This window comes from Oncorhynchus keta, chromosome 30 (assembly GCF_023373465.1).
Source record: "Oncorhynchus keta strain PuntledgeMale-10-30-2019 chromosome 30, Oket_V2, whole genome shotgun sequence".
In the NCBI taxonomy this organism is placed as follows: domain Eukaryota; kingdom Metazoa; phylum Chordata; class Actinopteri; order Salmoniformes; family Salmonidae; genus Oncorhynchus; species Oncorhynchus keta.
In genome coordinates, this window is record NC_068450.1 from 27,623,301 (window position 1) to 27,695,389 (window position 72,089).

The following is a 72,089-nucleotide window of genomic DNA, read 5'->3' on the forward strand; positions in this document are numbered from 1 at the left end:
TCAACACGCTAATGTGGTTACATGAGTCAATGACTGACAGGTGGGGTTTGTAGTTGGTTATATGCAACAAAATTAAGTAAGCTGAACAGAATTCCTTGACCCACTATCTCTACAGAAAGTTCATACCGGTGTTTACTAGTGTTTAACTAAACTGCCTAGTTACAAATGACACATCATACCAAAGAATGTTTGACCTCTACAGTTTGGTGTTTTAAGGGTTTTTGAAGCAATACCATTTTCTGAGAGTCCCAGCTCGCATGCCACGGACCGTATGCAAACAGACTGAGATAGCGTGATACCTGTTTGGGGGGAAAGTGGTTGATATATTTACAATTACAGATCAGTCTTGTTTTTACAAGACTTTCACACACGCATTTTATGGGTGATAAAACTTAGCCTCAGGATGTGTATATTTACATTCCATACATTTAGCATTTTAGGGCCTATATTATCTTGAACATTAGCCCATAGTATGCCTTATATGGAGGTTTAGGAAATATAAGGGTTCAATTCCATTGGTCACAGTGTTGATTTTTATAGATCGCTTCACTGTAGCTAAGTTACTGAATGGTACACTGGAACGAATTTCAGCTGTCAGTTATTAAATTAAGAGGTCATTAAAACACTAGTAAACATCAGTATGAACTTTCTGTAGAGATAGTGGGTCAACGAATTCTGTTTCAGAACGCCCATGATGAGACAGTTCTGAGGGCCCCTGAAAGCTCTCCTCTCACCTCTTCCCCTGTCCTCTCCTCTCCCTCTTTGACCCCTCAGCCCCCCTCTCTGGTTTTCCCTCTCAACACAAAACAAGCCAGACCTCTAGGGGAAAGTTTCCCCCCCCAAAAAATCTATTTATTTTTGATAACTTTCTGAATGCCCGAGGTCAATACAGACACTAATTTGACTGTGGATACTGTTAAAATAGGAAGATTGAAGAGCTCAGGGATTGTGTTTGAGCCCAACTGAAACCTAAACACTGAGCTAATTTAGACACAAGCCTGAGGCTACTGTGACTTTTGAGACAATGGGGTCAACGTACAGTATGGATTTAGTTTTTTTATCATGGAACCTGCCAGGTGCAACCCTAATTCCGTAACCATGGGCACCCTCATAGATTTCATCCTTTCAACTAGCCCTCGAAATGCACCTTTGCTGTCTTCAACCAGCATCTCACTGATCATTTCCTCATAGCCTGCGTCCGTAATGGGTTCGCGGTCAAACAACCACAACTCATCACTGTCAAACGCTCCCTTACACACTTCAGCGAGCAGGCCTTTCTAATCGACCTGGCTCGGGTATCCTGGAAGTATATTGACCTCATCCTGTCAGTAGAGGATGCCTGGTTTCTCTTCAAAAGTGCTTTCCTCCCCATGCTAAATAAGTATGACCCATTCAAATAATGTAGAACTAAGAACAGATATAGCCCTTGGTTCCCCCCAGACTTGACTGCCCTTGACCAGCACAAAAACATCCTGTTGAGCACTGCATTAGCATCGAATAGTCCCCACGACATGCCACTTTTCAGGGAAGGCAGGAACCAATATACACAGTCAGTTAGGAAAGCTAAGACTAGCCTTTCCAAACAGAAATTTGCATCCTGTAGCACTAATTCCAAAATATTTTGGGGCACTGTAAAGTCCATGGAGAATTAGAGCACCTCCTCCCAGCTAACCACTGCACTGAGGCTAGGAAACACGGTCACGGCTGGCCATGCTTTCCACCTGGCTACCCCTGGCACCCCCGCCAAAACTAGCCCCCGGCCCCCACTTCTCCTTCACCCAAATCCAGACAGATGATATTCTGAAATAGCTGCAAAATCTGGATTCCTACAAATCAGCTGGGCTAGACAATCTGGACATTCTCTTTCTAAAATTATTACATTGTTGCAACCCCTATTACTAGCCTGTTCAACCTTTCATTCGTATATTGTCTGAAATCCCCAAAGATTGGAAAGCTGCCGTGGTCATCCCCCTCTTCAAAAGGGGGAGACACTCTAATCCCAAACTGTTATCGACCTATATCCATCCTGCCCTACCTTTCTAAAGTTTTCAAAAGCCAAGTTAACAAACAGATCATCGACCATTTCAAATCCCACCATACCTTCTCCACTATGCAATCTGGTTTCCGAGCTGTTCATGGGTGCACCTCAGCCACGCTCAAGGTCCTAAACGATATCATAACCGCCATCGATAAAAGCCTGCACCCGCCCGCCCGACCAGCATCACTACTCTGGACGGTTCTGACTTAGAATCTGTGGACAACTACAACTACCTAGGTGTTTGGTTAGACTGTAAACTCTCCTTCCAGACTCACATTAAGCATCTCCAATCCAAAATTAAATCTAGAATTGGCTTCCTATTTTGCAACAAAGCCTCCTTCACTCATGCTGCCAAACATACCCTCGTAAAACTGACAATCCTACCAATCCTTGACTTCGGCAATGTAATTTCCAAAGTATCCTCCAACACTCTACTCAGCAAATTGGATGTAGTCTATCACAGTGCCATCTGGTTTGTCACAAAAGCTTCAAATACTACCCACCGCTGCAACCTTTATGCTCTCGTTGCTGGCCCTCAAACCCACAGGCTCCAGGTCATCCATAAGTCTATGCTAGGTAAATCCCAGCCTTATCTCAGCTCACTGGTCACCATAGCAATACCCACCCATACCACCCTCTCCCGCAGGTATATTTCACTGGTCATGCCCAAAGCCAACACCTGCTTTGGCCGCCTTTCCTTCCAGTTCTCTGCCGCCAACTACTGGAACGAATTGCAAAAATCTCCCTCTCTAATTTTCAGCATCAGCTGTCAGAGCAGCTTACTAATCATTGCGCCTGTACACAGCCCATCTGTAAATAGCACACCCAACTACTTCATCCCCATATTGTTATTTTTTTTGTTCCTCTTTTGCACGCCAGTATCTCTACTTGCACATCATCGCACCGCTTTGCTTTATCTTGGCCAGGTCGCAGTGGTAAATGAGAACTTGTTCTCAACTGGCCTACCTGGTTAAATTAAGGTGAAGGAAGAAAGTAATAATGGAAGAGTGTAAACCATATAGAATAGAATGCATATTTCATACTTCTTCAACCAATGGACGTGTCAACATGCATTCAAATGTTTTAGTAGCTGTCTTCTTGTTCAAGTCAACAGCTGTATTGTTCTATGTAGTAGTATTGTTGACCCTGGTGGTTATTAACAGACCATAACAAGAATACACGCTAGTGGTTCTAAGATTTACCTATTCACTCCCTGATTAATGAATCAACTGTTGAGAAACACAGCCAGAGTGTTTGGTAGAAATCCCCTGTCATAAGAGCAGTGGCTTGTGGGTAAGAACAACAGAGTCTATGACTGATGACATAGAGGAAGAGCCAGAGTCGGAGGAAAAACAGCAAAGTGGGAGAAAGCAACATACATGCATGTCTGGACCGTGTAATGAGAGGAAATCACTGTGAACGTGTGTGCGTTAGTGGGTGTGTCCGGGTGCGTGTTTGTGCTTGTGTCACCCATTGTCACCATAAACACCTACGTGAGAATGCTGTTCATTGACTACAGCTCAGCGTTCACCATCATAGTTCCCTCGAAATGCATCACTAAGCTGAGGAGCCTGGGACATCGTACAACGCTATGTATTATTCCCTTCACAGAACAGCGCAAACTCAAATCAAATGTTATTGGTCACATACACATGGTTAGCATATGTTAATGTGAGTGTAGCGAAATGCTTGTGCTTCTAGTTCCGACCTTGCAGTAATATCTAACAAGTAATCTAATAATTTCACAACAACTACCTTATACACACAACTGTAAAGGAATGAATAAGAATAATATATACATATAAATACATGGATGAGGGATGGCAGTGCAGCATAGGCCAGATGCAGTAGATGGTACAGAGTACAGTATATACATATGAGATGAGTAATGTAGAATATATACATATAAATACATGGATGAGCGATGGCAGTGCAGCATAGGCCAGATGCAGTAGATGGTATAGAGTACAGTATATACATATGAGATGAGTAATGTAGGGTATGTAAACATTATATAAAGTGACATTGTTTAAAGTGACTAGTGATACATTTATTACATGCAATTTTTTATTATTAAAGTGGCTAGAGAATTGAGTCAGTATGTTGGCAGCAGCCACTCAATGTTAGTGATGGTTGTTAGATGGCCTTTAGATAGAAGCTGTTTTTCAGTCTCTCGGTCCCAGCTTTGATGCACCTGTACTGACCTCGCCTTCTGGATGATAGTGGGGTGAACAGGCAGTGGCTCGGGAGGTTGATGTTTTTGATGATCTCGTTGGCCTTCCTGTGACATCGGGTGCTGTAGGTGTCCTGGACGGTGGGTAGTTTGCTACTGGTGATGCATTGGACAGACCGCACCACCCTCTGAATAACCTTGTGGTTGCGGGCGTTGTAGTTGCTGTACCAAGCGGTGATTCAGCCCGACACGATGCTTTCAATTGTGCATCTGTAAAAATCTGTGAGGGTTTTTGGTGACAATCCACGTTTCTTTAGACTCCTGAGGTTGAAGAGGCTCTGTTGTGCCTTCTTCACCACACTGTGTGTGTGTGTGGTCCATTTCAGTTTATCAGTGATTTGTACGCCAAGGACCTTGAAGCTTTCCACCTTCTCCATTGCGGTTTCGTCGTTGTAGGTAAGGGGGTGCACCCTCTGCTGTTTCCTGAAGTCCACTATCATCTCCTTTGTTTTGTTGACAGTGAGAGAGAGGTTGTTTTTCAGGCACCACACTCCCAGAGCCCTCACGTCCTCATGTCTCATCATTGTTGGTAGTCAAGACTACTACTGTTGTGTTGTCTGCAAACTTGATAATTGAGTTGGAGGTGTGCTTTGCCATGCAGTCATGGGTGAACAGGGAGTGCAGGAGGGGGCTGAGCACGCACCCTTGTGAGGAGCAGCGGATTGGAGGTGATGTTTCCTACCTTAAGCATCTGGGCGCAGCCCGTCAGATAAGGCAGAGGTGATATGATCCTTGACTAGTCTCTCAAAGCTAGTCATGATGGCAGAGGTGAGTGCTACGTGGCGATAGTCATTAAGTTCAGTTACCTTTGCCTTCTTGGGTACAGGAACAATGGTGGGCATCTTGAAGTATGTGGGGACAGCAGACTTGGATAGGGAGAGATTGAATATGCCCGTAAATACACCAGCCAGCTGGTCTGTGAATGCTCTGAGGATGCGGCTAGGGATGCTGTCTGGACCGGCAGGCTTGCGAAGGTTAACACGTTTAAATGTTTTTCTCACGTCGGCCACGAAGAAGGAGAGCACACAGTCCTTGTTAGCGAGCTGCATCGGTGGCACTGTGCTATCCTCAAAGCGTGCGAAGAATGTGTTTAGCCTGTCCGGATGCAAGATGTCGGTCTCTGCAACGTGGCTGGTTTTCCTTTTGTAGTCCATGATAGTCTGTAGTCCCTACCACACATGTCTCATGTCTGAGCCATTGAAATGCAACTACACTCTATTCTGATGTTTATTCTGATGTTTATTCTGATGTTTAGCTTGTTTGATTGCCTTGCGGAGTGAATAAATACACTGTTTATATTCTGCCATATTACCAGTCGTCTTGCCATTGTTAAATGCGGTGGTTCACGCTTTCAGTTTTGTGCAAATGCTACCATCTATCCACAGTTTCTGGTTAGGGTCGGTTTTAATAGTCTCAGTGGGTACTACATCTCCTCTACACATCCTTATGAACTCAGTCACCGTATCCATGTATGCGTCTAGATAATTTTCGCACGCTACCAAACAATCCTGAAGTGTGGATTCCTATGGGTCAGCGTTGAATAGTACGAAGCACGGGCACTTCCTGTTTGAGTTTCTGCCTATAGAACGGGAGGAGCAAGATGGAGTCAAAGTCAGATTTTCTAAAAGGAGGGCGGGGGAGGGCCTTGTAAGCATCCCGGAAGTTCGAAAAGCAATGGTCGAGAGTCTTAGTAGCTCGGGTAGGACAGTCAATATGTTGATAGAATTTTGGTAGCCTAGTCCTCAGATTTGCTTTGTTAAAATCACCAGCTACCTCAAGATATGTGATTTCCACTTTGCATAATTCCAGTGATGTTCTTTGACGGCCGTCAAGGTTTTGCCGATGTTGGAGGAGAATTATCTTGGGAGATAATATGGTCGGTATTTAATTGTGGGGTATTCTAGGTCGGGTGAAAAAAATTACTTAAGTTTCCTGTATTTTCCTAGAAATACACCATGAGTCGTTAATCATGAAACACACCCCTCTGCCCTTCTGCTTCCCGGGGAGATATTTATTCCTGTCTGCGGGATGTACTGAGAATCCTGCTGGGTTTACTGACTCTAACAAAGTATCCCGAGGGAGCCATGTTTCCGTGAAATAAAGTATGTTACAGGCCCCGATGTCTCCCTGGAAAGAAATCCTTGCTCTAAGCTCATCGACTTTGTTATCCAAAGACTGAACATTAGCGACTCATATACTCTGAAGTGGTGGGTGGTGTGCGTGCCTCCTAAGTCGAACCAGCAGGCCGCCTGTCTTCCGCCGGTGATGTTTTGGGTCGGCCTCTGGAATAAGTTAAATTGCTCTGGTGAGAGTGAACAAAGGATCTGCTCCAGGGAAGTCGTATTCCTGGTCGTAATGCTTGTAGTTCTGGTGAGTTACCGCCACTCTAATATCAAATTGTTCTTCCCGGCTGTATGTAATGACACAAAATAATTTCCTGAGCTAATAATGTAAAAAAATAGTACAAGCTATTCGCAATGCTTCCATCTCCGTCGGTGCCAAATATTGATGGTTATCAATATTTGTGCATAAAGGTGTTATCATCGCTATTTCTTGCGTAAATAATGTTACCGACACAAAAAGATCCCTCGATGTCGAATGAACAAATTGTCTGTTGGCATTTATAAAATTGTACCGCCATTTCATGTTATCAGCCTAGTCGTGATGTTTTTCAAGCATCAGGTAACTCATCCACATGAAAGGGTTGGCTGGAAACATGGTTATTGGTGTAAACATTCAGTATATGCAGGCCAATGTGTCCTGTATGTCTATGATGGGCAAAAACCGTTTGGTAGGATTATTCAAATGTGCAGCCCACTGGCATGCATAGTATAAACAGTCAACAAATAGAAGCCTAGATGATACTGTTCCCTCACTCCCGTCCTGTCTCCATGCCAGCTGTGAGTATTACTAAGGAGGAGGAAGTAAAACAACTTCAGGAAAATACATTTTCAATACCAGTTGTTTATCTCTTTGGGGATTATGTTCTTGTAAAACAAACTGGAATGTTTTGGTGGGGGCAGCCAGCAATTTGTCGCTCTGTCTTTTTTTCTAATAGTTGCTTAATTTCCTGTGTTATAAACAGCGATATCCCTGCATACTCGAATGTCACACTTCAGATACTCCATTTGTCTGGTTGTATTTATATTAAAGAATAGCCAAGGGATCATTTGGATTCTTGGACGACAGCTCCACCAGAGAATAGGTTTAGTTGTACCACCAGGAGCTAGCTTTCACAAGAGACAGCAAACTATTAAAAAGTTGTACATGCCAGCCGCTCTTAAGTAAATTGTTTTTCTGAGCCTAATTGAAATGCTGCAGGGGTCTGTGGGAACTCAATGGCCAACCCGCCAGACCTGCATGGGACCAAGTGGAAGTGTATAATGGTACTGTGTTTCCAGGGAGCTTGCAGTGAGATTGTAAAAAAATAATGTTGTTCCATGTACAATGCAGGAGAGGCTGAGTGGATTGCGTAACTCGGGAGTAATTGCATTGATTGGTCACCCCTCTTAGGACCTGATGGATTGCACGAGAGAGAGAGAGAGAGAGCGAGAGAGAGAGAGAAAGAGAGAGAGAGAGAGAGAGAGAGAGAGAGAGAGAGAGAGAGAGAGAGAGAGAGAGAGAGAGAGAGAGAGAGAGAGAGAGAGAGAGAGAGAGAGGTGGGAAGATTTTCTACTGGGAAAGAGGACACAAAGGAATTCAGAGAGAGGGAGAGGGGAGAAGAGAGTGAGCGAGGGAAGAAGAGAGAGAAAGATAGGGAAGGAGAGAGATGGACAGATAGAAACAGAGGGAAAGGAAGGAAAAAGAGAGGAATTTAGGCGGTGCAAACCACTCTTATGTTGGAAGCTATCTCAGACCACAGTGTTCTTGGCAGAAAAATGAATTACTTCATTTAAGTAGTTATGACTCATATTTTAAAACTTATATTAAAAGAGACATTTATTTGGGGACAACTATTCAATAATTCAGTTTTGATAGCAGCTGATTCTTACGTTCATACTTTATCATCACCTAGTAAATATCATTAGCTCATTTCAGATGTATTTATCTGCATTTTCCAGGTTCTATAGACTATTATCCTAGTGCATATGCAGACAATCAATGTATATCATTGCCAATGTGTATATCATCTCATATACATCTCACAGCCGGCAAGACAAGAGCTCTCACTTCCTTCAGGTGCAGGCGTCTTAGTTGTTGATTTACAGTAATGTTTGTAATATTTCAGAAAATCCCAAACTTCCACAGTTTCCATGGTGTCCATCAGTGCAGACATTTCCTTCCCTTCACTCTGTTCTATCCCCTAGCTGATTCCAATAAGCAGGAGTCACGGACTGGAGACAGAAGATGTGTGTTTCATTAGTTACCAGACGGAGTGCCTTGAATTTGACAAAATGTGCAGAAAATGTGTCTGATCCTCTGGCAGACTGGCATGATACAACTAACATTCTGACTGCCAATTTGAGTGCCAATTTGTTTGGACATGTTGGTAAAAATAGGAGAAACGCTCAGGACACCAGTGGACAAACACTAATTCAGACTGGTAATATGTGAAATACCGTAGGATTCCAATATAGCAATGATTAGAATTAATATAATGTCATGGTTAATCTCCACTTCAACAACAGTCAAACACATTAGTAAGTACCTCCCTAAAAGACCCTGATGGACAGCAGCAGCACTCGCCTGGGTTCAGAGACAAAATCCATCTTCTCTCTATCTGTCCTGTTCATTCTCTCTCTCTCTCTCTCTCTCTGTCAGGATGGTGTATTGGAGGCGAAGTCAAGTGCAGGAGAACAGATTATAATGAACAGGCGCACTTTTATTATAGTTCCAAAAACGAGAGCACTACATGTAACAAACGTGCTCAAAAAACAGAACATAAAAGTAGAGCGAGTAAACTAACACGACCTGACATGAAAACAATTACACACAAAACAGGATGGGAAACAGAGGGTTAAATACAAGTAGCTTAATTGGGGAAATGAAAACCAGGTGTGTATGGAAACAAGACAAGACAAATGGATATACGAAAAATGGAGCGGCGATGGCTAGAAAGCCGGTGACGTCGACCTCTGAACGCCGCCCAAACAAGGAGAGGAGCCCACTTCGGCAGAACTCGTGACACTCTCTCTCTCTCTCTCTCTCTCTCTCTCTCTCAAATCTTACCCTCCCTGTCTGCCTGTCTATCTCTCTGTTGGTCACTTTATACTAGATCGTATCACTTGTGGGAGTACCGCTACCTCGGCTGTCCTCCCCTGGCTTGGATGCCGTGTTCTGCCTCTATTCCTGGACTGATAGGAACTGACATGCAGGTCAGATGGAAAGGTGGTGTAGGGGACAGGAGTGGGTTCACCAGGTGTCACCAGGGATTACCAGGTTTCAGGGGAGAAGAGCATCTTGGCCTACTGTAGTGGTGGACTGTGGGTTGTTGTTGGGAGGAGCGTCATGTTCAGGATGCATATTCATAAATACAGACACACAACCTTAAGAATTTGGGTTAATGCCTAAACTTAAACATGGAACACAGAGAAATAACCAAACAATTTGAAATTTGACGTTTTGAGCAACTTCTAAATTTGATGTTTGAGAAACATGCATGAATGTCTAATTCTGACATGAGACTGTGAGAACTTGTTGCACACACACACACACACACACACACACACACACACACACACACACACACACACACACACACACACACACACACACACACACACACACACACACACACACACACACACACACACACACACACACACACACACACACACACACACTCTCTTCATAACTTTTTCTCATGAACCTTGACTCATGCTCTGTTAAGCGCTGAGAAGGCTTGTGGCCTTGAGTTGTTTCACAGTATTGTGACCTGAATCAGGATCTGTCTGGAGCTGTGAAAACAGGACAAATAGCCTAATAAAACAAGACACGGTGCAAGCCATAGGCCAGAGGAGAGAAATCTCTACAACATGCCCCCTCTGCCCTCAACTCCCAATCTACTGTACATGTCCATGACCTGTCGGGATCCTGAGTGGCGCAGCGGTCTAAGGCACTGCATCTCAGTACTAGAGGAGTCACTACAGACCCTGGATCGATTCCAGGCTGTATCACAATTGGCCCAGCGTCGTCCCGGGTTAGGGTTTGGCCGGGGTATTGTAAATAAGAATTTGTTCTTAACTCACTTGCCTAGTTAAATAAAAACATTAAAAAAACAATAGAGCTACACTGGCTTGTCTGATGCTATGTGAAGAATTCCACTAATGCAGTTACTTCTTCCTGATTCCATGAGTAATTGATAACTACCATTAAACATGGTCATCTTAAAGCCTTTCTTTCAACACCCTTACAGCAGGCATCAGTTCTTCCATTCCCCGATCAATGCTAAACTCAGTGAATGATGCAAAAAGTCAGTTTAGCATTACAACACCAATCATCGAGGTTAGGATTGATCTGATGCTAGATCTGTGTCTAAGGGCTGTTCTAGTCACGACTGTTATTGTCGTCTCATGGTGGTTCTCAGCATTAGCCTTTTCCCTATACAGGTTTGGTCGGTTACTTTCCAAGTGTAATCCATGTAATCAGCAACGTAACTATTGGATTTCCCAAACTCAGTAAATTAATCTGATCATTTTCAGTTACTTTTCGATTACTTTTCCTTTAAGAGGCATTAGAAGAAGACAAAAATGTATATACTAATTGAAGGACATCTATCGCAGGATAAATCCGTGTTAAGAGTTTACGTTGCTGTGGCCATAAATGGATGTTGCATTTTACTTCATGGGTTGTTTATGAAGGCTTATTTTATTTTACATTTGAAATGTAACCTTTATTTAACTAGGCAAGTCAGTTAAGAACAAATTAGTATTTACAATGACGTCCGACACTGGCCAAACCCAGACGGCGCTGGGCCAATTGTGCGCCGCCCTATGGGACTCCCAATCACGGCCGGTTGTGATACAGCCTGGATTCGAACCAGGGTGTCTGTAGTGAAGCCTCTAGAACTGAGATGCAGTGCCTCTGATTCAGAGGGGTTGGGTTAAATGCGGAAGACACATTTCAGTTGTACAGCTGACTAGGTATCCCCCTTCCTTTCCATTTCCCTTAGACCGCTACGATGCACCACTACAGATATGATTAGCATGCCTTTACAATAAAACAAAATTCTGTCAGATTTCCAGTCATTCAAATGATTTAATATTCCTTGATCTTAGAAATATGGAAATATAGATTAGCCAAATTGTTTTACCTGAGCATAACCCCAAAAAATGAAGGACTGATTAGCCTACACTGTTGTTTATCATTGTGTTGTCATGGAGGACTGATTGGGCTCAATGCATCTCTCATGGAATGGCATGCTTTAAGCAATACCGAAAATTGCTATTTGCTTGTGAAAAATGTATGCCATATGATGCATTTGCTATTGGCCTAATGTTTACGTTTTTGTTAGTGACACTGATATCTTGATCATTTGCAGATGTAAATGTACATTTTTTCATCAACAGGAATTAGATGGAGTAATAAAAACCCTACTCCTGGTCTTCTTAAATGAAACTAGTTGTTGACAGTATGGAGCACAATACCACAGGGGAGTTTAGAAGGGAGGAACTCAAACTTTTATTCCATACGCTGGGATCAGCACTATGCAGCTGTTGTCAGAAGCACATTTTTCACTAGCTGTCTGGGCGTAAAAACAATGACTGATAGGCAGCTTAAACTTATTTAATTCAACCAATTATTGGGTTAAAATACACATGTACATTTGTGAACAGCCATCCACAACGACCACAATCCGTAAGGCGCAAATAGCTAAATGAGAGCAGCAGTATTTATTCAAATCAATGCGCTGTAGACATTAAAAAGTTATATTTTTGTACACTGCTGTTACTCGCTGTTTATTATCTATGCTTCGTCACTTCACCCCTATCTACATGTACAAATTATGTAAACTAATCTGTACCTCCGCACACTCACATCTCCCTCACTAACTTTAAACATCAGCTATCTGAGCAGCTAACTGATCACTGCAGCTATACACAGAAAATCTGTAAATAGCCCCTCCAATCTACCTTTCTCATCCCTATATTGTTTTTATTTACTTTGTTGCTATTTTGCACACCAGAATTTCTACTTGCACATCATCATCTGCTCATCTATCACCCCAGTGTTAATTTGCTAAACTGTAATTACTTCGCTACTATGGCCTATTTATTGCCTTACCTCCTCACGCCATTTGCACACACTGTATATAGACTTTTTCACTATTGTGTTATTGACTGTATGTTTGTTTACTCCATGTGTAACTCTGTGTTGTTGTTTGTGTCACACCACTTCGCTTTATCTTGGCCAGGGCGCAGTTGTAAATGAGATCTTGTTCTCAACTGGCCTACCTGGTAAAATAAAAGATGAAAAAAAACTAAAACACACTGACTCAGTACCGGTAACCCTTGTATATAGGCCTGTTATTGTTATTTTATTGTATTACTTTAAAACATTTTTTACTTGAGTTTCTTTGGTAAATATTTTTCTTTACTCTTCTTGAACTGCACTGTTGGTGAAGCGCTTGTAAGTAAGCATTTCACGGTAAGGTCTACACTTGTATTCGGCGCATGTGACAAATAAAGTTTGATTTGATTTGGACTGCAGCCTACAAGCCAATTCCTGCTCTTTTCCAATGATCCATCAAACACATTTTGTGTTTCATAATAGTGGTCTCTGACTTGTGGTCAGACTGGCTCACGAGGAACAAACTTAAAGTGATGCCTATTTCTATACTGATTTAAATGTTGAGAGAATGGCTGACCAAGAAAAACTTCAAAAGGTCTAATTCGAGGTAAAACGGAGTTGGAGCACTCAATTTGAATGTTACTGTCAAGCATAGGTGTAATAGGTGGCAGGGAAGTCAGGCGCAGGAGAGTCAAATGGAGTGTAAATATGGAGTCTTCCAAGAATAAGTTCCAAGAATATGCTCCATAACAATAAATGTACAAGCAAACAAAACATGGGTACGAGGACCCGACGCGCACCTATACAAACAATCACACTACACTGACAACAAATCAATCTCTGACAAAGACATGAGGGGAAACAGAGGGTTAAATACACAACAGGTAATGAATGGGATAGACAACAGGTGTGTGGGAAGACAAGACAAAACCAATGGAAAATGAAAAAAGGATCAATGATGGCTAGAAGACCGGTGACGTCGAACGCCGAGCACCGCCCGAACAAGGAGAGGCAACGACTTCGGCAGAAGTCGTGACAGTTACTGAGAAAACAGAATGGTGTCAAGGATTTTTTTCACAAACATCTTTTCTGAATTTAAAAGTAATCCTAGAAGTAATAGTTTTTCAAAAGTATCTTTTAATCTGATTACAATAGTTTTGCTGGTAACGTGACGGATTACATGTAACGTAACGGATGGCATGTGACGTAACAGATTACATGTAACGTAACGGATGGCATGTGACGTAACAGATTACAGCAATCCGTTACTTCCCAACCCTGTCCCTCTATTAATGTCCCTATTTTAACCATAAGAAGGATGGCCTGTCCGGCCATGTGAGAAATGGTGTCTTGGTTCCCAGGAGGAGAGAGAAGTGGGTCTGGATCAGGCCCGGGCTAGGACAGCTCTCTCTCTCCTTCATCCCTCTAATCATCCCTCGTTTCAGGCCATGTTTACGTTAGCACATTTTTCCCCTTCAATAGCGCCAGAGGAGACTGACCTCATGAGAACATTGGCTGACTCACTCTCTCTCCATCTCTCCTCCTTCTAACTAGGATGTACTGGGTGACATGGGCAGAGTCTGAGCGTCCTGTTTTGGACCAGAGATCTACAGAGATGTGCTTGACGTTTGATCACCGTCCTCCATTTACCATACTAGGCTTAAGTGGTTATAATAGATGAGCTATAGTTCTGTGGACCAGCCAGAGCCACAGTTGTTTTCCCTTAGTCACTTTTGGCTGTAATTACTAGTGTTTATTCATCACAAATAGTGAGCTGGGATAAGATGTATCCCATAGAGAGATGGACCTGTAATCTCTATTCTTTCATTTCTGTAATGAATCCATTCAAAACGTCTGCATCTACCAGATTCGACCAATGACTGTGTGGGTGTCTGTGTGTTTAGGATAGAAGATAACATTTCACAATGGTACAGTATGTAACATTTCAAAATGTCCAAAGTTCTAGACCAACATTCTCCAAGATCAGCCCTGTCTGGATGACTCTCTCTTCTTCCCCTCTTACTCTCTAAACTCTCAGGAAATCTAGAGTCGAGAACCTAAAAGGGTTCTTCGCCTGTCCACATAACGTAACACTTTGACGAACCCTTTTTGGTTCCATGTAGAATCTTTTCCAAAAAGGTTTGTCCTATGGAGACAGCTGAATAACCTTTTTTTTCTAAGAGTGTGTCCATCTCTTCTTATCTCACCCCGTCCCTCTCTTTCTCTCTCTCTCTCTCGCTCTCTCTCTGCTTGACCAGTCCTCTGAGGCATTTCCGCTCCCAAACCCCTGTGAGCTCCTGTCCAGTCCCCCTGATCCCTGGTGAGGAGATATTATTAGGAAGGGGAGGATTATCCAGACCATGTCTCGCGGGGACCCTGTCCTGTCTACACTGGGAGGAGACACTGTGAATCCACAGTGGACTGAGTGTACACGCACACACACAGATACACACATACATGCATGCACACACACACACACGCACTCACTCGCACACACATGTACACTTCCCTACAGACTCTGGGGTCTGCTGTACTCCACATAGTCACTTTTCATGCAGCTACAAGCCCCCCACTTCAGACCGCTTTGTCATAACACACACATATTCATGCAAGGATGTATTCTGGGAATAGGTTTCTACTTTAGAGTGTAGTGGTGGGGGACTTTGCAGGTTGTCTTTGATGTCCTCTGTGGTGGACAGTGTTGACATGTTGAACGGGAAAGTGGAGAGAGGAGCGAGGCCTTTCAGCAGGAGTGGATGAACACAGGGCAGATAACCAGAGTGGTACACCAACAAGTTTACATTAGAGAGGACCTGCAAAGTGCTGGGGCGCACCCAGTCACTCTTTCCATGAGACCCTACTAGTGCTCTATGTAACAAATGACCTCCTTCAGGCCCAAGTCTATCTATTGTTCAGGCAGGTGTGTATGCATGCATGCACACACTCACCCAAACGCATATATTGTAAAACACACACGCAGACACACACACCAACCCAAACACAATGATCCTAATGGCAGCATAAAGAGTTTAGACGGGTACACTCAGAAAAAAGGCGCTATCTAGAACCTAAAATGCTGTCCCCATAGAAAAACCCTTTGAAGAACCCTTTTTGGTTCCAGGTAGAACTCTTCTCACAGAGGGTTCTACATGGAACCCAAAATAGTTCTACCTGGAACCAGAAATGGGGTTCTCCTATGGTGACAGCTGATTAACCTATTTGGAACCCTTTTTCTAAGAGTGTAATTCCACTCCAACATCACTATATTATAGAAGTTACTGTAGCGAACGGCGGGGCAGGGAAGTGAACCCGGGTCGCTGGCGTGAAATGCAAACACCCATTAGGGTTAACCCACTTGGTGGGAATTGTAACACGGCTCAAATACCGAGAATCGCTACACTGCCCCCTCCGAACGAGAAGGCATATTCCCGTCCTTCAATTTACCTCAGCCCCCTCACACGTCAGGGCCCTGTGTTCTGATGACCTCATAGCCGCCATCCCACCAACGTAGTGAACAGCGGGGAATTGAAGCGAACCCGGGTCGCTGGAGTGAAAATCCATCGCACCAACGTAGTGAACAGCGGGGAATTGACGCGAACCCGGGTCTCTGGAGTGAAAATCCATCGCACCAATAGTTCTAACCCACTTGGTGGGAATTGTAACTTGGCTCATTCAGCTGTAGGATCTTAATCTGAGCCAGTTTGCTACAGCAGGAAAATCATTTGAATTTGAATTATTATGTGGATTATAATGAATAGACGTTTTTTGTAGGGCAAATCAAGTCTGAAATATTAAAGTGGAATTTACAAACTTTAGAAGCCTTTTTAAACCTCAAATACACTACAAGTTAGCATTTCCTGCCGTACAGGAAAATTCCTGCAGTAACAGGATGATCAAATTAAGATACACATCTGTATTGTGAAAATCATAACAATAGAGTAGGCTACCATTGAAAAACAGTACTGTATGGGTCAGGAAGCTGTGACTGGAATAAGAGTGCATTGAAAAGCCTGTTTTCTTATGTACTGTTCTGTGTCCCAACAGAAGCAGCTGCCTCCTGTCTTCGGCAAACGTTATGCAACGTTTAAGGATGTTTTGGGAGTGAAGGTCAGTAAAGAGACCAACAAGCTGTTGGGGATTCTTTCACAACTCAGCAGGTTTGATCTAGATTAAAGTTAACAACTTAATAATGTTCAACATACCCAATATATTCATAACGGCAGTGTTAAGCATTCCCTTGATGACCTCTGATAAATGGCCTCAGGGGAATAGAATACGGCTAGAAGGTTAGGGGTCAGCCGAGCAAGTCAAACAAAACATCTTTCAGTTAACTAGAATAGCCAAGCCTCGACAAATACCAATTGATTCCAATGGGACCTTGAGCAGTCTATTTTAAACAGTCTAATAAATTCAGTTAATTAACACAAAGAAATCTTTTATTACATGATGTTGTGTAGACTGGTCTCAAGAAACATTATGTAACTGAGAAAATGTACTGCAAAAGAACAAGAATTGCATATTTTACGGGTTTTTTCCACATTGCATAAGGATGGGAGACAGGTGCAAGAATACTCAATAGTTTTTTTTTTATACTCGACACAAAACAAAAGAGCTAGGTGTAAACCTAATATAATTCATGTGATGAGACCCGTAATAACAGGTGCACAAAAATACACCCCATAACATGATGCTGCCACCAGTGTGCTTCACGGTTGGGATTGTGTTCTTCGGCTTGCAAACCTCCCCCTTTTTCCTCCAAACATAATAATGGTCATTATTGCCAAACAGTTATATTTTTGTTTCATCAGACCAGAGGAAGTTTCTCCAAAAAGTACAATCCTTGTCCCCATGTACAGTAGTCTGTTTTTTTATGGTGGTTTTGGAGTAGTGGCTTCTTCCTTGCTGAGAGGCTTTTCAGGTTATGTCGATAAAGGATTCGTTTTTACTTTGGATATAGATACTTTTGTACCCATTTCCTCCAGCATCTTCACAAGGTCCTTTGCTGTTGTTCTGGGATTGATTTGCACTTTTCACACCAAATTACGTTCATCTATAGGAGACAGAACGCTTCTCCTTCCTGAGCGGTATGACGGCTGCTGGTCCCATGGTGTTTAAACTTGCGCACTACTGTTTGTACAGATGAACGTGGTACCTTCAGGCGTTTGGAAATTGCTCCCAAGGATGAACCAGACTTGTGGAGGTCTACAATGTTTTTTCTGATGTATTGGCTGATTTCTTTTGATTTTCCCATGATGTCAAGCAAAGAGGCACTGAGTTTGAAGGTAGGCCTTGAAATACATCCACAGTTACACCTCCAAATGACTCAAATGATGTCAATTAGCCTATCAGAAGCTTCTAAAGCCATGACATCATTTTCTGAAATTTTCCAAGCTGTTTAAAGGCACAGTCAACTTAGCATATGTAAACTTCTGACCCAATGGAATTGTGATACAGTGAAATAATCTGTAAAGTCTGTAAAACGACTTCCCAAAACTATAATTTGTTAATAACAAGAAATTTGTGTAGTGGTTGAAAAATGAGTTTTAATTAATGACACCAACCTAAGTGTATGTTAACTTCTGACTTCAACTGTACATGCTGCGCTGTTCATCAGTCTCTTCATTCACAATTTGACAAATTATAATATTGTCCCCAATCAGACTATTGTCAATTTAATATTGTCTTTAGGCTACATCTATTATTATATGTTTGAAATGAGTTTTGATATAGTTTAGTAGGTAGTTTCATTATCAGATGGGCAGTCAGCTGAAGGACGGGCAGAGGGGGAAATGACATGTCCTCTTAAAACGACTCACAAACTCAGTTTGTGATATTGACATTCTAACAAATGTACTTATTAAGGAAAAGTAAAGGAAGGAGGGGGACAGGATTGGTAGAGATATTCCCATTTTAAATTCACATGACGTTTTAATAACATATTGTCGTGGTTCTGAGGTCACAACAGTAAAAAGGTGCAGAGGTAATTTGTGTCTGCAGGAGTCATTGAGTCAACAAAACAAGTCAACGAGTCAACGAGTCAATTCTCATCCGAGTCAATGAGCTTTTCTCACGGCCAGCTAACAACCTCTCTGTGGCCCTCTCTCGCTCTCTAAAAGAACACTGTAGAGCCTGTCTGACCTATGACACTGATATAGGATATTAATTTGATCACTTTTGTTGCTGAGAATTGTCCTGCTCAGAAGGAAATGCAAACTTGTAGTGTATTCTAAGTTTAAAAAGGCTTTTAAAATATGTCATTTCCACTTTAAATAGTCAGACTTGATTTGGTCTAACAAGACATATATAAACCTACAAAAAATGTCCATTAATTATAATCAATATAATATTTCAAATGTTTTTCTGCTACAGGATTATATTCCTGCTGTAGCTCAAATTAAAATCCTACATTCCTTTTCTCCATTTATATTTAATCTCAGTCTTTATCAGTGAAACCCTCTCAGCCATATATTAGTCACTGCTGTCTTTTTGGCCTCCAAACCGGGACATTCATTTCTCTTTATCTGGATGTCAGATTGACAAAACGTCTAATCTGGGTCCTTGAAGGAAGTTAAAGTAAACAGGGGATTTTTGTAACGCCGGAGCAAAGATTGAGAAAACAGCAGAGAGGTTTGGAGAGGGAAATGGTACTATGACCCCCTCTGCTGCGGAAGGGTTAGAGTCTGCTGCGGAAGGGTTAGAGTCTGCTGCAGAAGGATTAGAGTCTGCTGCAGAAGGGTTAGAGTCTGCTGCAGAAGGGTTAGAGTCTGCTGCTGAAGGGTTAGAGTCTGCTGCTGAAGGGTTAGAGTCTGCTGCGGAAAGGTTAGAGTCTGCTGCAGAAGGGTTAGAGTCTGCTGCTGAAGGGTTATAGTCTGCTGCGGAAGGGTTAGAGTCTGCTGCGGAAGGGTTAGAGTCTGCTGCTGAAGGGTTAGAGTCTGCTGCAGAAGGGTTAGAGACAATCTCTGCTGCTGAAGGGTTAGAGTCTACTGCGGAAGGGTTAGAGTCTGCTGCAGAAGGGTTAGAGTCTGCTGCAGAAGGGTTAGAGTCTGCTGCGGAAGGGTTAGAGTCTGCTGCGGAAGGGTTAGAGTCTGCTGCGGAAGGGTTAGAGTCTGCTGCAGAAGGGTTAGAGTCTGCTGCAGAAGGGTTAGAGTCTGCTGCAGAAGGGGGTCTGCTGCGGAAGGGTTAGTCAGCTCTGGCTGTCGGAACTGATGGTTGCTGGACTAAATTTTAGAGTCTGATACCATGGCCTAGTCCACATTCTGGTTATTATCACCAATGTGATCAAATGAGTTCAGTTGTGCAACCTCATTGTGAACTTACTGTACATGTACTATGTGCCTACTGTACATATTACTATAAATTCTTGTGTAATTATTTTATTGTCTAGTCTTTTTGCATCCTGGTGTCAGGAGAGCTCCAAAGCTACTGTGGTGTCGTTGGTGGCCTGTTCTAAATCTACTGTGGTGTTGTTGGTGACCTATTCTAAATCTACTGTGGTGTTGTTGGTGGCCTGTTCTAAATCTAGACATTGGTGTTGTTGGTGATTCTGTTCTACCTTCTAGTTACAGTTATGTTCTAAATCTACTTGGTGTTGTTGGTGATTCTCTACTGTGGTGAAGTTGGTGGCCTAATTATTTTATTCTATGCGGAAGGGTTTAATCTACTGTGGTGTTGTTGGTGGCCTGTTCTAAATCCTTCTAGTTACAGCTTATGTCTAAATCTACATGTGGTGTTGTTGGTGATTGGCCTATTCTAAGTCTACTGCTTATGTGTTGGCCTATTCTAAATCTACTGTGGTGTTGGTGATTCTCTACTCTAGTTACAGGCCTATTTATGTCTCCACATTGGTGTTGTTGGTGGATTCTACCTTCTAGTTGGCCTATTCTAAATCTACTGTGGGTTGTTGATTCTCTACCTTGTAGTTACAGCTTATGAGTTCTAAATCTACTTGGTGTTGAAGTGGTCTAAATCTTCTATGCTGTTGGCCTATTCTAAATCTACTTGGTGTTGTTGGTGATCTCTGGTGTTGTTGGTGGCCTATTCTAAATCTACTGTGGCTGTTGGCCTATTCTAGTTACAGTGGTCCACATTGGTTGGCCTGAATCTACTACCTGCTAGTTACAGCTTATGTCTAAATCTACATTGGTGTTGTTGGTGCCTGTTCTAAATCTACTGTGGTGTCTAGTTGGTGGCCTGTGGTCTAGATTCTCTTCCTGTGGTGTACAGCTATTCTAAATCTGGTGTTGTTATTCTCTAAATCTACTGTGGTGTTGTTGGTGGCCTATTCTAAATCTACTGTTGTTGGTGATTCTAAATCTACTGTTCTGTTGGCCTATTCTAAATCTACTGTGGTGTTGTTGGTGATGCCTATTCTAAATTACAGCTGTTGGTCCTCCACATTGGTGTTGTTGGTGATTCTCTACCTGTCTGTTGGCCTATTCTAAATCTACTTGGTGTTGGTTGGTGATTCTAAATCTACTGTAGCAAGGGTTATGTCCTCTAAACATTGGTGTTGTTGTGTCTACCTTCTAAAGCTTATGTCCTACTGTGGTGTTGTTGGTGATTCTCTACCTGTCTGTTACAGCTTATGTTCTAAATCTACTGTGGTGTTGTTGGTGGCTCTACCTTCTAAGTCTACAGGTATGTCCTATTATAAATCTGGTGTTGTTGGCCTGATTCTAAATCCTTCTAGTTACAGCTTATGTCCTAAATCTACTGTGGTGTTGTTGGTGATTCTCTACCTTCTAGTTACAGCTTATGTGGTCCACATTGGTGTCCTGTTCTAAATCTACTGTGGCATTGGTGTTGGCTTATGTCTAAACATTGGTGTTGTTGGTGATTCTCTACCTTCTAGTTAAGCTTATGTCTACTTGGTGTTGTTGGTGATTCTAAATCTACCTTCTAGTTACAGCTTATGTCCTCTAAATTGGTGTTGTTGGTGATTCTAAATCTACCTTCTAGTTACAGCTTATGTCCTCTACTGTGTTGTTGGTGATTCTCTACCTTCTAGTTACAGCTTATGGCCTCTAAATCTACTGTGGTGTTGTTGGTGATTCTCTACCTTCTAGTTACAGCTACTGTCCTCCACATTGGTGTTGTTGGTGATTCTCTGCCTTCTAGTTACAGCTTATGTCCTAAATCATTGGTGTTGTTGGTGATTCTCTTCTTCATTGGTGTTGTTACAGCTTGGTTGGCCTGTTCTAAATCTACTTGGTGTTGTTGGTGATTCTAAGTCTTCTAGTTACAGTGTTATGTTCTCTACATTGGTGTTGTTGGTGATTCTCTACTGTGGTCTAGTTACAGTCTAAGTCTACTTGGTGTTGTTGGTGATTCTCTATTCTAGCTTAATCTACATTGGTGTTGTTGGTGATTCTCTACCTTCTAGTTACTGTGCTTATGTCCTCTACATCTACTGTGTTGTTGGGATTCTCTACCTTCTAGTTACATCTTATGTCCTCCACATTGGTGTTGTTGGTGATTCTATCTACCTTCTAGTTACAGCTTATGTCCTCCACATTGGTGTTGTTGGTGATTCTCTACCTTCTAGTTACAGCTTATGTCCTCTACATTGGTGTTGTTGGTGATTCTCTACCTTCTAGTTACAGCTATGTCCTCCACATTGTGTTGTTGGTGATTCTCTACCTTCTAGTTACAGCTTATGTCCTGTTCTAAATCTGGTGTTGTGGTGTCTCTACCTCTAAATCTACTGTGGTGTTGTTGGTGATTCTCTAATTCTGGTGTTGTTTGTCAGTCTTTACAGCTTATGTCCTCCACATTGGTGTTGTTGGTGATTCTAAATCTACTGTGGTTACAGCTGGTATGTCCTAAACATTGGTGTTGTTGGTGATTCTCTACCTTCTAGTTACAGCTTATGTCCTCCACATTGGTGTTGTTGGTGATTCTCTACCTTCTAGTTACAGCTTATGTCCTCTACATTGGTGTTGTTGGTGATTCTCTCTACCTTCTAGTTACAGCTTATGTCCTCTAAACATTGGTGTTGTTGGTGATTCTCTTCCTTCTAGTTACAGCTTATGTCCTCTACATTGGTGTTGTTGGTGATTCTCTACCTTCTAGTTACAGCTTATGTCCTATTCAAATCTACTGTGGTTGTTGGTGATTCTCTACCTTCTAGTTACAGCTTATGTCCTAAATCATTGGTGTTGTTGGTGATTCTCTACCTTCTAGTTACAGCTTATGTCCTCTACATTGGTGTTGTTGGTGATTCTGTTACCTTCTAGTTATCACTTAGGGTTATGTGTCCACATTTGGTGGCCTGATTCTCTACCTTCTAGTTACAGCTTATGTCCTCTACATTGGTGTTGTTGGTGATTCTCTACCTTCTAGTTACAGCTTATGTCCTCCACATTGTGTTGGTTGGTGATTCTCTACCTTCTAGTTACAGCTTATGTCCTCTACTTGGTGTTGTTGGTGATTCTCTACCTTCTAGTTACAATCTATGATTCTCTATTCTCCTACATTGGTGTTGTTGGTGATTCTCTACCTTCTAGTTACAGCTTACTGTGTCCTCCACATTGGTGTTGGGTGATTCTAAATCTTCTAGTTACAGCTTATGTCCTCTACATTGGTGTTGTTGGCCTATTGAATCTACCTTCTAGTTACAGCTTATGTCCTAACATTGGTGTTGTTGGTGATTCTCTACCTTCTAGTTACAGCTTATGTCCTCTACATTGGTGTTGTTGGTGATTCTAAATCTTCTAGTTACAGTGTTGTTGGCCTATTCTAAATCTACTGTGGTGTGGCCTATTCTAAATCTACTTGGTGTTGGTCCTCTAAATTCTACTGTTGTTGGTGTTTCTCTACCTTCTAGTTACAGCTTATGTCCTCCACATTGGTGTTGTTGGTGATTCTCTACCTTCTAGTTACAGCTTATGTCCTCCACATTGGTGTTGTTGGTGATTCTCTACCTTCTAGTTACAGCTTATGTCCTCCACATTGGTGTTGTTGGTGATTCTCTCCTTCTAGTTACAGCTTATGTCTAAATCATTGGTGTTGTTGGCTCTGACCTTTTCTGAAACCTTCTAGTTACAGCTTATGTCCTCCACATTGGTGTTGTTGGTGATTCTCTACCTTCTAGTTACAGCTTATGTCCTAAACATTGGTGTTGTTGGTGATTCTATTCTAAATCTAGTTACAGCTTATGTCCTCTAAATTGGTGTTGTTGGTGATTCTCTACCTTCTAAGTTACAGCTGGTGTCCTCCTACATTGTTGGTGGATTCTCTACCTTCTAGTTACAGCTTATGTCCTCTACATTGGTGTTGTTGGTGATTCTCTACCTTCTAGTTACAGCTTATGTCCTAAACATTGGTGTTGTTGGTGATTCTCTACCTTACAGCTTATGTCCTCCTACATTGGTGTTGTTGGTAGTTACCTTCTATTCCTCTACATTGGTGTTGTTGGTGATTCTCTACCTTCTAGTTACAGCTTATGTCCTCCACATTGGTGTTGTTGGTGATTCTCTACCTTCTAGTTACAGCTTATGTCCTCTACATTGGTGTTGTTGGTGATTCTCTACCTTCTAGTTACAGCTTATGTCCTCTACATTGGTGTTGTTGGTGATTCTCTACCTTCTAGTTACAGCTTATGTCCTCCACATTGGTGTTGTTGGTGATTCTCTACCTTCTAGTTACAGCTTATGTCCTCCACATTGGTGTTGTTGGTGATTCTCTACCTTCTAGTTACAGCTTATGTCCTCCACATTGGTGTTGTTGGTGATTCTCTACCTTCTAGTTACAGCTTATGTCCTCCACATTGGTGTTGTTGGTGATTCTCTACCTTCTAGTTACAGCTTATGTCCTCCACATTGGTGTTGTTGGTGATTCTCTACCTTCTAGTTACAGCTTATGTCCTCTGGTGATTCTCTACCTTCTAGTTACAGCTTATGTCCTCCACATTGGTGTTGTTGGTGATTCTCTACCTTCTAGTTACAGCTTATGTCCTCCACATTGGTGTTGTTGGTGATTCTCTACCTTCTAGTTACAGCTTATGTCCTCCACATTGGTGTTGTTGGTGATTCTCTACCTTCTAGTTACAGCTTATGTCCTCCACATTGGTGTTGTTGGTGATTCTCTACCTTCTAGTTACAGCTTATGTCCTCCACATTGGTGTTGTTGGTGATTCTCTACTTCTTCTAGTGGTACAGTTGGTGTCCTCTAGTTACAGCTTACATTGGTGTTGTTGGTGATTCTCTACCTTCTAGTTACAGCTTATGTCCTCTACATTGGTGTTGTTGGTGATTCTCTACCTTCTAGTTACAGCTTATGTCCTCCACATTGGTGTTGTTGTGATTCTACTTGGTGTTAGTTGGTGATTCTCTACCTTCTAGCTTATGTCCTAAACATTGGTGTTGTTGGTGATTCTCTACCTTCTAGTTACAGCTTATGTCCTCTACATTGGTGTTGTTGGTGATTCTCTACCTTCTAGTTACAGCTTATGTCCTCCACATTGGTGTTGTTGGTGATTCTCTACCTTCTAGTTACAGCTTATGTCCTCCACATTGGTGTTGTTGGTGATTCTCTACCTTCTAGTTACAGCTTATGTCCTCTACATTGGTGTTGTTGGTGATTCTCTACCTTCTAGTTACAGCTTATGTCCTCTACATTGGTGTTGTTGGTGATTCTCTACCTTCTAGTTACAGCTTATGTCCTCCACATTGGTGTTGTTGGTGATTCTCTACCTTCTAGTTACAGCTTATGTCCTCCACATTGGTGTTGTTGGTGATTCTCTACCTTCTAGTTACAGCTTATGTCCTCTACAGTGTTGTTGGTGTCTAGTTAAATCTAGCTATGTCCTACACATTGGTGTTGTTTCTCTACCTTCTAGTTACAGCTTATGTCCTCCACATTGGTGTTGTTGGTGATTCTCTACCTTCTAGTTACAGCTTATGTCCTCCACATTGGTGTTGTTGGTGATTCTCTACCTTCTAGTTACAGCTTATTCTAAATCTATTGGTGTTGTTGGTGATTCTCTACCTTCTAGTTACAAATGTCCTCCACATTGGTGTTGTTGGTGATTCTCTACCTTCTAGTTACAGCTTATGTCCTAAACATTGGTGTTGTTGGTGATTCTCTACCTTCTAGTTACAGCCTATTCTAAATCTACATTGGTGTTGTTGGTGATTCTCTACCTTCTAGTTACAGCTTATGTCTAAATCACATTGGTGTTGTTGGTGATTCTAAATCTACCTTCTAGTTACAGCTTATATTCTAAATCACATTGGTGTTGTTGGTGATTCTCTACCTTCTAGTTACAGCTTATGTCCTACATTGGTGTTGTTGGTGATTCTCTACCTTCTAGTTACAGCTTATGTCCTCTACATTGGTGTTGTTGGTGATTCTCTACCTTCTAAATCTACTGTGGTGTTGGTGCCTGATTCTAAATCTACTTTAGTGTTGTTGTTGGTGGATTCTAAATACCTTCTAGTTACAGCTTATGTCCTCTAAATCATTGGTGTTGTTGGTGATTCTCTACCTTCTAGTTACAGCTTATGTCCTCTACATTGGTGTTGTTGGTGATTCTCTACCTTCTAGTTACAGCTTATGTCCTCTACATTGGTGTTGTTGGTGATTCTCTACCTTCTAGTTACAGCTTATGTCCTCCACATTGGTGTTGTTGGTGATTCTCTACCTTCTAGTTACAGCTTATGTCCTCTACATTGGTGTTGTTGGTGATTCTGTTACCTTCTAGTTACAGCTTATGTCCTCTACTTGGTGTTGTTGGTGATTCTCTACCTTCTAGTTACAGCTTATGTCCTCTAAACATTGGTGTTGTTGGTGATTCTCTACCTTCTAGTTACAGCTTATGTCATTGGTGTTGTTGGTGATTCTAAATTGGTGTTGTTGGTGATTCTCTACCTTCTAGTTACATCTCCACTCCTGGTGTTACATTGGTGTTGTTGGTGATTTCTACCTTCTAGTTACAGCTTATGTCCTCCACATTGGTGTTGTTGGTGATTCTCTACCTTCTAGTTACAGCTTATGTCCTCTACATTGGTGTTGTTGGTGATTCTCTACCTTCTAGTTACAGCTTATGTCCTAAACATTGTGTGTTGTTGGTTACAGCTTATTCTCTACATTGGTGTTGTTGGTGATTCTCTACCTTCTAGTTACAGCTTATGTCCTCTACATTGGTGTTGTTGGTGATTCTCTACCTTCTAGTTACAGCTTATGTCCTCTACATTGGTGTTGTTGGTGATTCTCTACCTTCTAGTTACAGCTTATGTCCTACATTGGTGTTGTTGGTGATTCTCTAAATCCTTCTAGTTACAGCTTATGTCCTCCACATTGGTGTTGTTGGTGATTCTCTACCTTCTAGTTACAGCTTATGTCCTCTACATTGGTGTTGTTGGTGATTCTAAACCTTCTAGTTACAGTTCTTATGTCCAATTCTAAACATTGGTGTTGTTGGTCTCTACCTTCTATTCTATGTCCTTCTACATGTGGTGTTGTTGGTGATTCTCTACCCTAGTTCTTATGTCCTCCACATTGGTGTTGTTGGTGATTCTCTACCTTCTAGTTACAGCTTATGTCCTCCACATTGGTGTTGTTGGTGATTCTCTACCTTCTAGTTACAGCTTATGTCCTCCACATTGGTGTTGTTGGTGATTCTCTACCTTCTAGTTACAGCTTATGTCCTCTACATTGGTGTTGTTGGTGATTCTCTACCTTCTAGTTACAGCTTATGTCCTCTACATTGGTGTTGTTGGTGATTCTCTACCTTCTAGTTACAGCTTATGTCCTCCACATTGGTGTTGTTGGTGATTCTCTACCTTCTACAATGTCCTACATTGGTGTTGTTGGTTCCTACCTTCTACAGCTTATGTCCTACATTGGTGTTGTTGGTGATTCTCTACCTTCTAGTTACAGCTTATGTCCTCTAAACATTGGTGTTGTTGGTGATTCTCTATTCTAAATCTACTGTTACAGCTTATGTCCTCTAAATCTACATTGGTGTTGTTGGTGATCTACCTACCTTCTAGTTACAGCTTATGTCTCTACATTGGTGTTGTTGGTGATTCTCTACCTTCTAGTTACAGCTTATGTCCTAAACATTGGTGTTGTTGGTGAATTCTAAATCTACTGTGCTGTTGGACTATTCTAAATCTACTGTGGTGTTGGCCTATTCTAAATCTACTGTGGTGCGTTGGCCTATTCTAAATCTACTGTGGTGTTGTTGGCCTATTCTAAATCTACTGTGGTGTTGTTGGTGGCCTGTTCTAAATCTACTGTGCTGTTGGCCTATTCTAAATCTACTGTGGTGTTGGCCTATTCTAAATCTACTGTGGTGTTGGCCTATTCTAAATCTACTGTGGCGTTGGCCTATTCTAAATCTACTGTGGCGTTTGGCCTATTCTAAATCTACTGTGCTGTTGGACTATTCTAAATCTACTGTGGTGTTGGCCTATTGTAAATCTACTGTGGCGTTGGCCTATTCTAAATCTACTGTGGCTGTGGTGTTGGCCTATTCTAAATCTACTGTGCTGTTGGACTATTCTAAATCTACTGTGGTGTTGGCCTATTCTAAATCTACTGTGGCGTTGGCCTATTCTAAATCTACTGTGGTGTTGGCCTATTCTAAATCTACTGTGGTGTTGGCCTATTCTAAATCTACTGTAGTGTTGGCCTATTCTAAATCTACTGTGGTGTTGTTGGTGGCCTATTCTAAATCTACTGTGGTGTTGTTGGTGGCCTATTCTAAATCTACTGTGGTGGTGCCTATTCTAAATCTCGTTGGTGTCCTGTTCTAAATCTACTGTGGTGTTGTTGGTGGCCTATTCTAAATCTACTGTTGTGTTGGCCTATTCTAAATCTACTGTGGCGTTGGCCTATTCTAAATCTACTGTGGCGTTGGCCTATTCTAAATCTACTGTGGTGTTGGCCTATTCTAAATCTACTGTGGTGTTGGACTATTCTAAATCTACTGTGGTGTTGGCCTTTTCTAAATCTACTGTGGTGGTGGCCTATTCTAAATCTACTGTGCTGTTGGCCTATTCTAAATCTATTTGTAATTGTGATGGATTTAAATCCTATGAATCATAATCTTTTACGCTCACATTAAGATATTCTTGTTTGCCATCATGTTTGCTATCAAGGTACTGTGATAGTCTCCTGTCTTCCCCTCATCTTCCCCTCAGCCAGACCCACTGGCTCCAGGTCATCTACAAGTCCATGCTAGGTAAAGCTTCGCCTTATCTCAGTTCACTGGTCACGATGGCAACACCCATCCGTAGCACGCGCTCCAGCAGGTGTATCTCACTGATCATCCCTAAAGCCAACACCTCATTTGGCCGCCTTTCGTTCCAGTACTCTGCTGCCTGTGACTGGAACGAACTGCAAAAATCGCTGAAGTTGGAGACTTTTATCTCACTCACCAACTTCAAACATCATCTATCCGAGCAGCTAACCGATCGCTGCAGCTGTACATAGTCTATTGGTAAATAGCCCACCCATTTTCACCTACCTCATTCCCATACTGTTTTTATACTGTTAAGAACATATTTTATTTTTTATTTACAGATTTTTCTCAGCTCGGGGGTTTGAACTCACAACCTTCCAGTTACAATATCTCTACCTGTACTGTTTTTATACTGACTTTTCTGCTCTTTGATCTACCTTTATCATCATTTATCCAGTGTTAATCTGCAAAATTGTATTATTCGCCTACCTCCTCATGCCTTTTGCACACATTGTATATAGACTGCCCATTTTTTTCTACTGTGTTATTGACTTGTTAATTGTTTACTCCATGTGTAACTCTGTGTTGTCTGTTCACATTGCTATGCTTTATCTTGGCCAGGTCGCAGTTGCAAATGAGAACTTGTTCTCAACTAGCCTACCTGGTTAAATAAAGGTGAAATAAAAAATAAATAAAAAATCTGGCTCCTTCTTTGGGGCTTTGTAGATACTGCCATCTAGTGGTTATAAGTGGTACGAATAAAGGTGGCAGCAGCAACAAGATCAAACTACAGTAAGGCCTAGATTCAATCATGTCAAATGTTAACCGGCTATGGATGACTATGCAGCTGATGTCGGAGGTGTTACTGCGTTGGAGGCAGTCAAATCGACGAGCAGCTGCTCTTGATCATTGTCAAGAAGCCACATCCCTCCAAATTGCATTAGAAGTTCAGATCGAGAAATTGTAGGCTAAATATAAATAATGACGCTCTAATTGAAAATCATTCAATGAAATAATGAGGATATCTATCAGCCCAATCGAGGTGTAGATGACATCTCACATTCCAGTGTTCACTAAATGGGATGTATCTGGCAATGTCTGCTTTAGGTATACTGCCAGGAGCTGCTTGTGGATTTGACAGCTCTCGCTCAGTTCCACCTCTGACACCATCAAAACAACCACTATGCGGATGTCGGCTAAAGCGGATCTGGTTGAATCTCTTTTGGAGATATTCTATGGGAACACATAGACCTACACTTGATAAACTGTGTTGTTGTTGTGTGGTCAGGCTTCCCACATATTTATGTCTGATATTTGAAAGAAGAAGCCAAAGTTATATACATTGTAAATGTGTATGTAGGGACTTTCACTTCTGAAACAAGGTTGTTATAGCTGTGATTATTTCTCCTAAGGATTCAGTAGAATATACCATAAGGTCAGCCGCAGAGCAGTGCCTCTAACCCGAACCTTATCCCTAGTTCTACCAATAACCTCATTCCTAACCCTAACCCTACCACAACCTTAACCCTAACTCTACCATAACCTCAACCTCAACCCTAGTCTAGTCCAACCATAACCCTAACCCTAACCCTAACCCTAACCCTCAATCTTAACCCTAGTCCAACCATAACCTCAATCTTAACCCTAGTCCAACCATAACCTCAACCCTACCCCTAACATAACCTCAACCCTAGTCCTACAATAACCTCAACCTCAACACTAACTCTACCATAACCTCAATCCTAACACTAACCCTACCATAACCTCAACCCTAACACTAACTCTACCATAACCTCAACCCTAACCCTAGTCCTACCATAACCTCAACCCTAACCCGAACCTCAAGCCTAACCCTAACCCTAACCCTAACCCTAACCCTACCATAACCTAAACCCTACCATAACCTCAACCCTAACCCTAGTTCTACCATAACCTCATCCCTAACCCTATTCCTACCATAACCTCAACCTTAACCCTAACCCTAGTTCCACAATAACCTCAACCTCAACCCTAACCCTAACCCTACCATAACCTAAACCCTACCATAACCTCAACCTTAACCTTAGTTCTACCATAACCTCATTCCTAACCCTATTCCTACCATAACCTCATTCCCAACCCTATTCCTACAATAACCTCATTCCTAACCCTATTCCCACGATAACCTCATTCCTAACCCTATTCCCACGATAACCCCAACCCTAACCCTAGTTCCACAATAACCTCAACCCTAACCCTAGTCCTACAATAACCTCATTCCTAACCCTAGTCCTACGATAACCTCAACCCTAACCCCAGTCCTACAATAACCTCAAGCCCTAACCCTAAGTCCACAATAACCTCAAACCTAACCCTTGTCCTACAATAACCTCAACCCTAACCCTAGTCCACAATAACCCTCAACCCTAACCCCAACCCCAGTCCCACAATAACCTCAACCCTAACCCTAACCCTAGTCCTACAATAACCTCAACTCTAACCCTAACCCTAGTTCCACAATAACCCTAGTCCTCAACAATAACCTCAACCCTTAACCCTAAGTTCCACAACCTCAACCTAGTCTTAGTCTAACCCTACAATAACCCCTAACCCTAACCCCAACCCTAGTTCCACAATAACCTCAACCCTAACCCCCTAACCCTAACCCTAGTCCTCAATAACCTCAACCCTAACCCTAACCCTAGTTCCACAATAACCTCAACCCTTGTCCTAGTCCTAACCCTACAATAACCTCAACCCTAGTCCTAACCCTACAATAACCTCAACCCTAGTCCTAACCCTACAATAACCTCAACCCTAGTCCTAACCCTACAATAACCTCAACCCTAGTCCTAACCCTACAATAACCTCAACCCTTGTCCTAACCCTACAATAACCTCAACCCTAGTCCTAACCCTACAATAACCTCAACCCTTGTCCTAACCCTACAATAACCTCAACCCTAGTCCTAGCCCTACAATAACCTCAACCCTAGTCTTAGTCCCCTAACCTCAACCCAGTCCTAGTCCTAACCCTACAATAACCTCCCTAGTCCTAGTCCTTACCCTACAATAACCTCAACCCTAGTCCTAGTCCTAACCCTACAATAACCTCAACCCTTGTCCTAACCCTACAATAACCTCAACCCTAGTCCTAGTCCTAACCCTACAATAACCTCAACCCTAGTCCTAGTAACCTAACCCTAACAATAACCTCAACCCTAGTCCTAACCCTACAATAACCTCAACCCGAGTCCTTGTCCTTACCCTACAATAACCTCAACCCTAGTCCTAGTCCTAACCCTACAATAACCTCAACCCTAGTCCTGTACAATAACCTCAACCCTTGTCCTAACCCTACAATAACCTCAACCCTAGTCCTAGTCCTAACCCTACAATAACCCCTAGTCCTAACCCTACAATAACCTCAACCCTAGTCCTAGTCCTAACCCTACAATAACCTCAACCCTAGTCTTAGTCCTAACCCTAGTCCTAGTCCTAACCCTACAATAACCTCAACCCTAGTCCTAGTCCTAACCCTACAATAACCTCAACCCTAGTCCTAACCTACAATAACCCTCAACCCTTGTCCTAACCCTACAATAACCTCAACCCGAGTCCTAGTCCTAACCCTACAATAACCTCCCTAGTCCACCCTACGATAACCCTAGTCCTAGTCCTAACCCTACAATAACCTCAACCCTTGTCCTAACCCTACAATAACCTCAACCCTAGTCCTAGTCCTAACCCTACAATAACCTCAACCCGAGTCCTGTCCTAACCCTACAATAACCTCAACCCTAGTCCTAGTCCTAACCCTACACAATAACCTCAACCCTCCTGTCCTTAGCCCCTACAATAACCTCAACCCTGTCCTAACCCTACCTCAACCCTAGTCCTAGTCCTAACCCTACAATAACCTCAACCCTAGTCTTAGTCCTAACCCTACAATAACCTCAACCCTAGTCCTAGTCCTAACCCTACAATAACCTCAACCCTAGTCCTAGTCCTAACCCTACAATAACCTCAACCCTACAATAACCTCAATAACCCTAGTCCTAGTCCTAACCCTACAATAACCTCAACCCTTGTCCTAACCCTACAATAACCTCAACCCTAGTCCTAACCCTACAATAACCTCAACCCTAGTCCTAGTCCTAACCCTACAATAACCTCAACCCTTGTCCTAGTCCTAACCCTACAATAACCTCAACCCTAGTCCTAACCCTACAATAACCTCAACCCTAGTCCTAACCCTACAATAACCTCAACCCTAGTCCTAACCCTACAATAACCTCAACCCTTGTCCTAACCCTACAATAACCTCAACCCTAGTCCTAGTCCTAACCCTACAATAACCTCAACCCTAGTCCTAGTCCTAACCCTACAATAACCTCAACCCTAGTCCTAACCCTACAATAACCTCAACCCTAGTCCTAGTCCTAACCCTACAATAACCTCAACCCTTGTCCTAGTCCTAACCCTACAATAACCTCAACCCTAGTCCTGTCCTAACCCTACAATAACCTCAACCCTACAATAACCTCAACCCTTGTCCTAACCCTACAATAACCTCAACCCTAGTCCTAGTCCTAACCCTACAATAACCTCAACCCTTGTAACCTCAACCCTGTCCTAACCCTACAATCAACCCTAGTCTTAGTCTAACCCTACAATAACCTCCTAGTCCTAACCCTACAATAACCTCAACCCTAGTGTCCTAAGTCCTAACCCTTAGTCCTAACCCTACAATAACCTCAACCCTAGTCCTAACCCTACAATAACCTCAACCCTAGTCCTAACCCTACAATAACCTCAACCCTTGTCCTAGTCCTAACCCTACAATAACCTCAACCCTAGTCCTAACCCTACAATAACCTCAACCCTAGTCCTAACCCTACAATAACCTCAACCCTTGTCCTAACCCTACAATAACCTCAACCCTAGTCCTAGTCCTAACCCTACAATAACCTCAACCCTAGTCCTAGTCCTAACCCTACAATAACCTCAACCCCTAGTCCTAACCCTACAATAACCTCAACCCTAGTCCTAGTACCCTACAATAACCTCAACCCTAGTCCTAGTCCTAACCCTACAATAACCTCAACCCTAGTCCTAACCCTACAATAACCTCAACCCTAGTCCTAACCCTACAATAACCTCAACCCTAGTCCTAACCCTACAATAACCTCAACCCTAGTCCTAACCCTACAATAACCTCAACCCCTCAACCCTACCTCCTAGTCCTAACCCTACAATAACCTCAACCCTAGTCCTAACCCTACAATAACCTCAACCCTAGTCCTAACCCTCAACCCTTGTCCAATAACCTCAACCCTAGTCCTAGTCCTAACCCTACAACCTAACCTCAACCCTTGTCCTAGTCCTAACCCTACAATAACCTCAACCCTAGTCCTAGTCCTAACCCTACAATAACCTCAACCTCAACCCTTGTCCTTACCCTACAATAACCTCAACCCTAGTCCTAGTCCTAACCCTACAATAACCTCAACCCTTGTCCTAACCCTACAATATCAACCCTAGTCTTAGTCTAACCCCTAGTCCTAGTCCTAACCCTACAATAACCTCAATAAACCCTTGTCCTAACCCTACAATAACCTCAACCCTAGTCCTAGTCCTAACCCTACAATAACCTCAACCCTAGTCCTAGTCCTAACCCTACAATAACCTCAACACTAGTCCTAGTCCTAACCCTACAATAACCTCAACCCTAGTCCTAACCCTACAATTATCTAATCTCTTAATAGACATGGTAATGGTTTCACTCATTTAAAAAAAGCATTAAACTCACAACAGGAAGAAACAGATTAAAATGTATATAGAAGAAATACATTTAGAAGGCCTTACACACTCCCCACCCCAACTTCTCTCCCCACACCCTCTCCTCCCCTTGGGAGTCCCATAGGGCGGCGCACAATTGGCCCAGCGTTGTCCAGGTTTGGCCGGGGTAGGCTGTCATTGTAAATAAGAATTTGTTCTTAACTGACATTCCTAGCTAACTTAAGGTAAAATAAATAAAAGTCCCTGCAGCAATGTTCCAACTTCTAGTGGAAAGCCTTCCCAGAAGAGTGGAGGCTGTTATGTCACCAAAGGTGGGGACCAACTCCATATTAATCCCCATGATTTTAGACTGAGATTTTCAATGAGGTATCAACATACTTTTGGTGTAGCTGTGGGCTGGGCCCAGAAGAGATACACAAACACCACCTTTACCACAGTTGAAATATTTCTGAACCTCTCCCTCAAAACTCGTCACAGACAACCCTCTAGGGCTACCCTCTCTTACCCCATCAGAGACCCCCCTTCCCCTCATCCTCAGCCTCCCCACAGCCAACAACCACATTGGCCTAAGCCCAGGACCAACCACAGTTGATATCTCTACCCATCGCCTCAGCCCGAACTCCCTCCTCATCAGCGGATTTCCCTCCTCTACCCAAGCTCCCTTTCTAGCAAGCCTCCAGGCCTCTTAAAATTGGTCACTTTCGTGGGGCCACACCCTGCCCTTGTCCAGCGCTCTTCAACCCAGAACCCCACTCCTCAGTATTTTCCTCGTCAGACACAATCTTCCACCGAGAGAGAGAACCGTAACTCAAACCCCACCAAAGGGCCTGCAGACAGAAACCCTTGGTGTGACAGCAATAACTCCCAACCCCCCAGTCAGCACTCCTACTACCAAGTTGTTAAAATATAGCAATGTTTCAGTTAAAACCTTGGACAGGATTTCCCCCTTATCTTTCTCACCAACAGGAGGCTCCAAATCAGGGGTTATGACTAGGACCGGGCAGCTGCAGGGGCAAATGAAGATTGATGGGCCAAACAATGGGCAACATTCCAAAAATACCAAATCTGAGCCCTCCCTAAAAGAAACCATGCCACTGCCATTCTGAGACTGCTATACAACTGGTTCCTCAATACACCTGCCTCAGCCACAACCTCAGCATCAACCCTACAGAAACCATTGCATCAGAAAGACAGACCATAATGCAAGATGCTGGATTAGAATATCCAGGGAAACAAACCGATACTGGTGTTGGGAGACTCCAATGTGAACAGAATCCCTCCATTCCACAACCGAAACATACAAGACGACAGCTACCCCGGTGAAAATTCTTACCATTTCACATAGGTCCTGGAGAAAACACTGGTTCACTTAGATACCTGCACAGTGGTTCTCTCGTGGGCATAAACAATAAGGATAATGACCTGTACAAAACTTCAATCAATCAGATTGCACAAGGAAGCCAGAGACACTTTTCCCATTGCAATTACCTACGTCCACATTATTAACCACTCACACCTTTCCCCAGACCAGAAACTAAACCTTAGTCATTAATGGTCACATCCACACATATCGCCCATTCCTTCTGGAGATACCCCACAACACATTTCACACAACAACATTACTCTCTAAAGTTTATTTCAAACCAACAGATGCACATACTTTACTCTATAAACACAGCTATCATCCCAAATATACATTTAAAGGTATAGTCAAATCACGAATCAAATCAAAGTTTATTTGTCACGTGCACCGAATACAAAAGGTGTAGGTAGACCTTACAGTGAAATGCTTACTTACAGGCCCTAACCAACTATTTCTAAGTAAAAAATAGGTATGAACAACAGATAAGTAAGGAAATAAAAAAACAACAGTAGAAAGATAGTGAATAATAACAGTAGCGAGGCTATATACACGCACCGGTTAGTCGGGCTTATTGACATAGCATGTACATGTAGGTATGGTTAAAGTGACTATGCATATATGATAAACAGAGAGTAGCAGTAGCGTAAAAGATGGGTTGGCGGGTGATGGGACACAATGCAGATAGTCTGGGTAGCCAATGTGAGGTGGCACCTGTTAGTCAGGCTAATTAAGGTAGTATGTACATGAAATACATTATTTATTTTAAAAGATGTAGTAGTCGGATGTGGGATTTTGTCTTGTCCCGTCCTGTCCTGTGTTTATATTGTTTTCTTTGTATACTGTATATTTTGTATATATTTTAATCTCAATTTCCATCTCTGGACTGAACATACTCTCCTGCAACCCTCCTCACCCAATCTGCTGTTTTATACTTTAGAACCGGAACCCCCATTAGAAGCTAGCCAGCTAACTAGCTACTGATTTCCCCTCTCAACACAAAACAACCCAGACCCCTAGTTATTTTCCCCCCCAAAATAAATGTAACTTTCTGAAAGCCAGAGGTAAATACAGACACTAATTTGACTGTGGATACTGTTACAATAGGAATATTGAAGAACTCAGGGATTGTGTTTGAGCTCAATTGAAACCTAAACACTGAGCTATTTTAACCACAAGGCTACTGTGACTTTTGAGACGTTGGGATCAACATACAGTATGGATTAATTTTTTTCTAAGTACAGAATTTGACATGTAGATTTCCTCAAGTACTTGTTTATGTACGAGTACACATAGTACTCTAACACAGGAGGAATGTGTAGCAGCAAGATGGTGTAGCAGTCGGATGTGTGTTTTGTCTTGTCCTGTCTTGTCCCGTGTAAATAATCGTTTTCCTCATTTTGTTCAGATATATTTTGTATATATTTTAATCTCACTTTCCATCTCTGGACTGAACATACTCTCCTGCAACCCGCCTCACCCAATCTGCTGTTTTTTTTTCACTTTAGAACCAGACTCCCATCAGAAGCTAGCCAGCCAACTAGCTACTAGCTAGTAGTCAGTTAGCCACTGCTAGCGGTCTTCACCGTTAACTCTGACACCAGCCAGCCTCAGCTCGGTCAATACCTGCCAGTCTGCACAGCGCAATATCAACCCAGAGCGTATCGGACTAATGTTTCTCTACCACATCTCCGGATTCCTAGTGCAAGCTCTGGACATTTACATCTGATCATCGCAGCTAGTTAGCTGCAATCCAAGTGGCTACTCCTGGCTAACGTCTCTGTCCCGAAGCAAGCACCAGGTACATTTACATTACATTTAAGTCATTTAGCAGACGCTCTTATCCAGAGCGACTTACAAATTGGTGCATTCACCTTATGACATCCAGTGGAACAGCCACTTTACAATAGTGCATCTAAATCTTTTAAGGGGGGGGGGTGAGAAGGATTACTTTATCCTATCCTAGGTATCCCAGGTGTCTCCGGAAGGTGGTGATTGACTCCGCTGTCCTGGCGTCGTGAGGGAGTTTGTTCCACCATTGGGGGGCCAGAGCAGCGAACAGTTTTGACTGGGCTGAGCGGGAACTGTACTTCCTCAGTGGTAGGGAGGCGAGCAGGCCAGAGGTGGATGAACGCAGTGCCCTTGTTTGGGTGTAGGGCCTGATCAGAGCCTGGAGGTACTGAGGTGCCGTTCCCCTCACAGCTCCGTAGGCAAGCACCATGGTCTTGTAACGGATGCGAGCTTCAACTGGAAGCCAGTGGAGAGAGCGGAGGAGCGGGGTGACGTGAGAGAACTTGGGAAGGTTGAACACCAGACGGGCTGCGGCGTTCTGGATGAGTTGTAGGGGTTTAATGGCACAGGCAGGGAGCCCAGCCAACAGCGAGTTGCAGTAATCCAGACGGGAGATGACAAGTGCCTGGATTAGGACCTGCGCCGCTTCCTGTGTGAGGCAGGGTCGTACTCTGCGGATGTTGTAGAGCATGAACCTACAGGAACGGGCCACCGCCTTGATGTTAGTTGAGAACGACAGGGTGTTGTCCAGGATCACGCCAAGGTTCTTAGCGCTCTGGGAGGAGGACACAATGGAGTTGTCAACCGTGATGGCGAGATCATGGAACGGGCAGTCCTTCCCGGGAGGAAGAGCAGCTCCGTCTTGCCGAGGTTCAGCTTGAGGTGGTGATCCGTCATCCACACTGATATGTCTGCCAGACATGCAGAGATGCGATTCGCCACCTGGTCATCAGAAGGGGGAAAGGAGAAGATTAATTGTGTGTCGTCTGCATAGCAATGATAGGAGAGACCATGTGAGGTTATGACAGAGCCAAGTGACTTGGTGTATAGCGAGAATAGGAGAGGGCCTAGAACAGAGCCCTGGGGGACACCAGTGGTGAGAGCGCGTGGTGAGGAGACAGATTCTCGCCACGCCACCTGGTAGGAGCGACCTGTCAGGTAGGACGCAATCCAAGCGTGGGCCGCGCCGGAGATGCCCAACTCGGAGAGGGTGGAGAGGAGGATCTGATGGTTCACAGTATCGAAGGCAGCCGATAGGTCTAGAAGGATGAGAGCAGAGGAGAGAGAGTTAGCTTTAGCATTGCGGAGCGCCTCCGTGATACAGAGAAGAGCAGTCTCAGTTGAATGACTAGTCTTGAAACCTGACTGATTTGGATCAAGAAGGTCATTCTGAGAGAGATAGCGGGAGAGCTGGCCAAGGACGGCACGTTCAAGAGTTTTGGAGAGAAAAGAAAGAAGGGATACTGGTCTGTAGTTGTTGACATCGGAGGGATCGAGTGTAGGTTTTTTCAGAAGGGGTGCAACTCTCACTCTCTTGAAGACGGAAGGGACGTAGCCAGCGGTCAGGGATGAGTTGATGAGCGAGGTGAGGTAAGGGAGAAGGTCTCCGGAAATGGTCTGGAGAAGAGAGGAGGGGATAGGGTCAAGCGGGCAGGTTGTTGGGCGGCCGGCCGTCACAAGACGCAAGATTTCATCTGGAGAGAGAGGGGAGAAAGAGGTCAGAGCACAGGGTAGGGCAGTGTGAGCAGAACCAGCGGTGTCGTTTGACTTTTCAAACGAGGATCGGATGTCGTCGACCTTCTTTTCAAAATGGTTGACGAAGTCATCTGCAGAGAGGGAGGAGGGGGGGAGGAGGATTCAGGAGGGAGGAGAAGGTGGCAAAGAGCTTCCTAGGGTTAGAGGCAGATGCTTGGAATTTAGAGTGGTAGAAAGTGGCTTTAGCAGCAGAGACAGAGGAGGAAAATGTAGAGAGGAGGGAGTGAAAGGATGCCAGGTCCGCAGGGAGGCGAGTTTTCCTCCATTTCCGCTCGGCTGCCCGGAGCCCTGTCGGTAGGTAGCCTAGAGCTAGTCTCAAGCTAGACCCATCTCCTGGCTAGCAAAAGAGGTCCACCAGCCAATTCTTGGGATACAATACCTCTTTTGCCAATTGGACTTGAGCCTTTACTGCTGACAAAGAGCCCCGCCGACCGATCACAACTAGTCTGCCAACGTAATCCGTCCGAGGTGGTTTCAACAGGCTCTTCCATTGCGACGTCGCTGGATGCCCATCTACTGGAGGCCCCCTCTCCCATTCAGCCAGCACATTCACAAAACACAAGTCAGCCCATCTCTCTTTCTGACCCCAACTGTCATGACAGAGGTTCTGGAGGAACTGCCAAATCCCCCCTTCCCATTCTCCTGACCTTAACCCTGAACCCAACCTTAACCCTTACCCTAACCTGAGTGTGTATCCTGCTCTCGCCCCTAAGTCTAACCTTAACCATTACCCAGGTTTGAATCGGGTTCCCACCCCCACCCCTAACTCTAACACTAACCCTCACCCTAAACCGGGTTTGTATCCTGCTTCCAACCCTTAACCTAAGCTGGGTTCGTATCATACTCCTAACCCTACCCCCATCCCTACCCCTAACCCCATCCCCACCCCTAACCCCCTAGAGAAACAGACTTGGACATTGACCCTCCTCTGAACCAAAACCAGAACCTTCTCATTTCCTCTTCATATTCCTCTTCCAAAAGGAATACACACGTCTCCAGCCATATAGAATAATTTCTTAACCTTTTTGGGATAGGGGGCAGCAGTTTCACTTTTGGATGAATTGCGTGCCCAGCGTGAACTGCCTCCTTCTCTGTCCCAGATGCTAATATATGCAAATTATTATTAGTATGGGATAGAAAACACTCTGAAGTTTCTAAAACTGTTTGAATTATGTCTGTGAGTATAACAGAACTCATATGGCAGGTGAAAACCTGAGAAAAACCAACCAGGAAGTGGGACATCTGAGGTTTGTAGTTTTTCAATGCTTTGCCTACCGAGTACACATTGAGTTATGGATGAGGTTGCACTTCCTAGGGCTTCCACTAGATGTCAACTGTCTTTTGAAAGTTGAATGAGGATTCTACTATAAAGGAGGGGCTCATGAGACCTGTTTGAGTCAGTGGTCTGGCAGAGAGACTCGGTCTCATGACGCGCTACCTCTCGTAGCAATGCTTTTCTGAAGACAGGAATTGTCCTGTTGGAACATTATTTTATTTTAAAAACATCCTAACGATTGAGTCCATACATCGTTTGACATGTTTCTAAAGGACTGTAACAGAACTTTTAGAGTTTTTGTCTGGATGAAATGCTCTCGCCTCAATGAAGATGTTTTACTGGGCTGAACACGCTAATAACAAGTGGCTATTTGGACATAAATGATGGAACTTTATGGAACACACCAGTCATTTATTGTCAAACTGGGATTCCTGGGAGTGCCTTCTGATGAAGATCATCAAAGGTAAGTGAATCTTTGGCTGGAAAAATGGCTGTGTGTTTTTGTGACTTGGCTCTGACCTAACATAATCGTTTGTTGTGCTTTAGCTGTAAAGCATTTTTTAAATCGGACATGATGGGTAGATTAACAAGATGTTTATCTTTCATTTGCTGTATTGGACTTGTTAATGTGTGAAAGTTACGTATTTCAAAAAAAATACAAATAAAATTAATGAGCTGCCTTTTAAGCGGAATGTTGTCGAGGGGTTCCGCTAGAGAAAGGTTCATTCAGAAGGAATAAGAGTCTTAATCATCCAAGCCAAATACAGCACTAAGCCCCCACAACCATCCAAACCCCACATGACCTACTTCAGACCAAGAACATTCATTTCCAACACACACAGCCAGACCTCCACTCCAGTTTTAGACTCTATCTCACTCAACACTCCAGTTCCAGACTCTCACTCAACACTTCACGTGACATTTACCTGCATGCTATGTAATAAACACTAAATTGGAGAAACCCAGCGTACAATAGAAACTAGACTGAAACAACATCAAACACAGAACTAGTCACTCACTTTCCAGGACCACCCCATCACTTACCTCAACATATCAGACTTAGTCACATTCAGGGTGCACCAGTGGGCATTGAAAGGCAGTGGAATGTTGGTGGATAAGAGACCTAGAAGCGATTCCACCAATTGGTCTGAATGAACGCTTTGACCGGATAGACAGGGTGAATTGAAGGGATAGAACTTGTTAATATGGATCTTAGGGAGGTTAAAGAAGGATGCACCGTAAAGAGAACATACAATAAGACAAGTTTCTATGGTTGTCTGATATTTCATATATGCATGCTCATCTTGATTAATACTGGGTTTGACATTGTTTTATTCCTTCATTTTTGATCTATATACATGATCCCTTATAGATGGTTATTGGCCCAGCGTCGTCCGGGTTTGGCTGGGGTAGGTTGTCATTGTAAATAAGAATTTGTTGTTAACTGACTTGCCTTGTTAATTAAAGGCTAAATAAACTAATTTATTTTGTTTGATACATTTTTTTAGAATTGTTTTTGACATTATCTCTTCATCTTCCTTAACTTACAGTATATATTAATTTGTATATGTATCCATCCATGTATTTATTAAAGCATCCCTGTCACGCATAGGTGTAATAGGTGGCAGGGAAGTCAGGCGCAGGAGAGTCAAATGGAGTGTAAATATGGAGTCTTTTAATAAAGTTCCAAGAGTATGCTCCATAACAATAAATGTACAAGCAAACAAAACATGGGTACGAGACCCGACACGCACCTATACAAACAATCACACTACACTGACAACAAATCAATCTCTGACAAAGACATGAGGGGAAACAGAGGGTTAAATACACAACAGGTAATGAATGGGATAGAAAACAGGTGTGTGGGAAGACAAGACAAAACCAATGGAAAATGAAAAAAGGATCAATGATGGCTAGAAGACCGGTGACGTCGAACGCCGAGCACCGCCCGAACAAGGAGAGGCAACGACTTCGGTAGAAGTCGTGACAATCCATCCCTTGTAGATTTTAATAACTGAGTCCCTTCGTGGTCCTAGATACAGTAGCCACTCGGACCATCATTTCTCAAACAGGAAATAGCCTACCTACTTTTACTGAGGTCCTTAGGAGGCAATCTAGTGAATTTTAAAAGGTACTATACCAGAGTCAATGGAATTCTTTCAGGTCCTACATAACCCTAACTTTAATTTAACTGTTGTAGGTGACACACCTGAGCTCTTGGCCTCAATTGATCCCTCAAGCAAACAATCGCTCAATTTTCCCACCCTCTCCAGACCAGACTGCCTTGCAATACTCAGACAGATATAATTGAGTTAACAAAGCCACGTACAAATATGGTCTCTTTTTTCATTTCTTGAGTAAGGCAGCTCCAAAAAGCAGCTGTTTCAGCCTAGCTCAGTGCTTTCTGTGGTGGGGCAAGCCAGCAGAAAATACGGAGTGTTGCGCAGTGATTGGCTCAGTGTTCTGTCACTCATGGGGACACTACGTCAACATGAAGTGTAAGGGAAGACCAACAAAATTCTAGCCCTTTGGGTGCTGACTTAACATAAACATTACAGAACACGATAAAAATCTCAAATTCAACAATAAGATTTACTTGCTACAATCGCAACTGTAACTGAGTCCAGGCCATCATTTACATGACACAATTTCTTTCTCTTTTTTGGATTCAATTGTCTTGTGCCCTTCCCCATGCAGTCCCTTGAGCTGACCCCCAGAATGGGCTGATCCGAGGCTACCAGCTCCACTACGGTGAGTACGATCCCCAGAAATAGGCTTCTTATCAGGGTGATGCATCTGATTGATGGAGGAGAGCTCTTCACCATGAACAACCTGCAGGAGGCGACAGAGTACAGTGTGGCGCTGTACTGGTCACATACATGATTTAACAGATGTTATTGCGGGTGTACTGTAGTAAAATGTACTGTAGTAAAATGCGCCACACTCAATAATGGTAAGGAGAGGGTTAGCTTTTAGTCGGTTCCCAAGGAATACAAACATCTGAATTGGTTATGTGCCGGCTGGCAGAATTTAGGAATGGAATGTGGTAACACTTTCAATAACACTCTGTTCTCATCTTATTCGTCAGATGATCAACAACACACCACAACAACACAGGCAACAGAGGCTCTGACAGGTAATATCACAGGTAATATGGAAGATGAGATTGTTTTACATTCTGACTAGTTGAATTGACTTGCCATTGGTTGCTATTGACTACATTTACCTGTAATGTCTTTCAAGAACATTCAACCTCAACCAACTTCTTCAACTGAGAATGGGTGCTTGTCGCTGCCAGTTCTACTCAGTGTGTCACTTTTCAGACCGCACTCCGAAAATGCCCTCACACTTATACAATTTAACCCAAAACAAAGCCAAAACCACTCCCTTGTTACAACAACTAATCTATTCCTCAAGAAATGAAATGCATTAACAAGATAGCTGAAGTCTGTTGCTAGAGGAAGTTACTGATTCAGCTGTTTCCTGTATCCTGTAGGTCAAGGGGTGATTTAATTCTCAACACAAGTCCACCCTATAACTCTACTAAAACTGAGGCAGTGAGTAAGAAACAGTGTACAAAGTGTTCACATCTATGTTTTCTGTATACTGATACTATTGTTCCTATTAACTATCATCGGCTTGTTCCAGCTGGGTACCGAGGAACTTCAAGGCGGCCATCTTGTTGGGATCCTGGTGCCGGTGCTTGGGCTGCCTGTTGTATTAGCAATCATATGGCAACTTAGATGCGAGTAGGCCTACACAATTCTAGCTTCTCATGTGAGGACATTAAGATTCTCTACATGACTGAATATCTACTCTCTTTTTAAGTATAAAACAAAAAAAAGGGCAACATGAATATGTAAGCATCTAAAGTGATGATCAATATCCTGCAAACCTTCTATGGGATCTACAGTTTGATGTATTACACAAACCCAGTGAGCACAAGACTTGAAAAGAGATGTATTTTCAGCATCATAGGGGAGGAAGTAAACTTAGTGCACTGTAAGTACATGAACAAGCACTTTGATGCTACATGATCTGTCATCTTCAATAATTAAGACTATGGAAGAACAACGTCCTTCAGGGACTCTGAGCCAGCACTGTAGACACCACTGGGATGTTAGAATACCCATTAAGATGACTAGGTAGGCACAGTGTAAACGATGTAAGATGACATTGATATGATATTGCAATACATTTTTAGCATATTAATCAATCAATCAATCATTTTAATAGATAGGTTGGTTGTTTAGCAACAAAACTGACAAGTTCACAACTATGGGGCAAAATAGACAGGGTTGGCTTAGATTGTTGACAACATGACAACTATATTTAGTCTTGAAAACATAAATACATTTAGTACTTGTTGTCTCTCAAATACAATGTTACAGTTGTTGGTTAGCTAACTAGCAAATGTTTGCCATATTAGCATTGACATGAAATCAGTCAGAACACCTCAAAACAATACATGGTATCTGGAACAAGATACAACTAGCTGAAATGAGCCGACTACAAATCCTCACATGGCAGCATCTTATATGACCATTCAGAGTCATAAAGCAAGGCTTCCAGCCACATCAATGTGTACACATCATGTTCCTGACGTTGTCAACTAACCCGTCTATAGAGGGAGGAAAGTATGTATGTCTCACAATGAAAAATGATCAGCTGCAATGTATATACTTAGACATGTTAATATATTCTTACTTCTAGGTTGTAGATTGTCTGACTCTATCTTGCTGAACACGAGTCCAGTCATGATCAACAATTCAATTCAGACTAAAGCACATTTACCTTTATTTATACTTCAATTATAAAAACAACATCCAGCCATCCCATAACCAGCAGAGGGGGCTAGAGATCCACAGCTGTATGAGAGGGGACATTCCAGTGCTCACTCAGCCCACTATCTCTGAGGCTGCATGCATTCCTCCAGGGACCAGCTCTCTGAGGCGCTGAAGCCTGCTGGATTTCCACCCATCTGTCCTGTAAATCTCTTAATTGGTGTAATTAATGTGCTGGAAGTGGAGATGTGATCCCTCTGTGGAGCCAGGCCCAGGCAGCAGCTGTTACTGAGGGAGTTCCCCACCAACGGGGCAGCGGAGGGTGGATACCCACCCAGGCCTCTCCCTCTCCCAGTCCCTCAGCTCCCCTGTGGGGCACACATGGTGGAGTTAGGGATGGATGGATAGAGGGATGGATGTCCACACTGCCAGATAATCAAGATTTCCCATAGATGTTTTTTTTCTTTGACAGGCCATATGATTTTTTTCAATCATATCACCTTGTAGGTTAGATTCTGAGTGTGAACAGAGTCAATAAGCTATACGCTGGACCATGCTACCCAAGGCCAAGGGGAGAATCCCATACACCTGTTTTCCAGCTACAACATGGACCATGACATTCAAAAAAGCACCTGTTGTATGATTAGTGCCAGGAGTTTGTTTGGCTGAGCAGGAAAATCCCAACTCTTTCCCATAACAGTACAACAGTACAGCCCTTCCTCCACTCTTCATGCCACACTGTGATTCTTGCCTAAACACATATCTCCTCTGCCTGATGACTTCTTCTGTCTCTGTCTGTGTGGTGTTTTATTTCTCTCTCTCTCATTCTCTCTCTCTCTCTCGTTCTCTGACCTGTCTAAGCTAGACAATTATGCAGGACATTTGTCATCCCTCTGTCCTGGGTCCCTCCCTCCTTCCCAACGCCGTTAATTACTCAGATGAATGGTAGGTAACAGAGTAATTTGGGGAAGATTTTATGCTGGTGAATTCACATTCAAACAGATTACAGGGAGCTTTGATCAATCATGGAGCCACCAGCTGATTGAGTATTGGCCCCCCTTATCCTTGCTTGGCCCCCATGGCCCCTCTAGGCCACTGCCTGGCACCCAATCAAACCAGAGATGAGGAAACAGAAGGATACGATGAGATAAATGCAAACACTCACCCTCAGGTCCCAGCTCATCCAACAACCCCCATTCTCAACACTGCCTCAGTCCCAGCTCATCCAACCCCCCTTCTCAACACTGCCTCAGTCCCAGCTCATCCAACCCCCCTTCTCAACACTGCCTCAGTCCCAGCTCATCCAACCCCCCTTCTCAACACTGCCTCAGTCCCAGCTCATCCAACCCACCTTCTCAACACTGCCTCAGTCCCAGCTCATCCAACCCCCCTTCTCAACACTGCCTCAGTCCCAGCTCATCCAACCCCCCTTCTCAACACTGCCTCAGTCCCAGCTCATCCAACCCCCTTCTCAACACTGCCTCAGTCCCAGCTCATCCAACCCACCTTCTCAACACTGCCTCAGTCCCAGCTCATCCAACCCCCTTCTCAACACTGCCTCAGTCCCAGCTCATCCAACCCCCCTTCCCAACCCTCCCTCAGTCCCAGCTCACCCAACCCCCTTCTCAACACTGCCTCAGTCCCAGCTCATCCAACCCCCCTTCTCAACACTGCCTCAGTCCCAGCTCATCCAACCCCCCTTCTCAACACTGCCTCAGTCCCAGCTCATCCAACCCCTTCTCAACACTGCCTCAGTCCCAGCTCATCCAACCCACCTTCTCAACACTGCCTCAGTCCCAGCTCATCCAACCCCCTTCTCAACACTGCCTCAGTCCCAGCTCATCCAACCCCCTTCTCAACACTGCCTCAGTCCCAGCTCATCCAACCCCCCTTCTCAACACTGCCTCAGTCCCAGCTCATCCAACCCCCATTCTCAACACTGCCTCAGTCCCAGCTCATCCAACCCCCTTCTCAACACTGCCTCAGTCCCAGCTCATCCAACCCCCCTTCTCAACACTGCCTCAGTCCCAGCTCATCCAACCCCCCTTCTCAACACTGCCTCAGTCCCAGGTCATCCAACCCCCCTTCTCAACACTGCCTCAGTCCCAGCTCATCCAACCCCCCTTCTCAACACTGCCTCAGTCCCAGCTCATCCTACCCCCCTTCTCAACACTGGCTCAGTCCCAGCTCATCCAACCCCCTTCTCAACACTGCCTCAGTCCCAGCTCATCCAACCCCCTTCTCAACACTGCCTCAGTCCCAGCTCATCCAACCCCCCTTCTCAACACTGCCTCAGTCCCAGCTCATCCAACCCCCCTTCTCAACACTGCCTCAGTCCCAGCTCATCCAACCCCCTTCTCAACACTGCCTCAGTCCCAGCTCATCCAACAACCCCCATTCTCAACACTGCCTCAGTCCCAGCTCATCCAACCCCCCTTCTCAACACTGCCTCAGTCCCAGCTCATCCAACAACCCCCATTCTCAACACTGCCTCAGTCCCAGCTCATCCAACAACCCCCATTCTCAACACTACCTAAATACACCCCAAATCCATCCATCCCTGCCTAATAGAATCCACTGGCAGTGGTTATATTAGTTGAAAGCCTGAGTTTGTATGCAGGTGGGTAGGGGGGAGGCATGGTGGCAATAAATCAACATCACAATGGCTTTGGCCACATCAAGGCTTTATGGTTGAGGAAGGAACAGTTTGGGTCCCTGGGACTGAGGTGAGACAGACGTGGTCCCTTCTGGAGCTCCCTAAAGTCCTGAGGAACAGAGCAGGTGAGAGCAACAAAAGGAAGGAGACCCGAAAGATGAGGTTTGTAGGGGTAGAACAAGGGGGTAGATGTAGGGAGGACGGGGATAGGAGTAACACTGCTGGTTTAGTAGGGGTAGAACAAGGGGGTAGCTGTAGGGAGGACGGGGATAGGAGTAACACTGCTGGTTTAGTAGGGGTAGAACAAGGGGGTAGCTGTAGGGAGGACGGGGATAGGAGTAACACTGCTGGTTTTGGGGGAGAAAGGGACTGTGATGAAAGAAACCTTAATAGCACAAAGTATTGTGAAATTATAAAAAATTATAAAATATAAACTGCATGATGAAAAATGAAATAATAAATGTCTTGTTTTGCTCTTTGATGGAGTGTCGTTAGGGCTTTGTCTTTACTCGCTTGTCTATATCGAAGAAGTATATGACCTGTTTCAATGTATAATTATCTCTCTGTGTGTGTATGTGTCAATGTAACCAACCGTAGCCAGATGGAACACTGTGCACATGATTGAAGGTCAGACATAAGTTACCATGGAGACATTGCCAATTTCGACTAAAGCGGGTGGAACTTGTTCTCTTCTATCTTCTCCCCCTATGGGCCGCTGTCAGGAAGTGTGTGTGTGTGTGTGTTGATCTGTAATATAGTGCCTACCTGTGGTTCAGAATACCTTCTCAGGTTTTATTCCTCTGAAAAAAAGTTATGTTCAATCAAACTTGGAAGGCAGCATTTGCACAATAGCATATGAACACATCTACTTTTATCCGCAAAATGGTTTGGGTGTTCAGAGTTCATGATATGTGTGTCTATTTATGTGTGTGGTGCGGTCGTGACTGGGGAGAGATGTACAGTGTAATGTTTTCACCATTAAACAGAAGACCCACTGCAGTTCTGTTACCAACCAAGGCTATCAGCACACATGGATTAAAAGGGTTCATGAAAAATTCAGGGAATTACAGTTGAAAAGAAGGCCATGCTTTTGGGCAACTTTTCCACAGCGGGCTAAGTGAGAGTGTTGTAGGGGGATTTAATTATTGTAATAGACTCTGCAGTGTGATGTGTGATGTGGATAAACCATCTGGGATATGGACATGAAGGCAGTTATCAGCGGTTTATGAGTGTGTGTGGGTCTGTGTTGTGTGTGCAATCGAGCAAACAAGTGTGCTTGCATGAAGTATGAACACGTAACTACACTGAGTGTACAAACCATTAGGAACACCAGCTCTTCCCATGACATAGACTGACCAGGTGAATTCAGGTGAAAGCTATGATCCCTTATTGATGTCACCTGTTAAATCCACTTCAATCAGTGTAGATAAAGGGGAGGAGACAGGTTATAGAAGGATTTTCAAACCTTGAGACAATTGAGACATGGATTGTGTAATTGTACCATTCTGAGGATGATTGGGCAAGCCAAAACGTGAACGGGGTATGGTAGTAGGTGCCAGGCGCACCGGTTTCAGTGTGTCAAGAACTGCAGCGCTGCTGGGTTTTTCATGCTCAACAATTTACCGTGTGTACAGTGGTTCCTACTTTAAAAGTTGCGTCATTACTGCGGCACACCCTGTGTGCTGCTGCAGCATTCTGTGGCACATCATAAACCTCAGCCATTTCTTCTGGTACTGCAAGTTATTGCTAGTTTGACCACCAGAGGGCATCTTTTAGAAGCACTTGATAGTATTTCTTATTGGCGTTATCAGAGAATTGAAAACATTTTTTGTAATAACACATTATATGGGGTTGATTGTAAGACATGTGGCTTATTTAATTAGATTAATATTATGGTGTTTCCATTCAGAGAAAAATGGTCCGTTTGTAAATTCAGACCGTTTCGCTCTCGGAGTGCACACGGGCCGAGGAGTAGGGTTGATTTGAGCGTTATGGCCGTCAAGCACCCAAGCTAAAGTTGGCTAGCTACTTCCAGACACAAATGAGACCACTCTGACCATTTAACTCGCCCTAGCAGAGCTGGTAAGGCAGTTTTCGAGTTAACCAGAGCGTTGGTGACTGTAAATGTGCTGCTGGAAACATTGTTTTCAGACATGTGCTCATAAAGTAATTATTCTGCGCTCTGGTACACTCAGACGAGAGTGCTCTGAAATCCATGTAGATAGTAGGCTGGAAAAATTACATTTTTAACATTCTTTACTGATAAAAACTAGTTAATTGGTTTGTATGAATGTGTGGTTATTCACAGACAAATTGTTATATGCTCTGGAGGTAGATTTGTGTCTTTGTCGAGAGCGAAACCTTTTTTATTTTTTTCGATCATAAATAATGGTTCTGAAAGCAACTTTTTCGGACACAAAGGATGTGAAAGTGGACACCTACGAAGATGGCCTCTCAGGTAATCAGCACTGGTCTGTATTGAAGATGGCCTCTCAGGTAAGCAGCACTGGTCTGTATTGAAGATGGCCTCTCAGGTAATCAGCACTGGTCTGTATTGAAGATGGCCTCTCAGGTAATCAGCACTGGTCTGTATTGAAGATGGCCTCTCAGGTAATCAGCACTGGTCTGTATTGAAGATGGCCTCTCAGGTAATCAGCACTGGTCTGTATTGAAGATGGCCTCTCAGGTAATCAGCACTGGTCTGTATTGAAGATGGCCTCTCAGGTAAGCAGCACTGGTCTGTATTGAAGATGGCCTCTCAGGTAATCAGCACTGGGCTGTATTGAAGATGGCCTCTCAGGTAATCAGCACTGGTCTGTATTGAAGATGGCCTCTCAGGTAAGCAGCACTGGTCTGTATTGAAGATGGCCTCTCAGGTAAGCAGCACTGGGCTGTATTGAAGATGGCCTCTCAGGTAAGCAGCACTGGTCTGTATTGAAGATGGCCTCTCAGGTAATCAGCACTGGTCTGTATTGAAGATGGCCTCTCAGGTAATCAGCACTGGTCTGTATTGAAGATGGCCTCTCAGGTAATCAGCACTGGGCTGTATTGAAGATGGCCTCTCAGGTAATCAGCACTGGTCTGTATTGAAGATGGCCTCTCAGGTAAGCAGCACTGGTCTGTATTGAAGATGGCCTCTCAGGTAATCAGCACTGGTCTGTATTGAAGATGGCCTCTCAGGTAAGCAGCACTGGTCTGTATTGAAGATGGCCTCTCAGGTAATCAGCACTGGTCTGTATTGAAGATGGCCTCTCAGGTAATCAGCACTGGTCTGTATTGAAGATGGCCTCTCAGGTAATCAGTACTGGTCTGTATTGAAGATGGCCTCTCAGGTAATCAGCACTGGGCTGTATTGAAGATGGCCTCTCAGGTAAGCAGCACTGGTCTGTATTGAAGATGGCCTCTCAGGTAATCAGCACTGGTCTGTATTGAAGATGGCCTCTCAGGTAATCAGCACTGGTCTGTATTGAAGATGGCCTCTCAGGTAATCAGCACTGGTCTGTATTGAAGATGGCCTCTCAGGTAATCAGCACTGGTCTGTATTGAAGATGGCCTCTCAGGTAAGCAGCACTGGTCTGTATTGAAGATGGCCTCTCAGGTAATCAGCACTGGTCTGTATTGAAGATGGCCTCTCAGGTAATCAGCACTGGTCTGTATTGAAGATGGCCTCTCAGGTAATCAGCACTGGTCTGTATTGAAGATGGCCTCTCAGGTAATCAGCACTGGGCTGTATTGAAGATGGCCTCTCAGGTAATCAGCACTGGTCTGTATTGTAGATGGCCTCTCAGGTAATCAGCACTGGTCTGTATTGAAGATGGCCTCTCAGGTAATCAGCACTGGGCTGTATTGAAGATGGTCTCTCAGGTAATGAGCACTGGTCTGTATTGAAGATGGCCTCTCAGGTAAGCAGCACTGGTCTGTATTGAAGATGGCCTCTCAGGTAAGCAGCACTGGTCTGTATTGAAGATGGCCTCTCAGGTAAGCAGCACTGGGCTGTATTGAAGATGGCCTCTCAGGTAAGCAGCACTGGTCTGTATTGAAGATGGCCTCTCAGGTAAGCAGCACTGGTCTGTATTGAAGATGGCCTCTCAGGTAAGCAGCACTGGTCTGTATTGAAGATGGCCTCTCAGGTAAGCAGCACTGGTCTGTATTGAAGATGGCCTCTCAGGTAATCAGCACTGGTCTGTATTGAAGATGGCCTCTCAGGTAATCAGCACTGGTCTGTATTGAAGATGGCCTCTCAGGTAATCAGCACTGGTCTGTATTGAAGATGGCCTCTCAGGTAAGCAGCACTGGTCTGTATTGAAGATGGCCTCTCAGGTAATCAGCACTGGTATGTATTGAAGATGGCCTCTCAGGTAATCAGCACTGGTCTGTATTGAAGATGGCCTCTCAGGTAATCAGCACTGGGCTGTATTGAAGATGGCCTCTCAGGTAATCAGCACTGGTCTGTATTGAAGATGGCCTCTCAGGTAAGCAGCACTGGTCTGTATTGAAGATGGCCTCTCAGGTAAGCAGCACTGGTCTGTATTGAAGATGGCCTCTCAGGTAAGCAGCACTGGTCTGTATTGAAGATGGCCTCTCAGGTAAGCAGCACTGGTCTGTATTGAAGATGGCCTCTCAGGTAATCAGCACTGGGCTGTATTGAAGATGGCCTCTCAGGTAATCAGCACTGGGCTGTATTGAAGATGGCCTCTCAGGTAAGCAGCACTGGTCTGTATTGAAGATGGCCTCTCAGGTAATCAGCACTGGGCTGTATTGAAGATGGCCTCTCAGGTAAGCAGCACTGGGCTGTATTGAAGATGGCCTCTCAGATAAGCAGCACTGGTCTGTATTGAAGATGGCCTCTCAGGTAATCAGCACTGGGCTGTATTGAAGATGGCCTCTCAGGTAATCAGCACTGGGCTGTATTGAAGATGGCCTCTCAGGTAATCAGCACTGGTCTGTATTGAAGATGGCCTCTCAGGTAATCAGCACTGGGCTGTATTGAAGATGGCCTCTCAGGTAATCAGCACTGGGCTGTATTGAAGATGGCCTCTCAGGTAATCAGCACTGGTCTGTATTGTAGATGGCCTCTCAGGTAATCAGCACTGGTCGGTATTGAAGATGGCCTCTCAGGTAATCAGCACTGGTCTGTATTGAAGATGGCCTCTCAGGTAAGCAGCACTGGGCTGTATTGAAGATGGCCTCTCAGGTAATCAGCACTGGTCTGTATTGAAGATGGCCTCTCAGGTAATCAGCACTGGGCTGTATTGAAGATGGCCTCTCAGGTCATCAGCACTGGTCTGTATTGAAGATGGCCTCTCAGGTAAACAGCACTGGTCTGTATTGAAGATGGCCTCTCAGGTAAACAGCACTGGTCTGTATTGAAGATGGCCTCTCAGGTAATCAGCACTGGGCTGTATTGAAGATGGCCTCTCAGGTAAGCAGCACTGGGCTGTATTGAAGATGGCCTCTCAGGTAATCAGCACTGGGCTGTATTGAAGATGGCCTCTCAGGTAAGCAGCACTGGGCTGTATTGAAGATGGCCTCTCAGGTAAGCAGCACTGGGCTGTATTGAAGATGGCCTCTCAGGTAATCAGCACTGGGCTGTATTGAAGATGGCCTCTCAGGTAATCAGCACTGGGCTGTATTGAAGATGGCCTCTCAGGTAAGCAGCACTGGGCTGTATTGAAGATGGCCTCTCAGGTAATCAGCACTGGGCTGTATTGAAGATGGCCTCTCAGGTAAGCAGCACTGGGCTGTATTGAAGATGGCCTCTCAGGTAAGCAGCACTGGGCTGTATTGAAGATGGCCTCTCAGGTAATCAGCACTGGGCTGTATTGAAGATGGCCTCTCAGCACTGGGCTGTGAAGAATCAGCACTGGGCTGTATTGAAGATGGCCTCTCAGGTAATCAGCACTGGGCTGTATTGAAGATGGCCTCTCAGGTAAGCAGCACTGGTCTGTATTGAAGATGGCCTCTCAGGTAATCAGCACTGGGCTGTATTGAAGATGGCCTCTCAGGTAATCAGCACTGGTCTGTATTGAAGATGGCCTCTCAGGTAAGCAGCACTGGGCTGTATTGACGTATCTTAAAAATGACATCTGCTGCTTTAGATTGAACGGTCATATCTCAGTTATTGTTTTCATATCTACAAATATAAGCTGTTTTCTTTACTTTCAGAGAGCGAGCTGAACAAGAGGTAGAACATGTAGTTATTGCCAGATGTTCACTGTCTGAGGAACAGGCCGTGGAAGCTTTATTGCTGGCAAAAGTGTCTAAAACCAGAGGTAATTAAACTGCTCTGTGTTCTTTTTCTCCATCTCTGCCTGTCTTGTTGTACATAGAACCTGTCTCACATGCATTAATTTTAAAAAAAAATTAAGATGTCAGCTGCTAATTTTCAGATTTAAACCACATAAACACAGGCATTTTCACTGGACTATCTGTTGCTGCCATGTCATGATTTCCCTGGGGGTTAGCCTTGCAATAAACCTGGGGGTTAGTTAGCCTTGCAATAAACCTGGGGGTTAGCCTTGCAATAACCCTGGGGGTTAGACTTACAATAACCAAGTGGTGAGATACATAGCCCTCTATATTTAAATGTTTCAGGTACACTCCGATAGGTGTCTGCGTCACATACAGTATCTTCTATTGACATTATCTTCTATTGTTTGTCCTCATGTGTCTCTTTTTCAGCATAAAGTACTCTGTAGCCACATAGAGTGGACAGCAGGTGAGACCACACACACACACACACACACAATAACAGTCTCTCGTCTTCACTTCATCCCTCTCCCCCTTCTCTCTAAATCCTCTAGGTTATATCAGCTGTTTTGGTGAACCCCTTCCACATCTGAACTGGCTGACACGGAGGGCACTGCATGATCATAGGTGAGATGTCACTTGGTCGGGTCAACAGGAAGTAGAGATGCTTTACATTGTATATACAGACAGAGATGTAGTAGTCCCAGAGTTAATGATCCAAGGTCAGTTTTGCATTTCACCTCCTGATTTAAGATGACTGACCGTGTTAGAATAAATTTAAAAAACGGCTTAATCATGCTGTCTCTCTATCCATTTGTCACTCGTCTGCAGGTATGTTTTGATGTGAAAGTGGAAGCCAGTACCTTCATCACCACCTCACCCGCTCTTAAGATAACCTTCGGGCCAACTGGGTGCCCAAGGCTGGTTAGGAAACACCGCAATTGTGATGAACTGAGAGAATATTAGGGTAGCACTGTAATTCATGGATCATATGCTGTCTGCTGCTGTTCTTACCTCTTTCCCTTTCTGTCTTCTACACCTCTCGCCCCACCTCGTCTTTCTTCCTCGTTATTCCTCATTATAATGAACACCATATGTGCATTAAAGTACAGATTGAACTTGTATTTATAATATTACAATTATCACAATTATAATGCATTTATGTATTTATAACACCTGGATAATGAACTTCTTTCAATAAAGCGTTTCACATTCTCCCCTGGTTGAAATGAACTATCTCATTGAAATACTATCCTGTCCAGATTAATGCAGATGAAGGGAGTTAGATATGCATATTTTTTGTTGTTGTTGTATATATGAATTACAAATCAACCATGTTTCTAGTCTATTGCATAGTTACAATGTGTAGTCATTGTCCCAGGAGCAGGAGTGGTAAACACTGTTAAAGTGTATAATTGTAATACATACATGCAGACACAGCATCATTCAGATAATGGAGTTTGATATGACTGAAAAAGAATGTCTCAGAGATTCATACCTGAACCACACCTTTATTTGCCAAGGAAGAGTACATGATCAGTGAATATATTCAATGTACAGGCTACAATGTGGGAATCTCATGCATGGTCATAACTAGAGTACATGTGTGTATATAGAACTTGTATCCTTGGCACAATAAAGTTATTATATTCTACTCTATCTATAGGCTTCATTAATGCCATTCAGACTTGAAATTGATATAACAACTATGATAGCTGAGGTTCATAGATTGATATGAATATCAGTTCAGAACCTAATGTTTTGAGGGTCCATACACAGATCTGCTACATACTGTAGCTAGCTACACATCCATAGGCATACAGTTATTTTTATCCTCCTACAGAATAAGCAAGTAAGTAGTTAGCTAGCTATGTTACTTCAGCTGCATTGCAAGGCAAGCTTACACAATTACACATTCAATTTTCAGTAAATGCTTTAGCTAGCTAGATTCTTTACATCCACTGTTTCACAAGACGACAGCGTGGTTTGTCCTTAAAACATTAAACAACACAAATTACAAATTCATTCTCCTAACACTAGCTAGATGGCTAATGTTAGCTAGTCAGATGACTTGCTAAATGGCGATTTTCGTAAATTAACTTTATGACAAAATAATATGCACAAACGTTTGTCTCTACATTAACTAACATGTTCCTCTCAATTGTAAATGTTTTGCTTGACTCGTTATGACGTTATAGAAACGTACATCTGGTTCCACTGTAATGTTTTGACAGCCATCTTTGTTGAAGAACACCACAAGGCAAGTGTGGCTCGCATCAAAATGAGTCATTGGAACCACTCGATATGATTGGTCATATAAAAACCTTGGGACCCAAATGCATAATGACTGCTTTAACTCCTCCTTGTGGTTGTCTGGAGCAATGAATCTGTGACGCTTGGTACCTCTAAATCCCGCGGTGCAAGCTCGCAACTTTTAAAAGAGGAACCACTGTATCGAGAATGGTCCACCACCCAGCCAACACAACTCTGGGAAGCATTGGACAGGCCAGCATCCCTGTGAAACACTTTTGACACCTTGAAGTCTATACTCCAACGAATTGAGGACAAAAAGGTGTGCAACTCACTATTAAGGTGTTTCTTTGTACACTTTGTATATGAACGTTCTCAGGGCTCTAGTTTCCATAGAAACAGTTGTCATTGATGTGGTTTGTCTAACAGCCAACAAAAAATGTATTTCTTTTTGGCAATCACTGAAGACAGATATAGAGATGCAGACCTGCTTCTTACTTCCCTTAGCATAGACATAATCCTTAAAGATGTTTTTAAATCGTATCGCAAACCGTTCATAACCGTTCATATCACATGCTGCTTCTCATTCAAATAACATTAAGTTGAACATCTTTAAAGCATGGTGTAAATCTGGTTAGATGTGATTCCCCCACAACTGCTTAGGGTTTTTCCTTATCTGCCCTCCAGACATTATTGGGAGAATTGGGCAAAGGGCTGTCTAGATGGAAGACATGGATAGAATGGGGGTGGGTATGATGGAAGACCTGGATGAGATGGGAGTGGGTATGATGGACGACCTGGATGAGATGGGAGTGGGTATAATGGACGACCTGGACAGAATGGGAGTGGGTATGATGGAAGACCTGGACAGAATGGGGGTGGGTATGATGGAAGACGTGGATGAGATGGAGAGGGTATGATGGACGACCTGGACAGAATGGGAGTGGGTATGATGGAAGACCTGGATGAGATGGAGAGGGTATGATGGAAGACCTGGACAGAATGGGGGTGGGTATGATGGAATACCTGGTTGAGATGGAGGGGGTATGATGGAAGACCTGGACAGAATGGGGGTGGGTATGGTGGAAGACCTGGATGAGATGGAGGGGCTATGATGGAAGACCTGGACAGAATGGGGGTGGGTATGATGGAAGACCTGGACAGAATGGGGGTATGATGGAAGATATTGATGAGATGGGAGTGGGTATGATGGAAGACATGGATAGAATGGGGGTGGGTATGATGACATGACTGTAAGTTGCTTTGGATAAAAGCGTCTGCTAAATGGCATATTTAAAAATAAAAAAAATATGATGGACGACCTGGATGAGATGGGAGTGGGTATGATGGATGACCTGGATGAGATGGGAGTGGGTATGATGGAAGACCTGGATGAGATGGGAGTGGGTATGATGGAAGACCTGGACAGAATGGGGGTGTGCATGATGGAAGACCTGGACAGAATGGGAGTGGGGATGATGGAAGACCTGGATGAGATGGGAGTGGGTATGATGGAAGACCTGGACAGAATGGGAGTGGGTATGATGGAAGACCTGGATGAGATGGAGGGGCTATGATGGAAGACCTGGACAGGATGGGAGTGGGGATGATGGAAGACCTGGACAGAATGGGAGTGGGGATGATGGAAGACCTGGATGAGATGGGAGTGGAGATGATGGAAGACCTGGACAGAATGGGGGTGGGGATGATGGAAGACCTGTATAGGATGGGAGTGGGCATGATGGAAGACCTGGATAGAATGGGAATGGGGGTAATGGAAGACCTGTATAGGATGGGAGTGGGCATGATGGAAGACCTGTATAGGATGGGAGTGGGTATGATGGAAGACCTGTATAGGATGGGAGTGGGGATGATGGAAGACCTGTATAGGATGGGAGTGGGTGTGATGGAAGACCTGTATAGGATGGGAGTGGGTATGATGGAAGACCTGTATAGGATGGGAGTGGGTATGATGGAAGACCTGGATGAGATGGGAGTGGGTATAATGGACGACCTGGACAGAATGGGAGTGGGTATGATGGAAGACCTGGACAGAATGGGGGTGGGTATGATGGAAGACCTGGATGAGATGGGAGTGGAGATGATGGAAGACCTGGACAGAATGGGGGTGGGGATGATGGAAGACCTGTATAGGATGGGAGTGTGCATGATGGAAGACCTGCACAGAATAGAAGTGGGGATGATGGAAGACCTGTATAGGATGGGAGTGGGCATGATGGAAGACATGGATAGAATGGGAATGGGGGTAATGGAAGACCTGTATAGGATGGGAGTGGGCATGATGGAAGACCTGTATAGGATGGGAGTGGGTATGATGGAAGACCTGTATAGGATGGGAGTGGGGATGATGGAAGACCTGTATAGGATGGGAGTGGGTATGATGGAAGACCTGTATAGGATGGGAGTGGGTATGATGGAAGACCTGTATAGGATGGGAGTGGGCATGATGGAAGACCTGGATAGAATGGGAATGGGGGTAATGGAAGACCTGTGTAGAATGGGAGTGGGTATGATGGAAGACCTGCACAGAATAGAAGTGGGGATGATGGAAGACCTGTATAGGATGGGAGTGGGCATGATGGAAGACCTGGATAGAATGGGAATGGGGGTAATGGAAGACCTGTATAGGAAGGGAGTGGGTATGATGGAAGACCTGCACAGAATATAAGTGGGGATGATGGAAGACCTGTATAGGATGGGAGTGGGCATGATGGAAGACCTGGATATAATGGGAATGGGGGTAATGGAAGACCTGTATAGGATGGGAGTGGGCATGATGGAAGACCTGTATAGGATGGGAGTGGGTATGATGGAAGACCTGGATAGAATGGGAATGGGGGTAATTGAAGACCTGTGTAGAATGGGAGTGGGTATGATGGAAGACCTGCACAGAATAGAGGTGGAGATGATGGAAGACCTGTATAGGATGGGAGTGGGCATGATGGAAGACCTGGATAGAATTGGAATGGGGGTAATGGAAGACCTGTATAGGATGGGAGTGGGCATGATGGAAGACCTGTATAGGATGGGAGTGGGTATGATGGAAGACCTGGATAGAATGGGAATGGGGGTAATTGAAGACCTGTGTAGAATGGGAGTGGGTATGATGGAAGACCTGGATAGGATGGGAGTGGGGATGAGGCTTTGAGAGGAGAGGTAGAGGCTGGATCAGTGATCACCTGAACTGCCTGGTATGGCTGGCTTGATAGAGAGATGGAGAGAGATGCGTCAACATTGATTTGAGATGTGTCTCTATGTTTGCTCGAGTAATGTATTTGGCAACACTTCTAATTCATATAGCCAATCAAGCCATTTGAATTAGAATTTGAGAGATAAAAAAAAGACAGACAGAGAGAGAGAGGGGAGGGAGGGAGACCGGTGGTAGGGGTAATCTCATTACAGGATTAGTGTGTGTTATTAACCAGGGCCTGACCACTCTCTCATTCTCTCCTCTCTTCAGTCTCTCCTCTCTTCGTTCTGTCCTCTCTTCATTCTCTCCTCTCTTCATTCTCTCCTCTCTTCATTCTCTCCTCGCTTCATTCTCTCCTCTCTCTTCATTCTCTCCTCTCTTCATTCTCTCATCTCTTCATTCTCTCCTCTCTTCATTCTCTCCTCTCTCTTCATTCTCTCCTCTCTTCATTCTCTCCTCTCTTCATTCTCTCCTCTCTCTTCATTCTCTCCTCTCTCTTCATTCTCTCCTCTTCATTCTCTCCCCTCTCTTCATTCTCTCCTCTCTCTTCATTCTCTCCTCTCTTCATTCATTCTCTCCTCTCTTCATTCTCTCCTCTCTCTTCATTCTCTCCTCTCTTCATTCTCTCCATTCTCTCCTCTTCATTCTCTCCTCTTCATTCAACCCTCTCTCTTCATTATCTCCTCTCTTCATTCTCTCCTCTCTTCATCCTCTCCTCTCTCCATTCTCTCCTCTTTTCATCCTCTCCTCTCTTCATTCTCTCCATTCTCTCCTCTTCATTCTCTCCTCTTCATTCAACCCTCTCTCTTCATTCTCTCCTCTCTTCATCCTCTCCTCTCTCCATTCTCTCCTCTCTTCATTCTCTCCTCTCTTCATTCTCTCCTCTCTTCATTCTCTCCTCTCTCAATTCTCTCCTCTCTTCATTCTCTCCTCTCTCTTCATTCTCTCCTCTCTTCATTCTCTCCTCTCTTCATTCTCTCCTCTCTTCATTCTCTCCTGTCTTCATTCTCTCCTCTCTTCATTCTCTCCTCTCTTCATTCTCTCCTCTCTTCATTCTATCCTCTCTTCATTCTATCCTCTCTCTCCATTCTCTCCTCTCTTCATTCTCTCCTCTCTTCATTCTCTCCTCTCTTCATTCTCTACTCTCTTCATTCTCTCCTCTCTCTTCATTCTCTCCTGACTTCCTTCTCTCCTCTCTTCATTCTCTCCTCTCTTCATTCTCTCCTCTCTTCATTCTTTCCTCTCTCTTCATTCTCTCCATTCTCTTCATTCTCTCCTCTCTCAATTCTCTCCTCTCTTCATTCTCTCCTCTCTCTTCATTCTCTCCTCTCTCAATTCTCTCCTCTCTTCATTCTCTCCTCTCTCTTCATTCTCTCCTCTCTTCATTCTCTCCTCTCTCTTCATTCTCTCCTCTCTCAATTCTCTCCTCTCTTCATTCTCTCCTCTCTCTTCATTCTCTCCTCTCTTCATTCTCTCCTGTCTTCATTCTCTCCTGACTTCCTTCTCTCCTCTCTTCATTCTCTCCTGTCTTCATTCTCTCCTAACTTCATTCTCTCCCCTCTCCATTCTCTCCTCTCTTCATTCTTCCTTCATATATTTCTCACATTCCTTCTATGGCTCTCCCTCCCTCTTTCTCCCTCCCTCCCTCTTTCTCCCTCCCTCCCTCTTTCTCCCTCCCTCCCTCTTTTTCTGATCTGGTAATGCTGCTTGTGTTTTCCATCTCCTCTTCATGCAGGCTCTGACTCTGGCCTGCGGCGCTGTGTTATGAGTTATTTTTGTAATATTCTAGCCACATTTCTTGTGAGGGAGAAAAATGATCCACAAATGATCCTCTGATAGTGTGTGTGCATGTGTGCGTGCATGCGTGTGTGTTTAAATGCATACGTACTTTTGTGTGTGTTTGCCAGGAAGCCCAATAAAATATATCCATTCGTTTTTGAACAAACAAAACATTTGTCTCAAGTCTTGCATCACCTCAGGGGAGGGATGGATCTGTGGAAATATGCCTTGTGTTGTGTGCTACAATGCTAAACCCTCTCTCGCTTGGTTATGTATTCACTCACACACACGTGCATGCGCAAACACACACACATTCACACATGACAAGAGCACACACACACACGCATGCACATGCACGCACACGCATGCGCATGCGCACACACACACACACAAACACACACGCATAAAAACACACACACAGAGAAGGGTGTGTGTGTGTGTCACAATAGCATCCCTGTGTGGAGATGTCTGGGCTAAAATGTACTTTTACAGGTGGTTTCATCACCGTGGTAACTCAACAGCGGCCTCTCTCTTCCTCTTCAACTTGGTAGGGAGCCACAGAGAGACAAATGTCCCACAGTGAAACAGTTACTTCAGAAACTAAAGTTCCCCATTCTGCTAAAGTACTCTGGAAGTGAAGCATGTCGGAATAATCCCCATGCTAAGGTAGGCAGACGGACAGTCAGACATGCTCTCCAAAGCAATGTAACGTAGAACACACACACTCCTCACTGCCTTCTTAGATGACAGTAACAACAGAAAACAGTAATAAGCCTTTAACCTCTTGAAACTAGGAGGCACTATTTTCATTTTTGGAAAAATAACGTTCCCATAGTAAACGGCCTATTTCTCAGGACCAGATAATAGAATATACATATAATTGACAGCTTAGGATAGAAAACACTCTAAAGTTTCCAAAACTGTAAAAATATTGTCTGTGAGTTTAACAGAACTGATATTGCAGGCGAAAGCCTGAGAAAAATCCAATCAGGAAGTGACTCTTATTTAGAAACCTCTGCATAATAGACAAATGCGGCCATTGTTCGCTCCTACTAAGAAGCCAACTGACCCGATTGATATATTATCGAATAGATACTTGAATAACACCTTGAGGAATGATTATAAAAAATGTTTGCCATGTTTCTGTCGATATTATAGATCTAATTTGGAATATTTTTCGGCGTTGTCGTGACCGCAATTTCCGGTCGATTTCTCAGCCAAACGTGAAGAACAAACGGAGCTATTTCAGCTACAAAAATAAACTTTATGGGAAAAAGGAACATTTGCTATCTAACTGGGAGTCTCGTGAGTGAAAACATCTGAAGCTCATCAAAGGTAAATGATTTAATTTGATTGCTTTCAGATTGTCGTGACCAAGCTGCCTGCTGCTAGCGAGGCATAATGCTATGCTAGAATATCGATAAACTTACACAAATGCTTGTCTTGCTTTGGCTGTAAAGCATCATTTCAAAATCTGAGATGATAGGGTGATTAACAAAAGGCTAAGCTGAGTTTCAATATATTTCACTTGTGATTTCATGAATACGAATATTTTATAGTAATATTTTTTGTCCGTTGTGTTATGCTAATTAGTGTCAGTTGATGACAATTCTCCCGGATCCGGGAGCGGTAGTTCCAAGAGGTTAAAGTGCTGTTATTGTTCAGTCCTCATACCTCCACCTGAAGCTGTGAGTTTGTTGATGCTATAGTTTGACTTGCTTGTCCCCTGGACTCATCGAGGCTCAACTGTTTTTCATATTTACATAGACCTTTCTACACTATGAGAATAATAGGTACCCAGACGGGAGCGTGTGAGAGAGAGAGAGGAAGAGGGACAGAGAGTGAGAGTGACAGAGGGAATGTGCGAGAGAGAGGGGGAGAGAGAGAGGCAGAGGTACAGATAGAGATGGAGAGAGAGAAAAAGTGGAAGAGAGAGAGTGGCAGACGGACAGAGGGAGAGAGAGAAAGAGGCAGAGGTGGCCCGTGGGGTGAGACAGGGATGCAGCTTAAGCCCCACCCTCTTCAACATATACATTGCATTCAGAAAGTATTCAGATCCCTTTACTTTTTTCCACATTTGTTACATTACAGCCTTATTCTAAAATGGAATAAATATTTTTTTCCCATCATCAATCTACACACAATAGCCCATAATGACAAAGCAAAAACAGGGTTTTAGAAGTGTTTTCAAATTTATCACAGACAAAAAAAAATTGAAATATTACATTTACGTAAGTATTCAGACCCTTACTCAGCACTTTGTTGAAGAACCTTTGGCAGCATTTACAGCCTCGAGTCTTCTTGGCTACGACACCACAAGCTTGGCATCCCTGTATTTGGGGAGTTTCTCCCATTCTTCTCTGCAGATCCTCTAAAACCTTTGTCAGGTTGGATGGGGAGCGTTGCTGCACAGGTATTTTCAGGTCTCCCCAGAGATGGTCAATCTTGTTCAAGTCCGGGCTCTGGCTGGGCCACTCAAGGATATTCAGAGACTTGTCCCGAAGCCACTCGTGCATTGTCTTGGCGGTGTGCTTAGGATTGTTGTCATGTTGGAGGGTGAACTTTCACACACGTTTGCTGGCCTGAGCACACTGGAGCAGATTTTCATCAAGGATCTCTCTGTACTTTGCTCTGTTCATCTTTCCCTCAATCCTGACTAGTCTCCCAGTCCCTGTCGTTGAAAAACATCCTCACGGCATGATGCTGCCACCACCATGCTTCACCGTAGGGATGGTGCCAGTTTTTCTTCAGATGTGATGCTTGGCATTCAGGTCAAAGAGTTCAATATTGGTTTCATCAGAGCAGATAATATCTTTTCTAATGCTCTGAGAGTCTTTAGGTACATTTTTGGCAAACTCCTAGTGTGCTGTCATGTGGCTTTTACTGAGGAGTGGCTTCCGTATGGCCACTCTACCATAAAGGCCTTATTGGTGGAGTGCTGCAGAGATGGTTGTCCTTCTGGAAGGTTCTCCCATCTCCACAGAGGAACTCTAGGTCTCTGTCAGAGTGACACTCCAGTTCTTGGTCATCTCCCTGACCAAGGCCATTCTGCCTCGATTTCTCAGTTTGGAACCACCAAGCTCTAGGAAGAGTCTTGGTGGTTCCAAAATTCTTCCATTAAAGAATGATGGAGGCCACTGTTTTCTTGGTGAGCTTCAATGCTGCATAAATGTTTTGTACCCTTCATCAGATCTGTCTGGATGCCCATTCTAAACTGGCAACTGCGAGGAGCTGGAATAGAGCGCACCGGGCTAGAATAGCGCACTGGAGACACTGTGCGCATCTCTGCATAACACGGTGCCTGACCAGTTACACGCTCCCCACGGTAAGCATGAGGAGTTGGCTCAGGTCTCCTACCTGACTCAGCCAATCTCCTCGTGTTCCCCCCACCCCAAAATAAATCTTGGGGCTGCCTCTCGGGCTTCCGTGCAAGCCGTGTACCCTCATATTGCTGCCGTTCCTCCTGTGCTTTCTCCACCTGCTTCCATGGCAGGGTCTTGTCGCCTGCCATTACCTCCTCCCAGGTCCGGAATGTCCTCCACTCTTTCTCCCGGGTCCAAGATGTCCACTCCTTCTTGGCACGCTGCTTGTTCCTCTTTTGGTGGGTAATTCTGCCACGTTCGTCATAGTGAGGAGACCAAGGCGCAGCGTGATGAGAATACATTCTTCTTTTAATAAACGAAGAACACTTAACAAACTATACAAAACAACAAAACGAACGTGACGCTATAAACATCGAATGCGGACACAGGCAACTATACATAGACAATAACCCGCTAACTATCCAAGACATATGGCTACCTAAATATGGTCCCCAATCAGAGACAACGATAAACAGCTGCCTCTGATTGAGAACCAATCTAGGCAACCATAGACATAAAAACACATAGACTGGAAAAACCCCATAAACATACAAAAACTCTAGACAGCTCAAAAACACATATATCACCCTCGTCACACCCTGACCTAACAAAAATAATAAAGAAAACAAAGATAACTAAGGTCAGGGCGTGACACTAATTGGCGAGGGCGCTAGACGAGTCTGCAGCACCCGGCCTCACCCTACTAGTCAAATGTCTACTGTTTGCTGATGATCTGTTGCTTCTGTCCCCAATCAAGGAGAGCCCACAGCAGCACCTAGATATTCTGCACAGATTCTGCCAGACCTGGGCCCTGACAGTACATCGCAGTAAGACAAGAATAATGGTCTTCCAAAAAAGGTCCAGTTGCCAGGACCACAAATACAAATTCCATGTAGACTGTTGCCCAGTCTACAGTCTACAAAAACTAAATAATTTCGAAATACCAATTAGGATCTGGCAAAAAAAATACTTGAATCAGTTATATAACCCATTGCCCTTTATGGTTGGGAGGTCTGGGGTCTGCTCACCAACTAATAATTCACAAAATGGGACAAACACCAAATTGAGACTGCATGCAGAATTCTGCAAAAATATCCTCAGTGTACAACGTAAAACACCAAATAATGCATGCAGAGCAGAAATTAGGCCGATACCCGTTATTTATTAAAATCCAGAAAAGAGCCGTTAAATTCTAGAACCACCTAAAAGGACGCGATTCCCAAACCTTCCATAACAAAGCCATCACCTACAGAGAGATGACCCTGGAGAAGAGTCCCCTAAGCAAGCTGGTCCTGGGGCTCTGTCCACAAACACAAACAGACCCCACAGAGCCCCAGGACAGCGACACAACTAGAAGAGCAACACAATTAGACCCAACCAAATCATGAGAAAACTAAAAGATAATTACTTGACACAATGGAAAGAATTTCCCCAAAAATAGAGCAAACTAGAATGCTATTTGGCTTAAACAGAGAGTACACAGTGACAAAATACCAGACCACTGTGACTGACCCAAATGTAATGAAGGCTTTGACTATGTACAGACTCAGTGAGCATAGCCTTGCTATTGAGAAAGGCCGCCATAGCATGCTTGACTCTCAAGAGAAAAGAGAGAGAGAGAACCTAGGGAGAAAGAGAGACCCAGGGAGAGATCTGCTACTTTGTTCTGCGTTGTTAATCTCTCCCCCTTTCACTCCCCAAGGCCTGAACCCATTCCTTTCTTCCATTATTTTGCTCGTTCTTGGGATCCACTTGCTCCCTCTCTCTCTCACTCTATCCCTCCCTCCCCTCCCTCCTCCTTCCCTCCCCTCTCCTCATCCTTCCCTCCCCTCTTCCTCTCCCTGAGGCCCTGGGCTTCCTCTCTTCCTTTACTTTCTCTCCCTGACAGTATGTCTTTAATCCTAGCCAATGCGGTGGATGTTTGTCGGAGATGTAGTTCTCTTGTTCAACATGTTCCGTTGAGAAGGACATTCTACTCTCCCAGGCCCTCAGGCATATTCATCAGTATAGGAAACAAAAGTCATGTTCTGCACCGAGCGCTATTGAACTCTCTTTCTCTTGGACGGTGGATTATCTTGTGTTGAACATGTCTCAGACACAGTAATATTAAATACTAACATATAGAGATATTCAATCAGAGCAGAAGGAAGCAACCGATTCTGAAGACAATGGAAAAATGGCCTTGTTTCACTGAAAACATCAGAAAGTCTGAAACAGCGCATCTTGTGAGTGTGGTAAATACTAGTGGGTAGATGAGGAGATCAATTGTGTTAGGCTTAAACAAATCAAAACTTTAAAAGTAAGAATGAGATGAGGATGACTGTGGCAGACAGAGCATCTGCAGGTCCTGTCATTTGTTCTCCTCTCTCCTCTCTCCCCTTTCTCTCCCTCTGTCCCTCTCTCCCTCTGCCCCCATCTTTCTCCCTCTCCCTCTGTCCCTCTCTCTGTCCACATCTCCCTCTGTCCCTCTCTCCCTCTATGCCTGTGTCCCTCTCACTGTCCCTCTCTCCCTCTGCCCCCTCTCCCTCTGTCTCTTGCTCTGTCCTCCTCTCCCTCTGTCCCTCTCAACATCTCTCCCCCTGTCCCTCTCTCTCTCCTCTCTCTCCCTCTGTCCCTCTCTCCCTCCGTCCCCCTCTCTCTCTCCCTCTGTCCCTCTCTCTGTCCCCCACTCCCTCTCTCCCTCTGTCCCCCTCTCCCTCTCTCTGTCCCTCTCTCCCTCTGCCTCTCGCTCTGTCCCCCTCTCCCTCTGATCCTCTCGCTCTCTGTCCCTCTCAACATCTCTCTCTGTCCTCCTCTCCCTCTGTCCCTCTCTCTCTCCTCTCTCTCTCTGTCTCTCTCTCGGTCTGTCCATCTCAAGATCTCTCTCTCTGTCCCTCTTCCTCTGTCCCTCTCAAAATCTCTCCCTCTCTCTGTCCCTCCCAACTCTCCCTCTGTCTCTCTCTCTCTCTCTGTCCCCCTCTCACTCTATCCCTGTCTCTCTCTGTCCCTCTCAACATCTCTCTCTGTCCTCCTCTCCCTCTGTCCCTCTCCACCCTCTCTCTCTCTCTCTCCCTCTGTCCCTTTCAACATCTCTCCCTCTATCCCTCTCTCTCTCCTTCTCTCCCTCTGTCTCTCTCTCTGTCCCCCTCTCCCTCTGTCCCTGGTCCCCCTCATGTGCAGCGGGCATGGTCCCATTCCAGGTTGGAGGTTCTGCCGCCATGTGCTGGGTCCGGTCCAAGCTTCAGTTCCACAGCTTGTAGCTTCCGGGGCTCCAGGCCCAGACAGACAGATAGAGGTAAACATACGGTGACCACACACACCGGCTTAGAGCCAACGTCCCCCTTCCGACTCAATAAAACATCCCGGGAATAATGGAAATGCGTGGCGAGAAGTGGCAGAGAGAGCAAAAGCAAGTGAAAGACAGACATAGAGACAGAGAGGAATAAAAAGGTAGACGGAGGAGAAAGAGGAACATATCTCTGAAACCTATATTCACATACTGTCCTCTGCACATTCTCTATGTCAGTTCATATATCTCCACTGTCCTGGCGTGTTCCTATTGGCAGTGCATACCACCTGTACACTTTATTTAACACACACAGGCGTCTCTGCCTAATGGCAGCATGCTCCTCACTATCTGTTTGAATTATGCGTGGGGAGAAATATGGGTCAAAATGGAACATCCAACACGGTGGCTTCTTCATGCTTGTTCTTCTCCCTTCTCTTTCATTTTCGCTGCACTTTCTTCTTTTCAAAGACAGAGCATAGTGTGCTGTGGCGGGGTGCGAGGGACTGTGTGTCTCGCGCTGTAGTGGTGTGTGTGTGTGTGTGTGCGCCTAGAGAAGAGATGAGATGTGACGAGCGCCTTCATCCTCCCCTCAGACGCAGCATTCCAGAATGCTCCGCCACTCGCTCTGTTGCTGTTTTCATCTTTTTTTTTCTCCCTCCCCATTCCCTCCTTCTTCATCTCCCCTTCCTCTTCGTCTCTTCTTTTTGTCACTCTCACTGGTGGAAGAAAAGAGCGGGGGGGAATGAAAGGAACGAGAGGCTAATTAGAGGAGAGACAAAAGCAGGGGAATAATGATGGGAATAAAATAGCTAATGACAAGTAAAACACAGAGCCTTAATGTCAGAGGGAGGCAGGGAAGGCACAGGGGGGATGGTTGATGAGGGAGATGGGACATGATGAGGCGTGCAGTGACACTTGTCTCTACTGAGAGAGAGAGAGAGAGAGAGAGAGAGAGAGAGAGAGAGAGAGAGAGAGAGACAGAGAGAGAGAGAGACAGAGAGAGAGAGACAGAGAGAGAGAGAGACAGAGAGACAGAGAGAGAGAGAGACAGAGAGAGAGAGAGAGAGAGAGAGAGAGAGAGAGAGAGAGAGAGAGAGAGAGAGACAGAGAGAGAGAGAGAGAGAGAGAGAGAGAGAGAGAGAGAGACAGAGAGACAGAGAGACAGAGAGAGAGAGAGAGTTGAGTTTTAAATACTCTTTATTGGGTCTGGGGGCCCACCACACAATAAAAACTCATACAAAACCACAGTTACACATCAATTAAAAACACAACTCCAATTCCTCCTCCACAGTAACTACACACAACAGCCTCTGAATACCCCATATACTCAAAAACAGATCGATATTGTTGACAAGTTTATAATATGCAAACTCAACCCTTAGTCTCGCTGCCAACATTCCCTCCAGCATTCCCACCACATCCACAGACCCCTGTCCCCGAATACTGTTCTTTCGGGTCTTCCATATACGCTAATTTTGCTGCCCCTAACAGAAAATTAAGCAACACAACTACACCCTTTTGACTGAACCTGTACTTTGGCCCAAATATACAGTTGGGAAGAGAAAACCTCTCCCAGCGTTGAGAACCAATCAGTGATCAGTTGAATCATCCCAACCAACCTGGGACACAGTAAAAACAGATGTGGCAGAGATTCAGACTCAGCACAGAATGGACACCCCTCCCCCAACAGTAGGGTCCAGGTGTACCAGATGCATGTTAGTGGCTATAGCTCCATGTATTATCCTCCATTGGAGGTCAGCTGTCCTCTTATCAATAGGCAGTTTATATAATGATCGCCAACAGCCTTTTGGAGAGGCACCTGGACCAAGCACATCCGCCCACCTCGTCGATTTTACCCCTTCAGGGAAGAGGCATGGGACACCTTTACACATGTTCTGTACATGGCCTTCTTTCCCACCTCCTTGAACTCCCCCAGCTCCGGGGTATCGAAGGAAAGCAGCATCCCCCGTCCTCTTCAAATGCCCCTATCGCAGCACTAACAATCAGTGCAGGGAACACATAATCCAGACCCTCCTTCCACCGATCAGAATTGGAAGTGTCAGTCACATACTGCAGATGAGGCACTGGCAACGCAGTCGCAGACCTCATCGACGACCTTCCTCAGTAGGCGAGATGATCGGATCCCGCTCTTTCTCCCAGCTCCTCCAACGATCTGCTCCTGCTCCGCATCAGATGACCCAGCTTGGTACACCCACGCCTAACAGGCATGAACGTAGGCTAGCTGAACCCAGAACACGGGACTGGATGGCAGTGTTCTGAAAAGAGGCTCTTCAAAAGCCACATCCCTGGTGGCGTGCAGGCCTTACGGGACTTGACAAAGACTCTCAAGCCTGCATAACAGACTCATAAAATGGAGTCAGGCCAGTCAAATCACCCCCTCCAGCTTTAAGGAAAAGATGCTTGTCTAAGCCCAAACAGCCCGCTCTCCTCATCAATGTGTAGGCTGTTTCAGCCCAGCTCGAACAGTCTCTGTACAACAATCTCTGGGCTGCTTGGAGCGGAAAGCCATGATCCTAGAGGAAATGTCCACCAGGCCTTGCCCACCCTCGTGCAGTGGCAGGTACAGGGCTGCAGCTTTGATCCAGTGTTGTCCAGACCAGAAGAAATTGACAAGGGTCCTCTGAAGCTCTTGTATCAGACCCTTTGGTGGCTGCAAAATCATTAGCCTGTGCCACAGGGTAGAGGCAGCAAGATTATTAGCTACCAGGACCCTTCCCTATAAAAGACAGCTGGGGTAGCAACCATTTCCATCTTGACAGTCTGGCACACACTTTCTCCAATACACCCTCCCAGTTCTTTCTGAAAGACATCAGAGCCTAGAAAAACCCCCAAAGTCTTCATCCCATCTCTGCCCCACTGAAGCCCCCTGGTAACCTTGGAGTGGACCCCGTTTGAAGCCGACCTGCCCACAGCGCTTCCTCTTTCCCCCAATTGACTCTAGCTGAGGAGGCCCCCTCATACACCTTTAAAGTGTTTGAGAGAACTTAACATCCTCACCCCTGTAATAAAAACTATCCGTCATCTGCATACGCAGAAAGGTGCTATCGTGGGACCCTTCATTACACCTGGCACAGAGAAACCAGTAAGCTTCGCTCTTAAAAAACAAAGCATTGGTTCAATCGCCAGACTATATAACTGCCCTGAGGTGGGCATCCCTGCCTGATGCCCCTTTGGACAGGGATGGGGCAACAAACCATCACCCACCTTCACCATACACGAGGCTCCAGCATACAGTAAATTCACCCATGACAGAAAAACATCCCCAAACCCAAAGGCTTTCATTGTTTAAACAAGTACTGGTGGTCCACACGATCAAAAGCCTTCTCCTGATCTAACAGTAAACCCACATTTACATCAGACAGTTTACAAATGTCTAAAACATCTCTTATTATAAACAAGTTGTCAACAATAGAGCGATCAGGTACACAGTAAGACTGGTCCTTGTGGATCAACAGTCCCAGATACTCTTTCAACCTGTTTGAGAGACATTTAGAAACAATTTTGTATTCTGCGCACAGCAAAGCAACAGGTCTCCAATTTTTATGAGAGCCAAATCCCCTTTTTTGGCAACAGTGAAAGCACCGCACGTTGACAGGATACAGGAAGAGAACCCTCATGAAAAGATTCACACAGCACTTCATAAAAATCCTCCCCAATAGACCCCCAAAAGTGCTTATAGAACTCAGATGGTAAACCATCGATGCCAGGGGCTCGGCCTGATGAGCTGCATAACTGCTGTGGACAGCTCCTGCAGTGTAATGTCAGCATCCAATACGACTCTCTGCTCAGGTCCCAATTGAGGGAAGACCATGTAACAACTGTACAGTACACAGAGAGTCACAGTCCTCCGCCTTA

The 72,089-nt window shown here is 44.3% G+C and overlaps 2 long non-coding RNA genes across 8 annotated transcripts; one reads left to right on the forward strand and one right to left on the reverse strand.

The window, feature by feature from the left end:
- Window positions 1-22,327: 22,327 nt before the first annotated feature.
- Window positions 22,328-27,257, reverse strand: LOC127913747 (uncharacterized). Of its 7 annotated transcripts, none has more exons than XR_008086636.1 (8): window positions 27,024-27,257; window positions 25,332-25,435; window positions 25,141-25,244; window positions 24,933-25,036; window positions 24,382-24,589; window positions 24,084-24,291; window positions 23,319-23,422; window positions 22,328-22,404 (listed from the first exon to the last, which is right to left on the reverse strand). It is a non-coding gene; the product is annotated as an uncharacterized LOC127913747 (long non-coding RNA). The 7 variants fall into 7 exon arrangements; XR_008086632.1 differs by having other exon boundaries at window positions 24,084-24,343; XR_008086635.1 differs by lacking the exon at window positions 25,332-25,435 and having other exon boundaries at window positions 24,084-24,343.
- Window positions 27,258-50,571: 23,314 nt separating this feature from the next.
- On the forward strand, window positions 50,572-55,514 carry LOC118363097 (uncharacterized). The gene is made up of 5 exons (XR_008087435.1): window positions 50,572-50,628; window positions 50,781-51,236; window positions 54,138-54,366; window positions 54,898-54,970; window positions 55,175-55,514. It is a non-coding gene; the product is annotated as an uncharacterized LOC118363097 (long non-coding RNA).
- Window positions 55,515-72,089: the final 16,575 nt, after the last annotated feature.